The 72089-nt window shown below is 46.5% G+C and overlaps 1 protein-coding gene and 1 long non-coding RNA gene across 2 annotated transcripts; both read right to left on the minus strand.

The window, feature by feature from the left end:
- Positions 1-6251: 6251 nt before the first annotated feature.
- LOC149465136 (uncharacterized) lies at positions 6252-8317 on the minus strand. The gene is made up of 2 exons (XR_016312245.1): positions 8210-8317; positions 6252-6564 (listed from the first exon to the last, which is right to left on the minus strand). It is a non-coding gene; the product is annotated as an uncharacterized LOC149465136 (long non-coding RNA).
- A 4797-nt stretch (positions 8318-13114) lies between these two features.
- On the minus strand, positions 13115-60103 carry LOC149465137 (vomeronasal type-2 receptor 26-like). Its single transcript, XM_089673625.1, has 3 exons — positions 59898-60103; positions 44924-45047; positions 13115-14513 (listed from the first exon to the last, which is right to left on the minus strand). The coding sequence occupies exons 1-3, from the start codon at positions 59925-59927 to the stop codon at positions 13621-13623; spliced, it is 1047 nt and encodes a 348-aa protein (XP_089529751.1). The 5' UTR covers positions 59928-60103; the 3' UTR covers positions 13115-13620.
- Between the last annotated feature and the right edge of the window lie 11986 nt (positions 60104-72089).

Below are 72089 nucleotides of genomic sequence, written 5' to 3' on the forward strand. Positions count from 1 at the left end.
GTGTTATGTTTTAGTATTGCACTGCGTTTATGTTTGTATTGTTAGTGTTAATAAATTGTATTGTTTATCACATATCTGAAGTCTGCGTTTCCCTGCATCAGTCACACACCTCTGGTCATACCTGGGAGCCCTGACATTACACCAAGGCCAATCCTGACCAGAAGTGGCTGCACAGGGAAGCCATCTTGGCTTGTTGATGGGAAGGATGGATCTGGATGAGGTTGAATATTTATATCTGCTAGTGTTTGATGACAGGGAGTATGCTTATCAGACTCTGAAGGAGTATCCCCGGGATGAACTGCTAGAATGTATACGGCTCGCTCATGTTCTAGTAGATCAGGGCATAGAGTTCTCTGAGGTGCAGCCTTTGATTGAAGTTTGTGCTGAATTGGTTTCATCTGGTTCCCCCGAATGCAGGGATGAATTTTTGCCACCATTTAGTGCAGACCAGGTAGAGTCCCTGGTGTGGTTATTGGAGGATGATGGGGGTTACTTTCTGGAGCGTTATTCCACATGTTCACCACAGACACTAAGAGATTGTATAAACGCAGTGCAGTCATTGACCAGACAGGCTTTGTGTAAGCTCAGCTTTGTTCAACCCATACTGCAGACATGGTCAGATTTGTTGCACCCAGCCTCAGTCAGCTTACAAAGACCCAGTCCTGCTTCTAATCTATTTCCTCAAAACTCTATTCCTGCATTCCCAACAGCTCCTCCTGCCCTGCTATCTACCGCATGTCAGTACCCTGTTCCCACTCGCTGCACCTATCCTGCCTTTAACCCTGTAAAAAAGCCCTCTGTAGCAACCGCTCCCTCTCCTGTTCCATCCTCCAGTTCTTCTCTGTCTCCAGCTGCTCCATTCGTTTGCAGACCTGCGTTTACTTGCAGTGCTGCAGTAGTTTAAACCAGAAAAAAGCGAAAATTCTTTCCAACCAATACCATCCTGCCAGTATCCAAACCGGTGAGCCTGCCTTCCGTGGTTCAGCCTGAAGCCTCTCTTCAGCCTGATGCCTCTACTCGGCCTGAAGCCTCTACTCGGCCTGAAGCCTCTACTTGGCCTGATGCCTCTACCCAGCATGATGAACTGATCCAGCCTGACGATCCTATTAGGCCAGTTGACTCGATGCCCGCTGTTGATCCAGATGATCCGGTACCTGATCCGGTGCCCGCTGTCGAGCCAAATGACCTGATGCCTGGTGACCCAGTGCCCGCTGTCATACCTGGTGACCCGATGCCCGCTGTCGAGCCAGACAATCCGGTACCTGATGACCCGGTGCTCACGGTCGTGCCTGTTGACTCGGAGCCCACTGCCTTGCCAGATGACGCGGTGCCCGCTGTCAAGCCAAATGACCTGATGCCTGGTGACCCAGTGCCCGCTGTCCAGCCAGACGATCCAATGTCTGACCCAGTGCCCGCGGTCATACCAGTTGACTCGGAGCCCACTGCCTTGCCAGATGACGCGGTGCCCGCTGTCGAGCCAAATGACCTGATGCCTGGTGACCCGATGACCGCTGTCCAGCCAGACGATCCAATGTCTGACCCAGTGCCAGCGGTCATCCCAGTTGACTCGGAGCCCACGGTTGTGCCTGGTGACTCGGTGCCCGCCGCCCCGCCTGGGGGCCTGAGACCTGTCGTTCCGCCTGGGGGTCCGGCACCCGCCACTCCGCCTGAGGGTCCGAGACCTGTCGCTCCACCTGGGGGTCCGGCGCCCGCCGCTCCGCCTGAGGGCCCAAGACCTGTCGCTCCATCTGGGGGTCCGGCGCCCGCCGCTCCGCCTGAGGGTCCGAGACCTGTCGCTCCGCCTGGGGCTCCGGCGCCCGCCGCTCCGCCTGAGGGCCCGAGACCTGTCGCTCCATCTGGGGGTCCGAGACCTGTCGCTCCATCCGGGGGTCCGGCGCCCACCGCTCCGCCTGAGGGTCCGAGACCTGTCGCTCCGCCTGGGGCTCCGGCGCCCGCCGCTCCGCTTGAGGGCCCGAGACCTGTCGCTCCTCCTGGGGGTCCGGCGCCCGCCGCTCCGCCTGAGGGCCCGAGACCTGTCGCTCCGCCTGGGGGTCCGGCGCCCGCCGCTCCGCCTGAGGGCCCGAGACCTGTCGCTCCACCTGGGGGTCCGGCGCCCGCCGCTCCGCCTGAGGGCCCGAGACCTGTCGCTCCATCTGGGGGTCCGGCGCCCGCCGCTCCGCCTGAGGGCCCGAGACCTGTCGCTCCGCCTGGGGGTCCGGCGCCCGCCGCTCCGCCTGAGGGCCCGAGACCTGTCGCTCCGCCTGGGGGTCCGGCGCCCGCCGCTCCGCCTGAGGGCCCGAGACCTGTCGCTCCATCTGGGGGTCCGGCGCCCGCCGCTCTTCCTGAGGGCCCGAGACCTGTCGCTCCGCCTGGGGGTCCGGCGCCTGCCGCCCCGCCTGGGGGCACGATGCCCGTCGCCCCGCCTGGGGGCACGATCCCTGTCGCCCCGCCTGGGGGCACGATGCCTGTCGCCCCGCCTGGGGGCACGATGCCTGTCGCCCCGATGCCTGTCGCCCCGCCTGGGGGCACGATGCCTGTCGCCCCGCCTGGGGGCACGATGCCTGTCGCCCCGCCTGGGGGCACGATGCCTGTCGCCCCGCCTGGGGGCACGATGCCTGTCGCCCCGCCTGGGGGCCCGGTGCCTGTCGCCCCGCCCGGGGGCCCGGTGCCTGCTGCTCCGCCCGGGGGCCCGGTGCCTGCTGCTCCGCCCGGGGGCCCGGTGCCTGCTGCTCCGCCCGGGGGCCCGGTGCCTGCTGCTCCGCCCGGGGGCCCGGTGCCTGCTGCTCCGCCCGGGGGCCCGATGCATGTCGCCCCGCCCGGGGGCCCGGTGCCTGCTGCTCCGCCCGGGGGCCCGATGCATGTCGCCCCGCCCGGGGGCCCGGTGCCTGCTGCTCCGCCCGGGGGCCCGGTGCCTGCTGCTCCGCCCGGGGGCCCGGTGCCTGCTGCTCCGCCCGGGGGCCCGGTGCCTGCTGCTCCGCCCGGGGGCCCGGTGCCTGCTGCTCCGCCCGGGGGCCCGGTGCCTGTCGCCCCGCCCGGGGGCCCGGTGCCTGCTGCTCCGCCCGGGGGCCCGGTGCCTGCTGCTCCGCCCGGGGGCCCGGTGCCTGCTGCTCCGCCCGGGGGCCCGGTGCCTGCTGCTCCGCCCGGGGGCCCGGTGCCTGCTGCTCCGCCTGGTGGCCCGCTGCCTGCTGCTTCGCCTGGTAAACCGATGTGCCTCTGCCCGGAGTCCTGCCCGATGTGCCTCTGCCCGGAGTCCTGCCCGATGTGCCTCTGCCCGGAGTCCTGCCCGATGTGCCTCTGCCCGGAGTCCTGCCCGATGTGCCTCTGCCCGGAGTCCTGCCCGATGTGCCTCTGCCCGGAGTCCTGCCCGATGTGCCTCTGCCCGGAGTCCTGCCCGATGTGCCTCTGCCCGGAGTGCTGCCCGATGTGCCTCTGCCCGGAGTGCTGCCCGATGTGCCTCTGCCTGATGTGCCTCTGCCTGGTGTGCCTCTGCCCGGTGTGCCTCTGCCCGGTGTGCCTCTGCCCGATGTGCCTCTGCCCGATGTGCCTCTGCCCAATGTGCCTCTGCCCAATGTGCCTCTGCCCGGTGTGCCTCTGCTCGATGTGCCTCTGCCCGGAGTCCAGCCCGGTGTGCCTCTGCCCGGAGTCCAGCCCGGTGTGCCGCTGCCCGGTGTGCCAGTCTTTGATATCCCGCCAGTTACCAGACCCGGGCGGTGGAACATTTTGCCCAGCTAGGACTGTTTGGAGCGTCCTGAGGCCGCTCCTTGAGGGGGGGTACTGTTAGGAATGGACTGGCCAGCAATGGTGGGACTCACCTGCCTTTTGATCTGCAGTACCAGGGCTGGCCAGCGGGTGCTCCCAGCAATCAAAGACTCAACCTTTCAGCCAGCTAACACCTGGAACTGATGATACTGGGGTATTTAAGGGATGGCCAGACTTGCAGACTCTGCTTGGTGTTGTGTTTCTCTTGGCCCTGTATCCTGTTCCTGCTCTCTGTTCCTGTCTGATTCTCTGCTACCTGTCCTGATCCCTGGCTTGTGACCCTGACCATCTCTCTGCTTGACCCTCTGTACTACGCTGCTTGCTACCTGCTGAACCTGGCCTGTGACCCCGACCATTATCTGCTTGCTCCCCCTGTACCTACCTGCCCTATTGATATTGACCCGGCCTGCCTGACGACGCTTGCTTGAATATACTGTTATCTGTGGGTGGTTGGTTTGGTTTGGTTGCACTGTGTTATGTTTTAGTATTGCACTGCGTTTATGTTTGTATTGTTAGTGTTAATAAATTGTATTGTTTATCACATATCTGAAGTCTGCGTTTCCCTGCATCAGTCACACACCTCTGGTCATACCTGGGAGCCCTGACAGTCTGCTGTCACTGGTTTTCCCAGAAGGTGATAACCTGATTGACACACAAAAGGTGTCACCTCCAGGAACCTGGCTTTAGACTAATTGATGCTAAATGATGATTGGGTCTGTAAGGCCTATGGAGTAATTGTGTATACATACACATCTGATCCCAGACCATTTGTTTGTACCTTCTATTCATTTCCCTACTGCCCAGGGGCTCAATGTACATCCTTAATGACCAGACTGTTCCTGCACACACCTTTGCAATGAAAGGGCCTGACATAATCTAATCTACTCAACCTGTCATGGCTATGATACCATATTTCCACTCAAATCTTACATGTCCGTTACACCTTGCTCCCCTCACCCCCTGAAGAAGTTGGGTGCTCCTGTGAAACACGCGAGATAGAGAGAGATTGGATATCTATGGAAGACAACTTATTTATTCCATTAATCTAAGACAACCTTTTTCAACCACGGTGCCCAGGCATCTTGGGGTGCCTTGAAGCTTTTTCAGGGGTGCCTTGGCCCAAAATTGCCCAAAAATTGTATAGAAGCCAGCAGGTGGATCGAACCTGCCTTTTAGCTACACAAAGCCGTAGATTTTCATTGTGCACCATTACAACCTTCTAGCCACCAGCGTCCAAACAACCAATGACGACATCAGTTGATATGGAGGATGTCGGTCACCTACACGGCATCCTTGTTTGACCCTCCTCTGCCACTCTTTGTCAGTATTAGGGTCGAATTAGCTGAGTGATAGAGAAAAACTGAGATGAAAGAGAAGCATTGGAATACTATTCAGTATGTTTGCTATGGAAGAATAAATCCCTTGTAACATTGGGTGCCCTACATGTGTGGATGTTGCTGCAGGTAAAACTATTAGAATAGTTATTTATATTTTAGAATGGGGTGCCTTGAGTCCATAATTTTAAAGGGTGCCTCAAGATTGTTCATTACTTTAAAGGGTGTCTTGACTGTAAAAAGGTTGAGAAACATTGGTCCAAGAGTTGAACCCATCATTGCAATGTCGCTTTAAGAGTTGAATGTATCATTCTTGTGACATGTTTGGTGTCTATAACTCTATGGGGACTATCTGAGGGAGACCTTCTATATATTTGCTTTTGTCTTTTATCCATGTGATCTTGTGCATGTTGAAATGAAACAATTTTAATGATTTTATATTGATTGTGTTTTGTTGGCACCTCAAAAGTCCGCCTTCTTTTTATTCTTTGACCATGTGAACAGGATGTTGGTGCCCTTGGCAAATCTTTGCCTCTGTTAATCCCATGAAGTGTTTGTTCCCAACAATTGCTCATTGAGAATGAAAGTTTCCAGTCCCACAGTTGGATGTAAATAAAGGAGTGCATATCCTGGGTGACGTCACTGACTAAATATGGAAATTACCATATTTGGTCAGTGACATCATAGTGTGTTCTGGGTGACATCATTGACCAATTACATTCAGATAAGGGGCTGTGAGCTTTCATTTGTAACGAGCAGTAATTTGGAATGGACTTGTTGAGCTTGTTTCTTTTTTTCCAGCAGGTTGGTGGCCATCGTTCACCATGACTGACATGGCTCTACATCACTGGACAACATGATTGATGATGGATTTTTTTGGAAAACAATGAATTTATAATTTGCGTTTTATTGCTTTTTTGCCGCTATGCCTTTTGTTACAACACTGCTACAGGTCCTCTGCATTCAGAAACTATATAATGTACAGGGGTTAAAAGTATACTTCACGCCAAAATTTCTAGTTTTATCAAGTGTGTAGAGCTACCCTCATGAGGACCGCTGAGTAGTAGTAGTGGGTATCCCTAAGCCTCTCTCCACACAGCCAGGCAACAGGTATTTCTCACACAGACTTGCATCCAAAGACAATGACCAGTCCATCGGTTTGGTTTTATTGTTTTATTAGGGGAAATCAACTTGGATAGGGAAATAGAGATTATGGGATGCCCAATTTGGCTTGAATCAATGGAACTTCCTTCCTATGTACAAAGGCAAATCCTGGAGTACTCTTTTGCTGAAAGCCACTCGTTGTTGCGGATCAGTAGTAGCTGTCCTTTATGGGCGAGGCACAGCTTCTCAAAAATCAGCTTTACGTCTTGGAGCTACATGCAATGATGTCTCCTCTCCCCTTGTAGAACTGCTCCCAGCTCCACAGCCTGCTGACACTACCAGCCCTCCTGTCTTCTTGAAAGATCTCCTAGGACAAGGATAAAGGATTGAGCGCTGTCCTTGAAAAGCTTACTATGTATGGCAGTCTTCCCCTTGTCGATCCCAAAGTATGCAGCTGTACTCATACTGTCCTCCTTGCTACCTGATGCTCCAGGCCTTGATCCCATTCACATCTCATTGCTGAATGTATCCTCCTGAGCCAGCCCGTGCCCAGCCTGGAGGCCACCCCCCTAGACATAGGGGACCCCTCCCAGATACTGACAGTCTCCTCAGCACTGCATCTTCCACCCGAATCCCATATTTATGGGCCAGTCCACCATTCTACCAGGGCCTCCAAACCTGGGATTGGACGGACTCCCATGAACATGCAGATCAGGTCTCCACCCCTTCCTGCTTACCAACTTCTGGAAGGTTCTATGGTTCTTTAGAGCCAGGAGGTGATAGAATCACAACCTGTTGAGTCATCCATCTGACCTGCAATAACCCAACCTCAATCACAGACTCACACAGTTAACAGGAGTCATACACAATGATTTTACCTACAATACACTACACTGTTCTAGTAGCACACTAGAGGGTGCTACATGTGTATGGGTAAAACAAAAACAGGGTTAAAATGCAGCAGGGAATTGTGAATGTGTCCCCTCCATGTTCCTTATGACATCACTGCTAAAATTGGTTCAGCGCTCCCCTTTTAGTAAAAGAAATGCAAAGATTTTACAACTCAACCTGACAATTTTTATTTTCAGACTGGCTGGTGAAATGGCAGGTGAAAGTGAAGGGAAGTTGACATTTATCCTTTTGGGTGAATGTTACCATAAAGATCTTCTACTAAAGATGAGATGTTACCGTGATCATGTACCACCACCCTACCACCATCACTACCATGTCAGGGAGTGCAAGTCTCAATAGGCGAATGTTGGGCGGATGTCCATGACTTCTGATTAATAGGATGGAAGTTACTCAAAAGTATTGGACAAATTTTGGGCTAATGTCAAAATCCAATGGCTATCAGATTGCTTCAGGACTCAATATTGTAATTATAATTTTTTCATTCTAACAGGTCAAACTAGAGAAAAAAAACATATATACATACACATTGTTTGCTTCTTTTGAATTTTAAATATACAGAATTTGATCACTCTTGCAAGACAATATCACCAAGCCAAAGCATTGCCCCCCCCCCCCCAATAACTAAATGTCTCACTTCTCTATCATAATCAATCAAAGTTTTTGTTGGACTGATGGACCCAAAGCTGAAATGTGAAATGGATCTGGAGCATAACTGGTTAATAGTATCAGATTGATCAGAAATGTCATTTTCTGTAGACTTTTTTTATACTCTCATAGGGATGACAATGGTGCGCCATCTGTATAATCAGATCAGAGAAAAGGATTGTATGAGCAGCTGCCAGACTGCGCTCCCCCTCCCATCATCCTCCCCCTCCCTCCATCCTCACCTGGCTCTGTCTATCAGTATACAGTAGTTGTATCCATACACAGAGGACGTTGTCACCTGGAGACATAATTACAGAGGGGGACACATTCATAGAGAGACAGATCACAGCTGCTGAACCTCCTCACACCCCTCCCTGCAGAGACGCCCCTACCAGCTAAGTGATGATTATTGATTACAGTGATGGCAATGTGATGGTTTTCATAGCTATACTGACCTGCAGAAGACTTTATTATAACTTTATCTGTACCTTCCTGGGGGACACCGACACCGAACAGACTCACAACACACGAGAGACACAAGAAAAGTATCTGAAACAAGGGAACAGTATTACACAAGTTATGTCTGATCAAATCATTCACTAAAATAGATTAATTTAGATAGATAGATAGATAGATAGATAGATAATAGATAGATAATAGATAGATAGATAATAGATAGATAGATAGATAAATAGATAGATAATAGATAGATAATAGATAGATAGATAGATAATAGATAGATAGATAGATAGATAGATAGATAGATAGATAATAGATAGATAGATAGATAGATAATAGATAGATAGATAATAGATAGATAGATAGATAATAGATAGATAGATAGATAGATAGATAGATAGATAGATAGATAATAGATAGATAGATAATAGATAGATAGATAGATAGATAGATAGATAGATAGATAGATAGATAATAGATAGATAGATAGATAGATAGATAGATAGATAGATAGATAATAGATAGATAGATAGATAGATAGATAGATAGATAAATAGATAGATAGATAGATAGATGATAGATAATAGATAGATAGATAGATAGATAGATAGATATAGATAATAGATAGATAGATAGATAATAGATAGATAGATAGATAGATAGATAGATAGATAGATAGATAGATAGATAGATAGATAGATAGATAATAGATAGATAATAGATAGATAGATAGATAGATAGATAGATAGATAGATAGATTTAATGATTAAATGTATTGTAAAAAAATGTAACATACAATGTATCAGTGGTGATAGATAATACAATATACGTCACTAAATCCCCATCGAGGCCCAACCCCGGCCAGAACTTGCTGAAGGTCATGTATGCTGTACAGTCGCGCTCGAGGTTTGCCTCCTCTTGGAGAATTGGCAATATACAGGATGGACCATTTTTAAAGAAAGCATAAGTGAGCCGACAAAACCTATTTCTTTTATTTCTTATGGGGTTCATATTCTGTAACTGGAGGTGATAACAGAATGGAACATTCATAAAGCAAACCATGGAAACAAATAAACCAATGAAATGCCCCCCTGTTCAAAAGACTACATCCCATTAGTTCATAATACTGTGTATTGCCCCCTTTAGCATCAATAACAGCATGCAGTCTTTTGTAATTCACTGTATTGTCAAAAGTATTGGCTCCACACTCCAAATCATTAGATTCAGGTGCTCCAATCCCCTCCAAATCATGTGATTCAGGTGTTCTAATCCCCTCCAAATCATGTGATTCAGGTGTTCCAATCCCCTCCATATCATGTGATTCAGGTGTTCCAATCCCCTCCATATCATGTGATTCAGGTGTTCCAATCCCCTCCATGGCCACAGGTGTATACAATCAAGCCCCTAGGCATGCAGACTGCTTCTACAAACATTGGTGAAAGAATGGGTCGCTCTCAGGAGCTCAGTGACTCCAAGCGTGGTCCCATGATAGGTGGCCACCTGGGCAATAAGTCCATCTGTGACATGTGGAAGCAACTTTGAACAACAGAAACTCAACAAGCCATGTAAAATAACAGAGTGGGGTCAGAACATGCTGTAGCACAGAGTCTACAGAGTCTATAGAGTTAATGCGCGAGAAGTGCTGCACTTTGTGAATGGCCCGACATCTGGAACACATGACAGGTCCCAGAAGATGCCGGCCCATTCACAAAGCGCAGAGCCGGGTTCCCGCACTAAAGATGGCGGCGCGGGAAGAATAAGGTAAGGTCCTGCTGCAGGGAAGAGCTGAGCGTCCGGCCCGTTATTCTGACACGGTGTCGGCGGCGGAAATACCGGTCCGGCCTCTCTATATTCGCTCCATAAGATGCACTGACATTTTCCCCCTTTTTTTGGGGGGGAAATAGTGCATCTTATGGAGCAAAAAATACGGTAAACTTTAATGTTGATTTTTAGATATTACAATGGCTGTTGTGGTCGTTTAGGATCTCCCGGAGCCATTATCTGAACTCTCTGTATTGAGGTTGTACAATCCGAATATAAAGGGGGTTCAGCGCTGAGATGATGAGAACATAATCTGCTGATACACTGCAAGGAAACCACATAACCTCCTGAATATATACAATATGAAAGAAATACTCGGCTAGACTGCCAAAACGTGTCTCACACGTGGTACCCCCATACTCAGGAGAAGGAGCAGAATGTATTTTGGGGAGTAATTCCACATATACCCATGGCTTGTGTGAGCAGTAAATCATTTAAGTGACAATTTTGTGTAAAAAAAAAAATATATATTTATTTTTGTCATTTTCCAAAAACTTGTGGTAAAAAAATAAATTCTTCTATTGATTCAACTTTCCTCTCAGAAAATAGTTTGGGGTGACTACTTTCCAAAAAGGGGTCATTTTGGGGGGTGGGGGTGTTTTATGCCCAGCATTAGAAGTTTATGCCACACATCACTCACTCTTCTAACCACCTGAAGACCAAGCCTTTTTGTTCACGTGAAAAAAATCAGTATTTTTTGCTAGGAAATTAATTTAAACCCCCAAACATGATATATTTTTTTAAATCAGACACCCTAGTGAATACAATGGTGGGTACTACAATTTTTTATGGCACATAGTACTCGCGCAATGATTTTTCAAAAGCAAATTTTTTTAAAAAAATACACTTTTTTTACTTTTAATGCCGAGTAAATAGATACCAAACATGACATGCTTTAAAACTGTGCATGCCCCGTGCAATGGCGACAAACTGCATACATTTTTAATATCCATAGGCAGTGATTTAAAAGCCACCATTTTAGATTTACAGAGGAGGTCGGGTGTTAGAATTACTGCCCTGGATCTGATGTTCATGGCAATACCTCACATACATGGTGCAACCGCTGCTTACATAACGGCACAGGGTCAAGGCTTGTGCACACAGCTGTGCGCCATGGAAGGGGCAATTTTTTTTTAGCACTTTTAATGCTATAACAGGGAATGCAAATATCCCCGATAACTTCAATGGGCATTGTCATATATTCTTTTTTCAGAAATCTGGGGTCTATCAGACTCTAGATCTCTCCTCTGCCCTTACATCATCTAATCAAACCAAGATCGGTGTGATCAGATGCTTTCCCAATTTACAAATGGTGCTATATCCTGCGAAACTGAAGTGAGGAAATGCTTGTAGCTTCCGAATTCTTAGACTATAGAGATGATTGGCACCATTCTGGTCTCCAATCAGCTCTATGGTCAGCTGGCAGAGACACTGGCTGCATTCTCAGGTTCCCCCAATGACACGGGACTGCCCGAGAAGGCTGTGGAAGGCAGCGGGGGAGGGGGGACATCATCTCCCACTGCTTGTAAAAGCAATCTTGCAGCTAATTGGCCACTAGGATTGCTTTTACATGAAAGCCGATCACCGGCTGAAAAAAACGACGCCAGGATGATGCCTGCAGCTGTAGCATCATCCTGGTATAACCATTCAAATCCAGTGATGTACCAGTACATCGTTGGTCCTTGTTGGGTGTATATGCTATGTTCTTTTTTTTTTTTTGTATGCAGCCTGTGGACTGAATGAAAAAATGAGAAGAAAACTGCCAGAAAAAGTGTGTGGTATGCCCACCATTAGAATATACCGCCCTGCATCCACCCACTTCTAATGGTGGGCACACATTAGGTCACACGGTGCCACATGCGCCAGTTCCAAGACTGAATAAATGTCTAAATAGTGGCACGCTTGAATACCAATACAATACAGTGATCAGTGAAAACAAAACCCACTGACGCTGTACTAATAGCACTGGGGAGGAAGGGGTTAACATTTTTTTTCACTGAAAGGGTTAACTGTGTGAGGGGAGTGTTTTACTGGGGGGCGGGGTGTGTGCTGGACGGGGACAGGCTGATCCGGATAGATAAACTCTTCTGTCCCGATCAGCTTGTCAGGAGCTGTCAGGGAACTGACAGAGAGCAGGGCTGTGTGTAAACAATGCAGCCCTGCTCTCTGTCAGCGATTGCCGCTAATCAACAGAAACGGCTGGTAATTACCGGCCGTGACCCGGCGGCTGAGACCCGCTGCTAACACCCTCGGGACAGGTAGGGCGGGCGCTCGCCCCACGCGCACCCCCTACCTGTTTTGCAAAACTACGTCTTAAAACGTGGTTTTGCACAGCTGTGCAGCCCTGCAAACGTTTTGATGCAGTGGCTGGGGCTCAAGTGATTAATTACCCTCCTCCAGTATTTCTCCTCCTTCTACCCTGCCTTAACCGTAAAGCGGAGTTCCACCTGGAAAAAAAATAAAAGTCAACAGCTACAAAAACTGTAGCTTCTGACTTTTAAAATACAGCCACTTACCTGTCCCTGGGTCCAGCGGTGCCCTCACCACCACCGCTGATTTCACCGGCTGTCTTCTCTCCCCGGCGCCGGCATCTTCAGTGTGGGCACCTGGCTGCGAAAGCTTACAGCTTCACACCCGGGGTGCCCACTGCGCATGCGGGAGAAGCGTTGCACTTCCTGAATGGCCCCATAGTCACGTGACACAAAAGACTACGGGGAGGGAGGGGGGAGGACAACTTCCACTTCCGATTGCCCAGGCGATTGCAGGGGAAGTGGGAGTGGGTACCTGTTAAATTCGGGCAATCGCTCCCCAAAGGTGCCAATCCTTAATGAGGAGTGGGGGACAAAGGCTTCAAGTGGAACTTCCCCTTTTGGGTGGAGCTCCACTTTAACTTCCCTCTCTATACTCCCTTTTCCTTCCCTCTTACATCCCCAAGATGAAGACATTTGTTCTCCACCATTACTATGGCTGTAAACTTCCTTTCAGTCTACTAATTCTATGTGACCTGCTGTTTGCATTACTGTTTTTCTTCATGTCATTTATGCTCCTGTAATTTGTATGACTTCATTCTTCTGTACACCTTTACTGCTTTATGAATTTATTGATATAGTCGGATACATCTACATACAATGATAAATATAATGAATGTGACACTGACAAATGACATCACAATCATCTTCTAAGAGAACGTGTTTAATATTTACCTTTATGGAAGGTGATGACAGAAATCTTCCCTCTCTTGAGTGATGGGTGGTTTTGGTATCTGACGGTTTAGGATGTTTTTGATACTTTGTCCCCCTCTGGTCACTGTGGTTCCTCCTCTCTAAGTGACTACATTGTTCTGTAGTGATGTAACGGTTGATGGGAGGAATCACTACACCCAGCAGGGGACAAGGATTCCAACAAACCCAAAGTATCTGATACTAGTGGCATCCATAGCTCTTCAAGAGAGACTCAGTTAGACTCACCATCTACCGAAGAGGTAAGTATTAAATATTTAAATTCCCAAACACGAGTACAATACTAAAATAGGTAATAATAGAGATAATGCCATAACTACAGGTAGCCCAGTGTTGCTCCATACATATCAGCGGATAACTGTCTTTGTATTCAGGTCAGGTCTGAACAGAATTATGTAACATTTTGGGAAGAATATACAGCCAAGAAGTCCAGAACTTGATGCTATTATAGCAAAGACCTCCACAGCCACCATGTATTTTCCTCTGGTGCTCAGATAGGCCGGGATCATGGCAATCCAGACACTGCAGAACACCAGCATGCTGAAGGTGATGTACTTGGCCTCATTAAAACTGTCCGGTAATGTCCTGGCCATAAAAGCTATAATGAAGCTCACAGCTGCCAGAAGCCCCATATATTCCAGGACAGAGTAGAAGCCGATAACTGAACCCTCATTACACTGAATGATGATCTTCCCCTGATAAGAGTGAGTGTCTCGATCCTGGAAGGGGGGAGAAATAGACAACCAAGTGACACAGATTATGACTTGGACCAGTGAGAAGACACAAATGATACAATTGGGCAGTTTGGTTCCCATCCATTTCCTCCAGGGACTCCCAGGTTTGGTGGCCTTAAAGGCAATACACACCATGATACTTTTGGCAAGTAGAGAAGAGACCGCAACTGAGAAGATGACACCAAAAGAGGTGACACGCAGCATGCAGGTCACATCTACTGGATGGCCGAGGAACAAGAAGACACAGAGGAAGCTCAGCATGATGGAGACCAGGAGAAGATAGCTCAGGTTCCGGTTATTGGCTTTAACAATGGGGGTGTCCTGGTAATATATAAATATCCTCAATATTAAACCAGTCAGAAGGCAACAGAGGATGGAGACAGCTGAAAATACGGCAACAATGGTGTCATCAGTGTAGGAGAGAAATTCCACCACTCTTGGAACACACCGATCCTTCTTCTCATTTGGCCATTCATCGTCAGGACATTTCATGCAGTTTTCACTGTCTGCAGGAAGAACAATACAAACACAATGAGCATCGGGGTCAGAGCTTCTGAGGAAATGAACTGTCTTGTGTTGTCTCACAGCTAGCAATGGGATTTCCATCAGTTAATTGTGGGAGATAGATAGATATTATTATTATTAATATTACATAAAGTTTATATAGCGCCAAAGGGTTTACTCAGCGCTGTACAATAGAGGAGGGGGGACAATACAAGAAACAGAACAACAACAGCACACAAGGGGTTAGAGGGCCCTACTCTTTCGAGCTTACAACCTAGGAGGGAGGGGGTAGTGGTACAGGAAGAAGTGGCTGTGGGGGATGGAGTGGTAGGAGGAATGAAGGAGAATGGCTGTTAGGTGAGGGAGTGGTAGGCTTCCCTGATGAGGTGGGTTTTCAGGGAGCGCCTGAAGGTGAGGAGGGAAGGTGACAGTCTGATGGACTGGGGCAGTGAGTTCCAGAGGATGGGGGAGGACCTGGAGAAGTCTTGCAGTCATGCATGGGAGGAGGAGACCAGAGAGCAAGATAGAAGGAGGTCCTGTGAGGAGCGAAGGGTACGGGTAGGGTGATACTTGGGAATAAGGTTGGTGAGGTAGTTAGGGGCAGTGTTGTGAATGGCTTTGTAGGTCAGGATTAGTAGTTTGAATTTGATGTGTTAGGCAGTCGGGAGCCAGTGGAGGGATAGGCAGAGGAGGGTGGCAGAGGTGGAGCGGTTGGTGAGGTAAATGAGTCTGGCCGCTGAGTTCAGGATGGTCTGGAGTGGGGAGAGCCTGCGCTTTGGTAGGCCAGTGAGAAGGGAGTTGCAGTAGTCGAGGCATGAGATAATCAGGGAGTGTACGAGTAGTTTAGTGGTGTCTGGGGTGAGGAAGGAGCGTATCTTGGCGATGTTGCGGAGGTGGAGCCTGCATGTGATGTAAGTGATTTGACATGAGGTTGGAAGGAAAGCTTAGAGTCCAGAATGACGCCAAGGACTTTGGCTTGCGGGGCGGGATTGATGGTGGTGTTGTTGGTAGTAATGGATAGGATGGGGGGGTGAGTGGTCAGGGGGAAAAATGAGGAGCTCGGTTGTGGAGAGGTTAAGCTTGAGGAAATGGAGCGACATCCAATCTGAGATGTCATTTAGGAGGTGAGTGATGCGGGCGGAGAATGTGGGGGTGAGGTGAGGGGTGGAGAGGTAAATTTGAGTGTCATCAGCGTAGAGGTGGTAGTTGAAGCCGTGGGAGTGTATGAGTTTATGAGTTTATCAAGGGAGGAGGTGTAGATGGAGAAGAGAAGGGGTCCAAGGACAGAGCCTTGGGGGACCCCGACAGAGAGGGGGAGGGAAGGGGACTTCCTCAGTGGTAGCAGGGCTGAAGGAGTACATTGTTGGGGGGGTTATGGTAAGCAGGGCCTTGGGTGCGGTGGGGGGCAGTGCGGATGTGAGGTCAGAGGAGGGGAGAGATGGGGGGGGTGATGGGGGGGGCTGGGTGGGGAGGTAGATTGTGAGTTGACTATGTCCTTACGGATTGTGTCAATCTTGTTGTGGAAATGAGTGGCAATCTCATGGGCGTTGAGTGAGGTGCTGAGTGGAGGAGGGGGGGGGGAGAGAGCAGGGAGTTGAAGGTGGAGAAGTGTCGGCGAGGGCAGGTGGAGAGGGTGTTGATCAGGTTTATGAAGTAGGCCTGCTTGGCGGCGTGGAAGGAGGAGGTGTAAGTGAGGAAGGCAGATTTGTAGAGGGAGAATGAACGGGGGGACCTGGTTTTGCGCCATAGTCTCTCCAGCGCGCGACTGCGACATTTGAGGCATTTAGTATGGTCGTTCTGCCATGGTTGAAGTGGTCTAGGTTTGATGTTGCGTGTGGTTAGGGGTGCCAGAGAGTCTAGGGTGGCTGATAGTGAGTCGTTGTACGTGGAGGTGGCTAGGTCAGGACATGACAGTGGAAGGATGCTGTCGTGTAGGCGAACGGCAGCCGAGTGGAGGGGGGCCGGGTTCAGGTTGTGGAGGTTGTGGCTGGTGATGGTTTGGCGCTTTGGGGGGGGGAGTTAGGGGAAGGGGAGACAGAGAACATGAGGAGGTGGAGGTCAGAGAGAGGGAAGGGGGTGTTAGTGAACTGGTTGAGGGTACAGAGGTGGGAGAAGACAAGGTCCAGGGTGTTCCCATCAATGTGGGTGAAGGATTGGGTGTATTGTGTGAGCGCAAAGGAGGAGCTTATGTGGAGGAGTTGGGAAGTAGCCGGGTTGTTGTCGTTGATGGGGATATTGAAGTCCCCAAGAATGATGGTCGGTAGCTCAGAGGAGAGGAAGAAGGGAAGCCAGGCGGCGAAGTCATCTAGGAAGCGGGTATGGATCCGGGAGGCCTGTAGATCACTGCGATCCTTAGGGGGTGGGGGAGAAGAGCCAGATGCAGTGAGCCTCAAAGGAGGAGAATGATAGAGAGGGGGGGTTAGGGAGGACCTGGAAGGTGCTCAGCTGTGATAGGAGCAAGCCAATACCACCACCTCTGCGACTGCTCGGTCTGGGTGAATGGGACCAGACGAGACCTACATAGGAGAGTGCCGCAGGGGAGGTAGATTCAGTGACCTGTACCCAGGTCTCAGTGACTGCTAGGAGGTTGAGGGAGTGGGAGATAAAGAGGTCGTGGATGGCGGTAAGCTTGTTGCATACCGAGCGGGCGTTCAGGAGTGCAACCGAGAGAGTAGGGTTGGATGCGGGGAGGAGGGGCACAGGTACGAGGTTGAGGGGGTTGCGGCGGCAGGTGGGAGCAGGGGGGTCCCTACGGGGGGTGGGCTGGTGAGGGGCCAGGGTTCGGGGAGATGTCCCCAGCGGATAGGAGAAGGGTGAGGAAGGCGGCATGGGAATGGGAAGTGCAGGAGCGTGTGGGTCTGATAGTGGTGGCACGTGGGTCGACGGGGGAGTGAAGTAGCAGGAGGAGGTGGTGAGTGCCGTAGTGGGGAGAGGGGAGAAGTGAAGGGGCAATGTAGAGCTGTTTTGGGGGGGTAGGCGGGTAGAGGGAGGCGATTTTTGGGATGGAGGAGAGGAATACGAGGAGGAGGAGTGCAGGTGGCATGTTGGGGTGAGCGGAGTGCTGGACAGGTCGGGGGAGGTGGCGGGATACAGGTCAGGGCAAGGTGATGTGGAGAGTCTGTATCGCCATGGAGGAGTCCATTTGAGTCCTTCTGAAGGGGGAGAGTGAGAGTGGAGGGCAGCTGGGTCAGCAGCTGGCTGGTTGCAGTCTGTGGATGCAGTATGCTGGCGTCCGTGGGTGATGTGGCGCGTCTTCAGTGGGTACGGTGGTTCGGCGAGCGGAGGGGTCGTAGGGCGCGATGTCCAGGGGTGTTGGTAGGCATGGCGTCTGGTGATGCTGGCTGCTCAGTGACTGGAGATGTTGAGGCCAGGCGTCAGATGATGAGGGCTCGGCATTGGGAAGCGCTGAAGGTACGTCTGGAGGTGAAGTGGGCTAGGTGTAGCTAGGTGCAGTAGGACTCGGCGTCCATGGGTGAAGTGAGCCAGTGCATGCGGATGCTGTGGGCCAACGACTGAGGGTGCTAGGGGTCCAGTGTCTGTGGGAGCGGTAGGGCCTGGTAGATAGATAGATAGATAGATAGATAATAGATAGATAGATAGATAGATAGATAGATAGATAATAGATAGATAATAGATAGATAATAGATAGATAGATAGATAGATAGATAGATAGATAGATAGATAGATAGATAGACAGATAGATAGATAGATAGATAATAGATAGATAGATAGATAGATAATTACACAGTTGAACTCCTATGTGTAGAGACTGCACATTATGCACATTAGCATGTGGTGAAAAAAAAAAGATATGCACAATAAATAGACAAAAAGTGACAATGGGGAGTTTTAATTTAAATTGTCTGAAAACCCTGAAAATGAACATCTCTTTTTTCCTACCGTTTGGCCTGGTAAATATACCATTGTAAACATTTTGTTTCAATAATGAATGAAAATTAAAAAAAATACCTGTTTATTATGTCAGAAATTCAGAGCTGTCCTGTTATTATTATACAGGATATTTATAGCTCCCACAGTTTACACAGATCTTTAAAGGGATATAAAGGGAGACAATACAGTTACAATGCAATAAAAACTAGAGTATTAAGAGGGTCCGGCTCATAAGAGCTTACAATCTAATAAGGTCTGGCAAGTGGTACAAAGGGTTATAACTGTGGGGGTAGAGCTGATGGAAGTGATAAATGTGTAATTAGAGCCCTATAGTATGGCAGAAAAAAGACAAAAGTTCATCCAGTTCAATCAAAAAACAAATAGTTATAATCCTACACCCACAATAGATCCAGAAGAAGACAAAAACCCAGCAAAGCACGATCCAATTTGCTCCTGCAGGGAAAAAATTCCTTCCTGACCCCCCGAGAGGCAATCGGATATTCCCTGGATCACCTTTCCCTATAAATGTTATATCCAGTTATATTCTGTGTATCCAAGAAAGAATCCAGGACTTTCCTACAGCAATCCACTGAGCTGGCCACAACCAAGTCTTGAGGCAGTCTATTCCACATTCTCACAACTCTCACTTTCCGTGTTTGGAGATTAAATCTCTTTTCCTCCAGAAGTAAAGAGCGCCCCCTTGTCCTCTGTGATGACTTCAGGGTGAATAACTCTAAACCGAGTTCACTATATGTCGAAGATGGCGACCGGAGTAGTCCTGTAGTCAGGAGCTCCATCGCCCAAGTCACCATCCGCTGCCATCCGGGCGGCAGCGGAATCCAGAGGGGCCCCCGCCACCCTTTGGCCCCCGATAAGCACCCAGGGAGGGGTGCTGGGCCAGTTTCAGCCCAATCCCGGAGCTCCGGGATTTGCGGCCTACGAAGCCGCGGCCTCAGTTTTTGCCATGGCTGAGACCCGAAACGCCGATCAACGGCCAAGATCGCCGCCGCTCCACCCCCTGCTGACTTGCCTGCTCCCGGGGGCCCTCTCCATCGGTCCAGGGGCCCACCCCAGGCCACCCAGCACCTTGCCACAGACAGCAACCTGCACCCAGCCTCGGCCCAGGGTCCACTCCAGGCCACCCAGCAACTAGCACCCAGCTAGCACCCAGCACCCAGCCTTGGCCCAGGGGCTGATTCCAGGCCTCCCAGCACTCTGCAACAGCCAGCACCCAGCAACCAGTTCCCAGCCTCGGCCCAGGGACCGCTCCAGGTCACCCTGCACTGACAGAGCACGCGGCTCACAGCGCCAAAATCCAGCCACCAGCACATGGCCTACAGCACCCAATCTGGCTGCCCTCCGGTCTCCTGCTGCCCCAACAACCGAGGGAGCAGAAGTGAGCCTGCATCCATGCCGCCGTACCCAACAGACGACCACAGCCTGGTGAGGCCTACCATCGCCTTCTACGACGCAACCCTGACCGGACCTGCTAAGCCCAACGGACGACCTCGACCTGGTGAGGCCTACCTTCACCTACCCCGGCACAACCCTGCCCTGACCCAAAGTCCATCCGATGACCTCCACTGTGGATGTTCACCTCACATCTCCTCAAGCACGCAGTGAGCCTACTTCCACACCGCCAAACCCACCAGACGACCCCAGCCTGGCAAGGCCTAACATTGCCCTCCACGCCGCTACCCTGCCCAGACCTGATGAGCCCAACAGATGATCTCGACCTGCCCAATGGACGACCTTGACCTGGTGAGGCCCACCATCGCCTACCCCGGCACAACCTATCCCTGACCCGCAGCCCTTCCGGCATCTACCTATCCCGATCACAAGCACGAGAACTTTTGTCACGGAAAGATCCTAATCACTAGGATCTGCTACGAGAAGCTACTTCAATGTGATACGCCACTGCACGACGGACTATCCACAACAATGCGCCCTGAGAAACCTTTCACCTCCCTCAACTGTCCACCACTCTGCTTACCCTCCTAAATGCCACCTGTACTCCTCCTCCTCATACTCCTCTCCTCCATGCCCAAAATCTCCTCTCTCTACCCCCCTACTGCTCCAAAACAACTACACATCACACCCTCACTGCTTCCATCTCCCCACTATGGCTCTTACCACCTTCTCCTAATACTTCACTCTCCCACCAACCCACACGCCACCACTAGCAGACTCACATGCTCTCGCTCATCCCGCTCCCATGACACCTTTCTCACCCTCCTTCTTCTCCTAACCGCCGGGGACATCTCCCCAAACCCTGGTCCCTCACCACCTCACTCACCCACAGGGCACCCTCCTACTTCCACAAACTGCCGCAACCCCCTTAACCTAATACCTGTCCTCCTGCTCCCTGCAACTGCCCCTCCATTCTCGTGTGCACTCCTGAATGCCCGATCGGTTTGCAACAAGCTCACCGCCATCCCTGACCTCTTTACCTCCCGCTCCCTCAACCTCCTAGCGGTCACCGAAACCTGGATCCAGGCCACAGACTCTACCTCCCCTGCGGCACTCTCCTATGGAGGTCTCGTCTGGACCCATTCACCCAGACCAAGCAGTCTCAGAGGTGGTGGGGTCGGCATGCTCTTGTCACCGCTGAGCACCTTCCAGGTCCTCCCAAACCCCCCCTCTATCATTCTCCTCCTTTGAGGCCCACTGCATCCGACTATTCTCTCCCACCCCTCTGAGTATTGCAGTAATCTATCGGCCTCCTGGACCCGTATCCCACTTCCTCTATGATAACTCCACCTGGCTACCATTCTTGCTCTCCTCTGAGCTAACCACTATCATCCTTGGAGACTTCAATATCCCTATCAACGTCAATAACCTGGCTACATCCCAACTCCTCCACCTAACTTCTTCCTTTGCACTCACACAGTGTACACAGTCCTCCACCCACTCCGATGGGAACACCCTGGATCTTGTCTTCTCTCATCTCTGCACCCCCCACAACCTCACAAAAGCCCCTTTCCCTCTCTCTGACCACAACCTCGTTATGTTCTCCGTCTCCCCGTCCTCAAACACCTCCCCCCATTCATCAAACCATCACCAGCCGTAACCTCCGCAACCAGAACCCTGCCCCTCTCCACTCTGCAGCTGACCGACTCTACAACAGTATCCTTCCCCTGTCCTGCGCTGACCTGGCCGCTACTGCTTATAACAATTCACTGTCAGCCGCCCTAGACTCCTTAGCACCCGTAACAACACGTAGCATCAGATCCCGACTGCTTCAACCCTGGCAGAACGACCACACCAAAAATCTTCAACGACTGTGTCGTGCGCTGGAGCGACTATGGTGCAAAACCAGATCCCAACAAGCGTACACCCTATACAAATCTGCCTTCCTCACCTACACCTCCTCCCTCTATGCTGCCAAACAAGCCTACTTCGTAACCCTGATCAATACCCTCTCCTCCAGTCCTCGCCAGCTCTTCACTTTTAACTCCCTACTCTCTCCCCCCCACCTCCACCCAGTATCTCACACACCGCCCACGAGATTGCTAACCACTTCCAAAACAAGATCGATGCAATTCGTACGGACATCGCCAATGCTCAGTCCTCCACCCCACCTAGCCTCCCTCCAATGATAACCCCTCAACACTCCCCTCCTCTGACCTCTCAACTGCCCAGACCCCCACCCCACCCACCATCCCGAGCACTAAACCCCCTCCAACACTCCACTCCTTTGACATTGCCACCACTGAAGAGGTAACAAAGGTCTTCTCCGAAGCCCGCCTCACCACTTGCTCCCTTGACCCTGTCCCCACACAACTCCTCCTCGATCCTACGCTCCCTCACCCACATCTTCAATCTCTCCCTCTCTACTGGCACATTCCCCTCCCCCTAAACCACGCGCACATCACTCCAATACTCCAAAAACCCTCCCTGGACCCTACCGACCTGAACAACCTTAGACCCATCTCCCTGCTGCCATTTACATCCAAACTCCTTGAACGCTTAGTCTATAATCACCTGAGTTCCCACCTCAATGACAACAACCTCCTCGATCCACTACAGTCTGGCCTCCGTCCCCTACACTCCACCGAAACCCCCCTATTCAAACTTACCAATGACCTGCTAACCGCCAAAGCTAATGGCCACTACTCAGTCCTCCTACTCCTCGACCTCTCCGCGGCCTCCTTAAAAAACTATACACCCTTGGCATCAGAGACTCCGCTCTCTCCTGGCTCTCCTCCTATCTATCCCAGCGCTCCTTCAGTGTTACCTATAACTCTGCCACCTCCCCCTCTCTCCCCTTCTCTGTTGGGGTCCCCCAAGGCTCTGTCCTCAGGCCCCTTCTCTTCTCCATCTACACCTCCTCCCTTGGCCAACTGATACACTTCCACGGCTTCAACTACCACCTCTACACTGATGACATGCAAATCTACCTCTCTACCCCTCGCCTCACCCCTTCAGTCTCCACCCAAATCACCCACCTACTGAACGACATATCAGACTGGATGTCACTCCACTTCCTCAAATTAAACCTTTCCAAAACTGAGCTCCTAGTCTTCCCCCCAGCTCGTGCCTCCCCCATCCTCTCCATCACGACCAATAACTCAATAACGCCGCCATCAGTCCCACCCCGCAAGCAAAGTCCTAGGGGTCACCTGTCCTTCCAGCCCCATGTCCAATTGCTGGCAAATTCATACAGGCTCCTCCTCCGCAACATCTCCAAAATACGTTTGTTTCTAACCCCAGACACTAGTAAACAACTCATTCACTCCCTTATTATCTCACGTCTGGACTACTGCAACTCCCTCCTCACCGGCCTACCTCACCACAGACTGTCAGTCCATCCTAAAATCATCGGCCAGACTCATCCACCTTACCAACCACTCCTCTTCTGCCTCCCCCCTCTGTCATTCCCTCCACTGGCTTCCGATTGCCCAACGCATAAAATTCAAACTACTAACACTGACATACAAAGCTATTCATAATACTGCCCCAAACTACCTCACCGACCTGATATCCAAATACCACCCAACCCGTAATCTTCGCTCCTCACAAGACCTCCTACTCTCTAGCTCCCTGGACTCCTCCTCCCATTCCCGACTCCAGGACTTCTCCAGGTCTTCCCCCATCCTCTGGAACTCACTACCCCAATCATTCAAACTGTCACCTACCCTCTTCACTTTTAGGCGCACCCTGAAAACCCATCTCTTCAGGGAAGCCTACTCACCTGACAGCCGATCTCCTCCACTCCTCCTACCACTCCATCCCCCACAGCCTCTTCCTCTTGTACCACTATCCCCTCTCTCCTAGATTGTAAGCTCGAAGGGGCAGGGCTCTCGAACCCCTCGTGTATTGTATTGTTACTGTATCAACTCATGTTCTGTCCCCACTATAATGTACAGCGCTGAGCAAACATTTTGGCGCTATATAAATCCTGTATAATAAATAATAATAATAATAAATGAACCACTGATGTATTATACATGGAGATCATATCCCCCCTTATGTATTAAACATGGAGATCACATCCACCCTTATGTATTATACATGGAGATCATATCCCCCCTTATGTATTATACATGGTGATCATATCCCCCCTTATGTATTATACATGGAGATCATATCCCCCCTTATGTATTATACATGGAGATCATATCCCCCCTTATGTATTACACATGGAGATCATATCCCCCCTTATGTATTATACATGGTGATCATATCCCCCATTATGTATTATACATGGAGATCATATCCCCCCCTTATGTATTATACATGGAGATAATATCCCCCCTTATGTATTATACATGGAGATCATATCCCCCCTTATGTATTATACATGGAGATCATATCCCCCTTATGTATTATACATGGAGATCATATCCCCCTTTATGTATTATACATGGAGATCATATCCCCCCTTATGTATTATACATGGAGATCATATCCCCCCTTATGTATTATAAATAGAGATCATATCTCCCTTATGTATTGTACATGGAGATCATATCCCCCCTTATGTATTATACATGGAGATCATATCCCCCTTATATATTATACTTGGAGATCATACCCCCCTTATGTATTATACATGGAGATCATATCCCCCCCATTATGTATTATACATGGAGATCATATCCCCCTTATATATTATACATGGTGATCGTATCCCCCCTTATGTATTATACATGGAGATCATACCCCCCTTATGTATTATACATGGAGATCATATCCCCCCCCCTTATGTATTATAAATGGAGATCATATCCCCCCCCCCCTTATGTATTATAGATGGAGATCATATCCCCCCTTATGTATTATACATGGAGATCATATTCCCCTTTTGTATTATACATGGAGATCATATCCCCCCTTATGTATTATACATGGAGATCATATCCCCCTTTTTTATTATACATGGAGATCATATCCCCCCTTATGTATTATACATGGAGATCATATCCCCCCTTATGTATTATACATAGAGACCATATCCCCCCTTATGTAATATACATGGAGATCATATCCCCCTTTTTTATTATACATGGAGATCATATCCCTCCTTATGTATTATACATGGAGATCATATCCCCCCTTATGTATTATACATGGAGATCATATCCCCCTTATGTATTATACACGGAGATCATATCCCCCTTATGTATTATACATTGAGATCATATCCCCCCTTATGTATTATACATGGAGATCATATCCCCCCTTATGTATTATACACGGAGATCATATCCCCCTTATGTATTATACATGAAGATCATATCCCCCTTATATATTATACATGGAGATCATATCCCCCTTATGTATTATACATGGTGATCGTATCCCCCCTTATGTATTATACATGGAGATTATATCCCCCCTTATGTATTATACATGGAGATCATATCCCCCCCTTATGTATTATACATGGAGATCATACCCCCCTTATGTATTATACATGGAGATCATATCCCCCCTTATGTATTATACATGGAGATCATATCCCCCCTTATGTATTATACATGGAGATCATATCCCCCTTATGTATTATACATGGAGATCATATCCCCCTTTTGTATTATACATGGAGATCATATCCCCCCTTATGTATTTTAAATGGAGATCATATCCCCCTTTTGTATTATACATGGAGATCATATCCCCCCTTATGTATTATACATGGAGATCATATCCCCCCTTATGTATTATACATGGAGATCATATCCCCCCTTAAGTATTATACATGGAGATCATACCCCCCCTCTTATGTATTATACATGGAGATCATACCCCCCCCTCTTATGTATTATACATGGAGATCATATCCCCCCTTATGTATTATACATGGAGATCATACCCCCCTTATGTATTATACATGGAGATCATACCCCCCCCCCTTATGTATTATACATGGAGATCATATCCCCCCTTATGTATTATACATGGAGATCATATCCCCCCCTTATGTATTATACATGGAGATCATATCCCCCTTATGTATTATACATGGAGATCATATCCCCCTTATGTATTATACATGGAGATCATATCCCCGCTTATGTATTATACATGGAGATCATATCCCCCTTATGTATTATACATGGAGATCATATCCCCCCTTATGTATTATACATGGATATCATACCCCCATTACGTATTATACATGGAGATCATATCCCCCTTATGTATTATACATGGAGATCATATCCCCCTTATGTATTATAAATGGAGATCATATCCCCCCCCCTTATGTATTATACATGGAGATCATATCCCCCTTATGTATTATAAATGGAGATCATATCCCCCTTTTGTATTATACATGGAGATCATATCCCCCTTATGTATTATAAATGGAGATCATATCCCCCTTATGTATTATACATGGAGATCATATCCCCCTTATGTATTATACATGGAGATCATATCCCCCCTTATGTATTATACATGGAGATCATATCCCGCCTTATGTATTATACATGGAGATCATATCCCCCCTTATGTATTATACATGGAGATAATACCCCCCTTATGTATTATAGATGGAGATCATATCCCCCCCCCTTATGTATTATACATGGAGATCATATCCCCCTTTATGTATTATACATGGAGATCATATCCCCCTTATGTATTATAAATGGAGATCATATCCCCCTTATGTATTATACATGGAGATCATATCCCCCCTTATGTATTATACATGGAGATCATATCCCCCTTATGTATTATACATGGAGATCATATCCCCCCCATTATGTATTATACATGGAGATCATATCCCCCTTATATATTATACATGGTGATCGTATCCCCCCTTATGTATTATACATGGAGATCATACCCCCCTTATGTATTATACATGGAGATCATATCCCCCCCTTATGTATTATAAATGGAGATCATATCCCCCCTTATGTATTATACATGGAGATCATATCCCCCCTTATGTATTATACATGGAGATCATATCCCCCCTTATGTATTATAGATGGAGATCATATCCCCCCTTATGTATTATACATGGAGATCATATCCCCCTTTTGTATTATACATGGAGATCATATCCCCCCTTATGTATTATAGATGGAGATCATATCCCCCCTTATGTATTATACATGGAGATCATATCCCCCTTTTTTATTATACATGGAGATCATATCCCTCCTTATGTATTATACATGGAGACCATATCCCCCCTTATGTATTATACATAGAGACCATATCCCCCCTTATGTAATATACATGGAGATCATATCCCCCTTTTTTATTATACATGGAGATCATATCCCTCCTTATGTATTATACATGGAGATCATATCCCCCCTTATGTATTATACATGGAGATCATATCCCCCTTATGTATTATACATTGAGATCATATCCCCCTTATGTATTATACATGAAGATCATATCCCCCTTATATATTATACATGGAGATCATATCCCCCCTTATGTATTATACATGGAGATTATATCCCCCCTTATGTATTATGCATGGAGATCATATCCCCCCCTTATGTATTATACATGGAGATCATACCCCCCTTATGTATTATACATGGAGATCATATCCCCCCCCTTATGTATTATACATGGAGATCATATCCCCCCTTATGTATTATACATGGAGATCATATCCCCCTTATGTATTTTAAATGGAGATCATATCCCCCTTTTGTATTATACATGGAGATCATATCCCCCCTTATGTATTATACATGGAGATCATATCCCCCCTTAAGTATTATACATGGAGATCATACCCCCCTTATGTATTATACATGGAGATCATACCCCCCTCTTATGTATTACACATGGAGATCATATCCCCCCTTATGTATTATACATGGAGATCATACCCCCCTTATGTATTATACATGGAGATCATACCCCCCCCCTTATGTATTATACATGGAGATCATATCCCCCTTATGTATTATAAATGGAGATCATATCCCCCCTTATGTATTATACATGGAGATCATATCCCCCCTTATGTATTATACATGGAGATCATATCCCCCCTTATGTATTATACATGGAGATCATATCCCCCTTATGTATTATACATGGAGATCATATCCCCCCTTATGTATTATACATGGAGATCATATCCCCCCTTATGTATTACACTGGAGATCATATCCCCCCTTATGTATTATACATGGAGATCATATCCCCCTTATGTATTATACATGGAGATCATATCCCCGCTTATGTATTATACATGGAGATCATATCCCCCTTATGTATTATACATGGAGATCATATCCCCCCCCCCTTATGTATTATACATGGAGATCATACCCCCCCCCCTTATATATTATACATGGTGATCGTATCCCCCCTTATGTATTATACATGGAGATCATATCCCCCCTTATGTATTATACATGGAGATCATATCCCCCCCATATGTATTATACATGGAGATCATATCCCCCCTTATGTATTATACATGGAGATAATACCCCCTTTATGTATTATACATGGAGATCAAACCTCCCCTCCCCCTTATGTATTATAAATGGAGATCAAATCCCCCCTTATGTATTATACATGGAGATCATATCCCACTTATGTATTATACATGGAGATCATATCCCCCCCTTATGTATTATACATGGAGATCATATCCCCCCCTTATGTATTATACATGGAGATCATATCCCCCCTTATGTATTATACATGGAGATCATATCCCCCTTTTTTATTATACATGGAGATCATATCCCTCCTTATGCATTATACATAGAGACCATATCCCCCCCTTATGTATTATACATGGAGATCATATCCCCCTTATGTATTATACACGGAGATCATATCCCCCCTTATGTATTATACATGAAGATCATACCCCCCTTATATATTATACATGGAGATCAAATTCCCCTTATGTATTATATATGGAGATAATATCTCCCCTTATGTATTATACATGGAGATCATATCCCCCCTTATGTATTATACATGGAGATCATATCCCCCCTTATGTATTACACATGGAGATCATATCCCCCCTTATGTATTATACATGGAGATCATATCCCCCTTATGTATTATACATGGAGATCATATCCCCCTTATGTATTATACATGGAGATTATATCCCCCCTTTTGTATTATACATGGAGATCATATCCCCCTTATGTATTATACATGGAGATCATATCCCCCTTATGTATTATACATGGAGATCATATCCCCCCTTATGTATTATACATGGAGATCATATCCCCCTTATGTATTATATATGGAGATCATATCCCCCTTATATATTATACATGGTGATCGTATCCCCCCTTATGTATTATACATGGAGATCATATCCCCCCTTATGTATTATACATGGAGATCATATCCCCCCTTATGTATTATACATGGAGATCATACCCCCATTATGTATTATACATGGAGATCATATCCCCCCCCTTATGTATTATACATGGAGATCATATCCCCCCTTATGTATTATAAATGGAGATCATATCCCCCCCCCCTTATGTATTATACATGGAGATCATATCCCCCCTTATGTATTATACATGGAGATCATATCCCCCTTATGTATTATACATGGAGATCATATCCCCCTTTTGTATTATACATGGAGATCATATCCCCCCTTATGTATTATACATGGAGATCATATCCCCCCTTATGTATTATACATGGAGATCATATCCCCCTTATGTATTATAAATGGAGATCATATCCCCCTTTTGTATTATACATGGAGATCATATCCCCCCTTATGTATTATAAATGGAGATCATATCCCCCCTTATATTTTATACATGGAGATCATATCCCCCCTTAAGTATTATACATGGAGATCATACCCCCCTTATGTGTTATACATGGAGATTATATCCCCCCCTTATGTATTATACATGGAGATCATATCCCCCTTATGTATTATACATGGTGATCATATCCCCCCTTATGTATTATACACGGAGATCATATCCCCCCTTATATATTATACATGGAGATCATATCCCCCCTTATGTATTATACATGGAGATCATATAACCCCTTATGTATTATACATGGAGATCATATCCCCCTTATGTATTATAAATGGAGATCATATCCCCCCCTTATGTATTATACATGGAGATCATATCCCCCTTATGTATTATACATGGAGATCATATCCCCCCTTATGTATTATACATGGAGATCATATCCCCCTTATGTATTATAAATGGAGATCATATCCCCCTTTTGTATTATACATGGAGATCATATCCCCCTTATGTATTATAAATGGAGATCATATCCCCCTTATGTATTATACATGGAGATCATATCCCCCCTTATGTATTATACATGGAGATCATATCCCGCCTTATGTATTATACATGGAGATCATATCCCCCCTTATGTATTATACATGGAGATAATACCCCCCTTATGTATTATAGATGGAGATCATATCCCCCCCCCCTTATGTATTATACATGGAGATCATATCCCCCTTTATGTATTATACATGGAGATCATATCCCCCTTATGTATTATAAATGGAGATCATATCCCCCTTATGTATTATACATGGAGATCATATCCCCCCTTATGTATTATACATGGAGATCATATCCCCCTTATGTATTATACATGGAGATCATATCCCCCCCATTATGTATTATACATGGAGATCATATCCCCCTTATATATTATACATGGTGATCGTATCCCCCCTTATGTATTATACATGGAGATCATACCCCCCTTATGTATTATACATGGAGATCATATCCCCCCCTTATGTATTATAAATGGAGATCATATCCCCCCTTATGTATTATACATGGAGATCATATCCCCCCTTATGTATTATACATTGAGATCATATCCCCCCTTATGTATTATAGATGGAGATCATATCCCCCCTTATGTATTATACATGGAGATCATATCCCCCTTTTGTATTATACATGGAGATCATATCCCCCCTTATGTATTATAGATGGAGATCATATCCCCCCTTATGTATTATACATGGAGATCATATCCCCCTTTTTTATTATACATGGAGATCATATCCCTCCTTATGTATTATACATGGAGATCATATCCCCCCTTATGTATTATACATGGAGATCATATCCCCCTTATGTATTATACATTGAGATCATATCCCCCTTATGTATTATACATGAAGATCATATCCCCCTTATATATTATACATGGTGATCATATCCCCCCTTATGTATTATACATGGAGATTATATCCCCCCTTATGTATTATGCATGGAGATCATATCCCCCCCTTATGTATTATACATGGAGATCATACCCCCCTTATGTATTATACATGGAGATCATATCCCCCCCCTTATGTATTATACATGGAGATCATATCCCCCCTTATGTATTATACATGGAGATCATATCCCCCTTATGTATTTTAAATGGAGATCATATCCCCCTTTTGTATTATACATGGAGATCATATCCCCCCTTATGTATTATACATGGAGATCATATCCCCCCTTAAGTATTATACATGGAGATCATACCCCCCTCTTATGTATTACACATGGAGATCATATCCCCCCTTATGTATTATACATGGAGATCATACCCCCCTTATGTATTATACATGGAGATCATACCCCCCCCCCCTTATGTATTATACATGGAGATCATATCCCCCTTATGTATTATAAATGGAGATCATATCCCCCCTTATGTATTATACATGGAGATCATATCCCCCCTTATGTATTATACATGGAGATCATATCCCCCCTTATGTATTATACATGGAGATCATATCCCCCTTATGTATTATACATGGAGATCATATCCCCCCTTATGTATTATACATGGAGATCATATCCCCCCTTATGTATTACACATGGAGATCATATCCCCCCTTATGTATTATACATGGAGATCATATCCCCCTTATGTATTATACATGGAGATCATATCCCCGCTTATGTATTATACATGGAGATCATATCCCCCTTATGTATTATACATGGAGATCATATCCCCCCCCCCTTATGTATTATACATGGAGATCATACCCCCCCCCTTATATATTATACATGGTGATCGTATCCCCCCTTATGTATTATACATGGAGATCATATCCCCCCCATATGTATTATACATGGAGATCATATCCCCCCTTATGTATTATACATGGAGATAATACCCCCTTTATGTATTATACATGGAGATCAAACCTCCCCTCCCCCTTATGTATTATACATGGAGATCAAATCCCCCCTTATGTATTATACATGGAGATCATATCCCACTTATGTATTATACATGGAGATCATATCCCCCCCTTATGTATTATACATGGAGATCATATCCCCCCCTTATGTATTATACATGGAGATCATATCCCCCCTTATGTATTATACATGGAGATCATATCCCCCTTTTTTATTATACATGGAGATCATATCCCTCCTTATGCATTATACATAGAGACCATATCCCCCCCTTATGTATTATACATGGAGATCATATCCCCCTTATGTATTATACACGGAGATCATATCCCCCCTTATGTATTATACATGAAGATCATACCCCCCTTATATATTATACATGGAGATCAAATTCCCCTTATGTATTATATATGGAGATAATATCTCCCCTTATGTATTATACATGGAGATCATATCCCCCCTTATGTATTATACATGGAGATCATATCCCCCCTTATGTATTACACATGGAGATCATATCCCCCCTTATGTATTATACATGGAGATCATATCCCCCTTATGTATTATACATGGAGATCATATCCCCCTTATGTATTATACATGGAGATTATATCCCCCCTTTTGTATTATACATGGAGATCATATCCCCCTTATGTATTATACATGGAGATCATATCCCCCTTATGTATTATACATGGAGATCATATCCCCCCTTATGTATTATACATGGAGATCATATCCCCCTTATGTATTATATATGGAGATCATATCCCCCTTATATATTATACATGGTGATCGTATCCCCCCTTATGTATTATACATGGAGATCATATCCCCCCTTATGTATTATACATGGAGATCATATCCCCCCTTATGTATTATACATGGAGATCATACCCCCATTATGTATTATACATGGAGATCATATCCCCCCCCTTATGTATTATACATGGAGATCATATCCCCCCTTATGTATTATAAATGGAGATCATATCCCCCCCCCTTATGTATTATACATGGAGATCATATCCCCCCTTATGTATTATACATGGAGATCATATCCCCCTTATGTATTATACATGGAGATCATATCCCCCTTTTGTATTATACATGGAGATCATATCCCCCCTTATGTATTATACATGGAGATCATATCCCCCCTTATGTATTATACATGGAGATCATATCCCCCTTATGTATTATAAATGGAGATCATATCCCCCTTTTGTATTATACATGGAGATCATATCCCCCTTATGTATTATAAATGGAGATCATATCCCCCCTTATATTTTATACATGGAGATCATATCCCCCCTTAAGTATTATACATGGAGATCATACCCCCCTTATGTGTTATACATGGAGATTATATCCCCCCCTTATGTATTATACATGGAGATCATATCCCCCTTATGTATTATACATGGTGATCATATCCCCCCTTATGTATTATACACGGAGATCATATCCCCCCTTATATATTATACATGGAGATCATATCCCCCCTTATGTATTATACATGGAGATCATATAACCCCTTATGTATTATACATGGAGATCATATCCCCCTTATGTATTATAAATGGAGATCATATCCCCCCCCTTATGTATTATACATGGAGATCATATCCCCCTTATGTATTATACATGGAGATCATATCCCCCTTATGTATTATAAATGGAGATCATATCCCCCTTTTGTATTATACATGGAGATCATATCCCCCCTTATGTATTATAAATGGAGATCATATCCCCCTTTTGTATTATACATGGAGATCATATCCCCCCTTATGTATTATACATGGAGATCAAATCCCCCCTTATGTATTATACATGGAGATCATATCCCCCTTATGTATTATACATGGAGATCAAATCCCCCCTTATGTATTATACATGGAGATCAAATCCCCCCTTATGTATTATACATGGAGATCAAATCCCCCCTTATGTATTATACATGGAGATCATATCCCCCTTATGTATTATACATGGAGATCAAATCCCCCCTTATGTATTATACATGGAGATCATATCCCCCTTATGTATTACACATGGAGATCAAATCCCCCTTATGTATTATACATGGAGATCATATCCCCCCTTATGTATTACACATGGAGATCATATCCCCCCTTATGTATTATACATGGAGATCATATCCCCCCTTATGTATTATACATGGAGATCATATCCCCCCTTATGTATTATACATGGAGATCATATCCCCCCTTATGTATTATACATGGAGATCATATTCCCCTTATGTATCATACATGGTGATCGTATCCCCTCTTATGTATTATACATGGAGATCATATCCCCCCCTTATGTATTATACATGGAGATAATATCCCCCCCTTATATATTATACATGGTGATCGTATCCCCCTTATGTATTATACATGGAGATCATATCCCCCTTATGTATTATACATGGAGATCATATCCCCCCCTTATGTATTATACATGGAGATCATATCCCCCTTAAGTATTATACATGGAGATCATATCCCCCTTAAGTATTATACATGGAGATCATATCCCCCCTTATGTATTATACATGGAGATCATATAACCCCTTATATATTATACATGGAGATCATATCCCCCCCTTATGTATTATACATGGAGATCATATCCCCCCCTTATGTATTATACATGGAGATCATATCCCCCCTTATATATTATACATGGAGATCATATCCCCCCTTATGTATTATACATGGAGATCATATCCCCCCTTATGTATTATACATGGAGATCATATCCCCCTTATGTATTATACATGGAGATCATATCCCCCCCCCCTTATATATTATACATGGTGATCGTATCCCCCCTTATGTATTATACATGGAGATCATATTCTCCCTTATGTATTATACATGGAGATCATATCCCCCCTTATGTATTATACATGGAGATCATATCCCCCCCTTATGTATTATACATGGAGATCATATCCCCCTTATGTATTATACATGGAGATCATATCCCCCTTATGTATTATACATGGAGATCATATCCCCCCTTATATATTATACATGGAGATCATACCCCCCCTTATGTATTATACATGGAGATCATATAACCCCTTATGTATTATACATGGAGATCATATCCCCCCCTTATGTATTATACATGGAGATCATATCCCCCTTAAGTATTATACATGGAGATCATATCCCCCCTTATGTATTATACATGGAGATCATATCCCCCCTTATGTATTATACATGAAGATCATATCCCCCCTTATGTATTATACATGGAGATAATATCCCCCCTTATGTATTATACATGGAGATCATATCCCCCCTTATGTATTATACATGGAGATCATATCCACACTTATATATTATACATGGAGATCATATCCCCCTTATGTATTATACATGGAGATCATATCCCCCTTATGTATTATACATGGAGATCATATCCCCCCCTTATGTATTATACATGGAGATCATATCCCCCTTAAGTATTATACATGGATTTCATATCCCCCTTAAGTATTATACATGGAGATCTTATCCCCCCTTATGTATTATACATGGAGATCATATAACCCCTTATATATTATACATGGAGATCATATCCCCCCCTTATGTATTATACATGGAGATCATATCCCCCCCTTATGTATTATACATGGAGATCATATCCCCCCTTATGTATTATACATGGAGATCATATCCCCCCTTATGTATTATACATGGAGATCATATAACCCCTTATATATTATACATGGTGATCATATCCCCCCTTATGTATTATACATGGAGATCATATCCCCCCTTATGTATTATACATGGAGATCATATCCCCCCTTATGTATTATACATGGAGATCATATCCCCCCTTATGTATTATACATGGAGATCATATCCCCCCTTATGTATTATACATGGAGATCATATCCCCCCTTATGTATTATACATGGAGATCATATCCCCCCTTATGTATTATACATAAAGATCATATCCCCCCCTTATGTATTATACATGGAGATCATATCCCCCCTTATGTATTATACATGGAGATCATATCCCACTTATGTATTATACATGGAGATCATATCCCCCCCTTATGTATTATACATGGAGATCATATCCCCCCTTATGTATTATACATGGAGATCATATCCCCCCTTATGTATTATACATGGAGATCATATCCCCCCTTAATCTCCTCTTCTCAGTAGAGAATACATTCAGTTCCTCTAATCTCTCCTCATAGCTGAGCTCCTCCATGCCTCATATCAGTTTAGTTGCCCTTCTCTGTACTTTCTCCAGTTCCCCAATGTTCTTTTTCAATTGTTACCCAAAACTGAACTGCATATTGCAGATGAGGTCTTACTAATGATTTGTACCGGGGGGGGGGGGGAGGGGGTAGTATGATATCTCTCTCTGGAGTCTATACCTCTCCTAATGCAAGAGAGGATTTTGCTTGCATCAGAACCCGCAGTTTGGCATTGCTGCCATTATTAAGCTTGTTATCTACCAGAACCCCCAGATCCTTCCCCACCTTTGACTCCCCAGATCCTTCTCCATTGACTCCCCCAGATCCTTCTCTACCATTGACTCCCCCCGATCCTTCTCCACCATTGAACCCCCCAGATCCTTCTCCACCATTGAACCCCCCAGATCCTTCTCCACCATTGACCCCCCCAGATCCTTCTCCACCATTTACACCCCCAGATTCTTCTCCACCATTGACCCCCAAGATCCTTCTCCACCATTGACCCCCACAGATCCTTCTGCACCATTGACCCCCACAGATCCTTCTCCCTTATTTACACCCCCAGATCCTTCTCCACCATTGACCCCCCCCAGATCTTTCTCCACCATTTACACCCCCAGATCCTTCTCCACCATTGACCCCCCCCCCCAGATCCTTCTCCACCATTGACCCCCAAGATCCTTCTCCACCATTGACCCCCACAGATCCTTCTCCACCATTGACCCCCACAGATCCTTCTCCCCCATTTACACCCCCAGATCCTTCTCCATCATTGATCCCCCAGTTTTACCCCCCCCTAGTATGTATGATGCATGCATATTCTTAACCCCCAAGTGCAGAACCTTACATTTATAAACATTAAACTTCATTTGCAACATAGTTGCCCAATTACACAGAGCATTGAGGTTGGCTTGTAAATTGAAGACATCCTGTAAGGACATTATTCCCGGCACAGCTTGGTGTCATCTGCAAACACTGAAATGGGATTTATAATCTCAGACCCTATATAGTTTATAAATATATTAAAAAGTAAGGGTCCCAACACTGAACCTTGGGGTACACCACTGCTGACCCCAGACCATTCAGAGTATGAATCATTAACCACTACTCTCTGAATACGATCTTTTAGCCAGTTTTCTATCCATTTACATACAGATTTTTCCAGCCCGTAGACTTTACCTTACACATTAGCCATGTGTGGGGAACTGTGTCAAACGCTTTTGCAAAATTCAGGTATACCACGTCCACCGCCACCCCTCTGTCCAAGTATACAACATCCACCGCCACCCCTCTGTCCAAGTATACCACGTCCACCACCACCGCTCTCTCCAAGTATACCACATCCACAGCCCCCCCCCCTCTGTCCATGGATACTACGCCCACCGCCACCCCTCTGTCCAAGTATACCACGTCCATCACCACCCCTCTGTCCAAGTATACCACGTCCACCGCCACCCCTCTGTCCAAGTATACCATGTCCACCACCACCCCTCTCTCCAGGTATACCACATCCACAGCCCCCCCCCCCCTCTGTCCATGGATACTACGCCCACCGCCACCCCTCTATCCAAGGTTTTGCTCACCTCCTCATAAAAAGAAACTTTTTAACTTCTGTCTGTCATGAATCCATGCTGTTTGTTGCTTACAATATTTTTTCCCAGCAAGAACTCATCTATGTGGTTTTTTTATTAAACTCTCCAGTATCTTCCCAACTATAGAAGTTACACTTACAGGTCTATAATTTTGACCCCTTTTTAAATATTGGCCCCACATTGGCCTTACACCAATCCAGTGGTACTATGCCAGTTATTAAAGAGTACCTAAAAATGAGAAACAATGGCTGTGAAATGACAGAGCTCAATTCTGTAAGGCCCCCGTGGGTGTATGCCATCCGGTCCAGGGGCTTTATTCACCTTTATTCTGTCTAAATATTTCTGGATCATATCAATTGTGAGCCAATGTGGATCATCTGGAGCTGTGTCAATGCCATGCCCATTATGGACAAGAGCTCCCCATGTTCCTTTGTATACACAGAGCTGAAGAAGGGATTTCATATATTGGCATTCTCTTTGTCCCCAGTCACCCCCTCTAGATGGTTCTGTAAAGGGCCTACATGCTCGGACCGGACCTTTCTACTATTCATATATTGGAAGAATTTTTGGGGGTTGGTCCTGCTATCTTTTGCAATCTGTCACTCATTTTACATTTTTGTCCCTTTATTTCCTTTCTGCATATTCTGTTCTATTCTTTGCAATGTGTAAACGATGATCGCTTCCTTCATTTTTATATTTAATAAAAGCTCTTTTCTTATTTTCTATAGCTTTTGTAACTTTGGCCGTAAGCCACATTTGATTTTTAGCCTTTTATACTTGTTGCCCATGGGAATATATTGTGCAGTGTGGTCATATACAGTCTTTGTGAAGAACTCCCATTTCTATGTTGGGTTTCATCGATGCCAATATTCCCTCCCAGTCTATGTCTTGGAGAGCAGCTCTCAGCCTTGGAAAATTAGCTCTCTTGAAATGGAGCGTTTTTATTTTTCTTATATGTGCTCACTAGAGATGAGCGAATCGAATCAGGCGAAGTGGAATTCGTTTCGAATTTCAGGAAAAATTTGATTCGCGGCGAATCCGAATTTTTGACGACTTCGGATGGTCGAATCAAATTTTTCCTGATCGGCCATTTTCATCCCTTCAAAAGCCGGCAAAAATGTCCCTGCAGAGAGCTCCGCTATTTCTGACAGCTGTCTGACAGTTCTTTCACATGTACAGCGGTTGAAACATTGTATGTATTTGTTTCCATTTAGGATACAGATGTTTTTATTAGGAAACAAATAGATACAATGTTTCAACCGCTGGAAATGTGAAAGAACTGTCAGAGAACTGTCAGAAATAGAGGAACTCTGCAGAAACACTTTTTGCTTTACTGGAATTATTCTTATTTTTATTCTTCTTCTTCTTATTTTCATTCTTCTTTTCATTCTTTTCATTCTTCTTTTCATTCTTTTCATTCTTCTTCTTATTTTCATTCTTTTCATTCTTCTTTTCATTCTTCTTCTTATTTTCATTCTTCTTTTCATTCTTTTCATTCTTCTTTTCATTCTTCTTCTTATTTTCATTCTTCTTTTCATTCTTCTTGTCATTCTTTTCATTCTTCTTTTCATTCTTTTCATTCTTCTTTTCATTCTTCTTCTTATTTTCATTCTTCTTTTCATTCTTTTCATTCTTCTTTTCATTCTTCTTCTTTTCATTCTTCTTCTTTTCATTCTTCTTTTCATTCTTTTCATTCTTCTTTTCATTCTTCTTCTTATTTTCATTCTTCTTTTCATTCTTTTCATTCTTCTTTTCATTCTTTTCATTCTTCTTTTCATTCTTCTTATTATTTTCATTCTTCTTTTCATTCTTTTCATTCTTCTTCTTCTTTTCATTCTTCTTTTCATTCTTTTCATTCTTCTTTTCATTCTACTTCTTATTTTCATTCTTCTTTTCATTCTTTTCATTCTTCTTTTCATTCTTCTTCTTTTCATTCTTCTTTTCATTCTTTTCATTCTTCTTTTCATTCTTCTTCTTATTTTCATTCTTCTTTTCATTCTTTTCATTCTTCTTTTTATTCTTTTCATTCTTTTCATTCTTCTTCTTCTTCTCCTCATTCTTTTCATTCTTCTTCTTCTTCTTTTCATTCTTTTCATTCTTCTTCTTCTTCTTCTTTTCATTCTTCTTCTTCTTCTTCTTCTTCTCCTTCTTCTTCTTTGGCCCCGTGACTGCCCAAATGAGTGAAGTGTGCGGTGATTCTAAGATCGACGGCACTCATCTGCATGTCATACTGACTGACAGTATTATTTCTCTTCCCCAGCAGACTCCAAGGACATTTAAATTAAAGGTACAGTGTTCTGCACTAATATAAAGGCTCTCTGAAGCCTAGAAACCCTTTTTATAAGTAAAATTTGCGGCGAATAAATTCGAATCAAATCAAATTTTTTCGGAAAATTCGGCGAATCAGGCGAATCGAACTTTTGAAAAATTTGCTCATCTCTAGTGCTCACTGTTTACAGCTAACAATAAATGATATCATGTTATGGTCACTGCTACCCAGATGTTCTTTTATATGGACATTCGTAATAAGCTCTGTATGGTTGGAGATGGCCAGGTCCAGCAGAGTATCATTCCTAGTTGGGGCTTCTATGAACTGTACCATAAAATTGTGCTGTAGTAGGTTTAAAAATGTTTGCCATTTAACTGTTCCTACAGTACATTACTCCAGTGACTTTCCAGGTAGTTACCATCCCCCATTATTATCACAGGACCAGCCCTTGCAGCCCCTTCCATCTGTACAAGGAGCTGAGTCTCCACCTCCTCATTAACACTGGGAGGCTTATAACAAACTCCAATGATTACCTTTCTAGTACGCCCCTCATGTGCAGTTCCACCCATAATACTTCAGCCTCATCACACTCTCCATCATCTAGGTCCTCTTTTAAATTCGCTCTGAGATCACTTCTCACATAAAGACAGACACCACCACCTTTCTTATTCCCCCCATCTCTCCAAAAAATATTAATGGCCCAGTCATGTGAAGAATGAAGCCAAGATTCAGCAATACCAATTCAATCCTAGTTCTCTTCATGCAACAAAGCTTCCACACCTACTTTGCTTGGCAGACTTCTGGCATTGGTGAACGAACACTTTAATGGATTGACACCTTGTTCACATGTATTTTGCATATTTTTTATTTTCATACAAATAGTACCAATTCCACTGGTTGTTTGTAACATGGGAACCTTCTTGTCTGCCATAGATTTTGAAATTATATGTTGGGCTAGTTGAAGCCAGTGAAGAGATAGGCAGAGGGGCAGTAGTCATGGATTGGTTAGTAAGGTGCATTAGTCTGGCAGCAGCGTTCATTACAGACTGAAGGGGGGATAGCTAGTGTAAGGGTAGGCCAGTGATAACGTGAGACACTAACGTGTGTGGAGGGACCGTTGGTTGTGCTGTTGATCTCAATGGTAAAGTCATGGGGAGGGGATACAGAAGGAGGAACTATTAGAAGCTCAGTTTTAGAAAGATTGAGTTTGAGGTAGTGGTGTGACATCCATACTGATATATCACTTAGTAAATTTGTGATCTGTAAGGGGATTGAGGGGGTGAACTGAGAAGTTGAGAGATAGATCTGGGTGTTATCAGCATAGAGATGGCATTGGGAGCCATGGGAGATTATCAACTGGCCTATACAAGAGATATAGAGAGAGAAGAGGAGGAGCCCAAGGATGGAGCCTTGGGGGAACCCAACAGAAAGAGGAAGAGGAGCAGAGTAGATGGTATTGTATGTGACACTAAAAGTGCACTGGTACCAGAATAACCAGGAAAGAGCAGAGTCATGGAGGCCAAGGGAGTGGAGTTTGTTGAGGAAGAGTGGGTGGTCAACTGTGTCAAAGGCAGCAGAAAGGTCTAAGAGTATGAGTATGGAGTAATAGCCGTAGGATTTCCAACCGCATGTCAAATCACTCACAAACACATGCAGGCTCCATCTTCGCAACATTGCCAAGATACGTACCTTCCTCACCCTTGACACCACTAAACTTCTAGTACACTCCCTCATCATCTCACGCCTTGACTACTGTAATTCTCTTCTCACCGGCCTACCCAAGTGCAGGCTCTCCCCGCTCCAGACCATCCTGAACTCAGCGGCTAGACTCATCCACCTCACCACCCGCTCCACCTCTGCCACCCCCCTCTGCCTCTCCCTCCACTGGCTCCCGATTGCCCAACGCATCAAATTTAAACTCCTAACCCTGACCTACAAAGCCGTTCACAACACTGCCCCTGACTACCTCACCAACCTGATCCCCAAGTACCGCCCTACCCGTACCCTTCGCTCCTCACAGGACCTCCTTCTATCCTGCTCCCTGGTCTCCTCCTCCCATGCACGACTGCAGGACTTCTCCAGGTCCTCCCCCATCCTCTGGAACTCACTGCCCCAATCCATCAGACTGTCGCCTTCCCTCTTCACATTCAGGCGCTCCCTCAAAACCCATCTCTTCAGGGAAGCCTACTCCACCCTCACCTAACGGCCATTCTCCCTCTTTCCTCCCACCCCTCATTCCCCTCAGCCACTTCCTACTGTACCTTTACCCCCTCCCACCTAGATTGTAAGCTCGAAAGAGTAGGGCCCTCTTACCCCTCGTACGTTGTTTGTTGTTGTTGTACTGTGCCATGTATTGTCCCCCCTTTTGTACAGCGCTGAGCAAACCCTTTGGCGCTATATAAACTCATAGTAATAATAATAATAATAATAATAATAATAAGTAGGATTTAGCAGTTAGCAGGTCATTGGTGAGTTTTAATAGAGCATTTTCAGTGGAACATTGTGGGAGGAAGCAGAACTGTAGGGGATTGAAAAAATTGTTGTCAATGAGGTAGCAACTCATACCACTGTGGATAAGGCATTCAAGAAGCTTGGAGGCAAATGGCAGCAGGGAGATGGGTCTTAGGTTATTCAAATAGGAGGGGTCCAGTGAGGATTTTTTAAGTATGGGGATGGCCAGTACATGTTTGAGTGTGGAAGGAGACGTGCTTGAAGAGAGGGAAAGGTTGAAGATGTGGGTTTAAGAGTTTAGGATGGAGCAGGAAGGTGGTCATAGTAATTGAGAGAGGACAGATCCAGGGGAAAGGTGGTGAGGTGGACAGAGGAAAGGAGTTTGGCAACTTCCTCAGTGGTAACAGGGTTGAAGGAGGAGTGTGGTGTTGGACTTGGTGTGTTGATTGGGAGAGAAAGCTGGATGCTGGCTATCTCATGACGAATTGTGTTGATTTTGTTATTGGAATGATTGGCAATATCCTGGGCAGTAAGCAAGTTGGTGGCTGGAGGCAGTGTGGGGTGAAGTAAGGAATTAAAGGTAGAAAAAAGTTGACAGGATATGGATGAGAGGGTTTTGATGAGATTTGTGTAGTAGGTTTGTTTAGCAGTATGGAGGCAGGAGCTGTATTTGAGAAGGAGGGATTTGTAGAGGGTGAAGTCTTTCAGGGATTTAGTTTTACTCCATACTCGCTCAAGACCACGGCTGCATCTCTTGAGACTTCTGGTGTCATCTGTTTGCCAGGGTTATGACAGGTGAGGCCTGGTTCTGCGTGTAGTGAGAGGAGTGTGTCCAGGAGGGATGACAGAATGTTGTTGTAGTCAGAAGTGCCCAGGTCTGGGAAGGACAGGGGAGCCATTTTATCATAATGGCAGTCAGTAGCAGGTTGAAGAAGGGAAGGGTTGAGGTGGCCAAGTTTCCTGCGGGTAACCGTTTGATGGTTGGAGGCATGGGAGGTAGGAGACAGGGAAAGTGTGAAACTGAGAAGGTTGTGGTCAGAGAGAGAGAAAGGGATGTTGGAGAGGTTACAGGGAGTGCTTAAGTGGGAGAATGCGAGGTTGAAGGTGTTGCCATTGGAGTAAGTGGTGGCTTGTGTCCATTGCGAATGGTTGGGACCCATCGGTGGGATGGTGTGTTGGGACCCATCGGTGGGATGGTGTGTTGGGACCCATCGGTGGGATGGTATGTTGGGACCCATCGGTGGGATGGTGTGTTGGGACCCATCGGTGGGATGGTGTGTTAGGACCCATCGGTCGGATGGTGTGTTGGGACCCATCGGTTGGATGGTGTGTTGGGACCCATCGGTGGGATGGTGTGCCCGGGTGTATTTCTAGTGTTAATATGTGGTTACACCCCTTTAGCACCTGATGGGTAAATGCATGAGCTAGCTTTTGGGATTTGAGCACAGGTATATCTTGTTTGTTTCTTGGGTGTATTTGATCGCCTGTGCATCTTTAATTTTTTGCTCTATAAACAAAAAAAATATTTTCAGGAAAAAAACCTATATTTTGGACTTATTGATATAAAACATGTCCAGTAAAAAAAATTAAGAAATCTAATTTTGTCATAAATGTATTCTTCTCTGTGTCTTTGCTAAAAAAAAATCCAATGCGTGTAAATTAACTGGTTTAAAGTTATATATAGTGTTTACAAATGGCGGGATATATACTGGAATTTTTTTTTCTACTAGTAATGGAGGCGATCAGCGACTTATAGTGGGAATGTGACAGGCATTCTGACACTGGGGGGGGGGGGGGGGAACTGACTTGGTGTCACTGACATCCCCAATGACACCAATACAGTGATCAGTGCTAATAAAAAGCACCGACACTGTACTAATGGCACTGGGCAGGAAGGGGTTAACGTGGGGTGATCAAAGGGTTACTTGTGTGCTGTGTTTGTGTTTCACTGTAAGCATACTGCTATGCAGAGCCATACAAAGCAGTGTGCAGGAGCTAACAGGCGAAAGATCCGTGTTGTCTATACACAGGTCTCTCCCCTGTCGGAGATACTCGGCGATCACCGGGTGCCAGCAAGTAATCACCGGCCGGGACCCGGTGATTGACAGCCGAGGCTGCGAATGGCGGTGCTACCTGGAACTGCGAAATCACGTATATATACACATGATTGTGCGCACTCGTTCCGAGCTGTAGCAGTATTTCTGCTATAGGGCGGCACGGAACCGGTTAACTACATTGGTAAAGTCTGCCGAGTCCAACAATCACTTACTAACAAATACAAACTGTACCGGAAATGTTGGATATCTCTCCTTCTGGACACGGGGAACACTCATAGCAGCATTTATGTATGGAAGAGCCAAACTTTTTTCTGCTGCCGGGTAAACAGGGATCTGAGCATCGAGATATCGGAACCTGAAATCAGAAATTATTATCATTATTATTATCATTATTATTATCATTAACCTCTTCCATACCGGACACTTTTACCCCCTTCCTGCCCAGGCCAATTTTCAGGATTCAGAGCTCTCACACTTTGAATGACAATTGCGCGGTCATACAACATTGTACTCAAACTTAAATTTTATCATTTTCTTCACACAACTAGAGCTTTCTTTTGGTGGTATTTAATCACCGCCGGGGTTTTCATTTTTTGCTAAATTACCAATAAAAGACCCAAATTTTTGAAAAGTTTGCAAATAAAGAATTGTTCTTCATAAATTTAGGCCGAGATGTATTCTGCTACATGTCTTTGGTGAAAATAACCCAAATTAGGATGTATTATTTATCTGTAGGAAAGTTATAGAGTTCACAAACTATGGGATAGATCTGAAAAAGATCAATCCTGAAGTACTGACAGCCAATCTAATTTCTAGAGGTCCAAGAATGTCAGAACAATACAGATATCTCCCAAATGTCAGGACAGTACAGATATCCCCCAAATGTCAGGATAGTACAGATATCCCCCAAATGTCAGAACAGTACAGATATCCCCCAAATGTCAGGATAGTACAGATATCCCCCAAATGTCAGAACAGTACAGATATCCCCCAAATGTCAGAACAGTACAGATATCCCCCAAATGCCAGGACGGTACAGATATCCCCCAAATGTCAGGACGGTACAGATATCCCCCAAATGTCAGGACGGTACAGATATCCCCCAAATGTCAGGACAGTACAGATATCCCCCAAATGTCAGGACGGTACAGATATCCCCCAAATGTCAGAACAGTACAGATATCCCCCAAATGTCAGGACAGTACAGATATCCCCCAAATGTCAGGACAGTACAGATATCCCCCAAATGTCAGGACGGTACAGATATCCCCCAAATGTCAGGACGGTACAGATATCCCCCAAATGTCAGAACAGTACATATAATTAAAGAAATAAATGACTTGAGGTCTCCCCCAAATCCGTACCAGACCCTTATCCGAGCCTGCAGCCTGGCAGGTCAGGAAAGAGGGGGGGGGGTGATTGACACTCCCTCCCAAACCACACCAGGGCACATGCCCTCAACATGGAGGGGTGAATTGGTGCAGGGGGCTTCCCCCCACAAAGAGAACAGTATGATCTGGCGCTTAACTAGGACCAATGGTAATGCAAACAATATGTAAGGGAGTCCTTATAAGTCCTAATTACTCTGACAAAGTCCTTTTAAGGCCCAGAATTCCACAATATACAAAAAATCCAAAGAGTTGCCGGCGGCAGCCGTCCACAGGGAGTGACCAGCTATGTACAGAGGGACAGGAGGTGCCAGCTAAGTGCAGTGTTTTATATGCAGTATATATATATATCTGTGTGGGTTTCCTCCGGGTACTCCGGTTTCCTCCTACACTCCAAAGACATGCTGATAGGTTAATTGGATCCTGTCCAAATTGGCCCTTGTATATGAATGTGAGTTAGGGACCTTAGATTGTTCGCCCCTTGAGGGTTAGGGACTGATGTGAATGTACAATATATATGTAAAAGTGCTGCGTAAATTGATAGCGCTATATAAGTACCTGAAATAAATAAAGAAAGAAATATATATACATGATTTCTCATTTCCCGGTAGGGGGCGCAGTCGAGCCATTCGTGTCTGCGACTGTCAATCGCCGGTCCTGGTCGGTAATTACCCGCCCAGAGATTACCGAGCATCTTCGATGGGCACACTGCACAGCACAGCCATCCAGAGCAGTGTGATTACAGTGAAGCACACACCACTGCCCCCTAGTAATACACTCCCAGCACACAGTTAACCCTTTGATCGCCCCTCATGTTAACTCCTTCCTGCCCAGTGCCATTCGTACAGTGTCAGTGCTTTTTATTAGCACTGATCACTGTATTGGTGTCACTGCAGATGTCAGTGACACCAAGTTGGTTCCCCCCTAGTGTCAGAATGTCCGCTGCATTCCCGCTAAAAGTTGCTGATTGTCGCCATTTCTAGTAGAAAAAAAAAATCTCATTATCTATACCGCCATTTGTGAACGCTATAACTTTCATGTAAACCAATTAATTTACACGTATTGGGATTTTTTTTTAGCAAAGACACGGAGCAGGATACATTTTGGCCATAATTTATGACGAAATTAGATTTTTAAAATTTTTTTACAGGACATGTTTAATAGCAAAATGTCCAAAATCTTGTTTTTTTCCTCAAAACTGTTGGTCACTTTTTGCTTATAGCGCAAAAAATAAAAAAATGTACATGTGATCAAATACCACCAAGAGAAAGCTCAATTCGTGGGAAAAAAAGGATGTAAATTTAATTTGTGTGCAGCGTTGCATGACCGCACAATTGTCATTTAAGGTACCGCAGCGTCGTAATGAAAAAAATGGCCTGGTCAGGAAGGGGGGGATCCTCTGGAGGGGGAGGAGTTAAAGAGGTTAAAACACTCACAAGATGACAACAAACTTCAGACGTATCAGATTAGTAGGTCCTTAGCTCGCTGCTTTAGCAGGGTCTGCAGCTGTCATCTGGGCTGGAAGATGGGAGAACGGAGCCGGGATGTCCTGTGTATATGAGGAAGTGCACCGGAACCCGCGTGGAACGCACGGGAGGGAGTGACATCACCGGAAGGAGGTGAGGATAGGGACCAGGAAGGAGGTGAGGATCGGGACCAAGAAGGAGGAAAGGATCGGGACCAGGAAGGAGGAGAGGATCGGGACCAAGAAGGAGGAAAGGATCGGGACCAGGAAGGAGGAGAGGATCGGGACCAGGGAGGAGGAAAGGATCAGGAGCAGGAAGGAGGCGAAGATCGGGACCAGGAAAGAGGTGAGGATCGGGAACAGGAAGGAGGCGAGGATTGGGACCAGGAAGGAGGAGAGGATCGGGACCAAGAAGGAGGAGAGGATCGGGAACAGGAAGGAGGCGAGGATCGGGACCAGGAAGGAGGAGAGGATCTGGACCAGGAAGGAGGAGAGGATCGGGAACAGGAAGGAGGCGAGGATCGGGACCAGGAAGGAGGAGAGGATCTGGACCAGGAAGGAGGCGAGGATCGGAACCAGGAAGTAGGCGAGGATCGGGACCAGGAAGGAGGAGAGGATCGGGACCAGGAAGGAGGAGAGGATCGGGACCAGGAAGGAGGCGAGGATCGGGACTAGGAAGGAGGAGAGGATCAGAACCAGAAAGGAGGCGAGGATCGGGACAAGGAAGGAGGCGAGGATCGGGACAAGGAAGGAGGCGAGGATCGGGACCAGGAAGGAAGAGAGGATTGGGACCAGGAAGGAGGCAAGGATCGGGACCAGGAAGGAGGAGATGATCCAGACCAGGAAGGAGGAGAGGATCGGGACCAGGACGGAGGAGAGGATCGGGACCAGGAAGGAGGCGAGGAACGGGACCAAGAGAGGATCGGGACCTTGAGGGAGGAGAGAATCCAAAAATCAAATCTATTTTAAGTACCCCGTTTTTCCCAGGACTGCACTGAATCCCAGCAGCCTTCCCCTCAGATCTTCTAAAAAAAGCACTGACACTGTACTAATGGCACTGGGCAGGAAGGGGTTAACATCTGGGGAGATCAAAAGGTTAACTATGTGCTCTGTTACTATAAGCTGTGTTCATGTGCTTCTCTGTAATCACACTGCTTTGGATGGCTGTGCTGTGCATAGCCATCCAAAGCAGTGTGCACAAGCTGACAGGGAGGAGAACTGTCCTCCTCCTCGTCGGAGATGCTCAGCAGTCACCGGGTGAGTGATCACCGACCAGGATCCGGTGATTTACAGCCATGAATGGTGGCACTACCCTACCGTATATATACGTGATTTTGCACACCCGTGCCGCCCTGTAGCAGTATTTCTGCTATATGGTGGACGGGAAGACGTTAATTACCACCTTACTCAGCCACAGAACCTGTGTCATTAATATGTGTTCGGGTGAAAAGGGATGAGGCAGCCACCCTATTTTGGCACAGAATGTGGAGATGAGTCCACTGCCCCCTGAACGTGGGCACGGGGTGCCTTGCAAGGGGGAGGCGTATGGTACATTAAGGAAGAGGCTGCATGATCATTACTTCCCATTTCTCAGCCACTAGTGATGGTCTGCACACCCCCTGTGTTCGGGTCGCGGTAGAAAGTTATACTGCGAACATCGAACATAATGCAGGTCTATGGGACTTGAAAATGTAAATTAAAAAAATGCCCATTTGGACGGCTTATATGCAAGTTATTGGCCATAAATGTGGGGACTCGGGCACTGCCCTGAGGGACATGAATCAGTGAAAGAAAACATTTCAAAAAGTACTGTTTTTAAAGGATTAGTCATTTTCATTGCTTAAAGTTAAAAAAAATGAAAAATTCCTTTAAATATCATGCCTGGGGGGGTTTTTCCCTAAACAACCTGCAAAGTTGCACATCTGTGTATTAAACCTGCTGCAGCAAGACTGACATTTAAAAAAAAAAAAAAAAGCATCATGGAGTCCCCCCGCCTAATCTATACCAGACCCCTTAGGTCTGGTAGGAAGGTTAGGAGGGACCCCACAGTAAAAATGTATTTTAAAAAATTTTTGGGGGTTCCCTCTAAAAGCCATACCAGACCCTTTAGGCTTGGTAGGACTTTTAGGGGAACCGCACCTCCCAAAATTTTGGAGGGGAGCATTGGATCCCCCCTAAATTCCTACCAGACCCTTGATCTGAGCACAGGCCTGGCAGGCCAGGAGAGGGGTGGGGCAAATGACCCCCCTCTGGATCTTACCAGGCCACATGCCCTCAGTGTCCCCATGCCAATGATAACAAGGGACTCTTCCCCACAACCCTGGTCCAGTGGTTGTGGGGGTCTGTGGGCAGGGGGGCTCATTAATATCAGGGTACCCCTTAAATAAGGGGGCACCCTGATGCTGCTCCCCTTGTGTGTGAGTAAGGGGTACTTGTAAAAAATAAATAGACCAGACTTTTGAAAATATCCTTTATTGAACAAAAAACAAAAAATATGTTTTTGACAAGTCTTTTATTTTAAAAAAATGGTTTCAGTGTTGTAATCCATTATCAATCACAGCGTCCCGTGTTGTCCTGACGAAATGAAAAATCCCGACACCCGCCGACCCGTCTGCACCTGCGGAGTACTCGCCGATATCAACATTTGCAAGTCAGACGTAAACAAACGTCACCGCTAGCTCCAGCCAATTATGTACCTGTCAGTACTGTCATCCACAATTGGGCGGAGCTAGCGGTGACATCCCTGCTAGCTCCGCTCAATTGCCGTGAGCCATGATTGGCCAAAGTCACTGAGACTTTGGACAATCATGGCTCTTATTGTGAACTCAGCTGTGATTGGCCAAAGCATTGCACCTGACCTGTGGTCAGGTGCAATGCTTTGGCCAATTACAATGCGTCACCAGAGCGCATTGCACTGTGGGGCACACAGGTGAATGGCCCGCTGAACGCCCCAGATGTTCGTATGTTCAGTGAACACTCGAACATATAGACCATCCCTACAAGCCACCAAGGCTGTATGCCTGTAGGCAGGTGCAGTCTGCTTTCTTCACTGTAGGTGGCACCCGGCACATCCTGGAAAATAAGTCAAAGGAAAATCATTTTTTCTATGGTTTCTTTGTTTCTGGAGGCAGCGTTCCGGTTCGCTACTATGTGTTCAGGTGACCTTGGGTGGCCATCGTTGGTGACCCCCATGTTTTGTCACATCCCGTCTATTAGGGAAAGTGATAGTGGAAGGGAAAGGTTCCTGACGAATAGGAACAGGCTAGCACCCTCCTAGATAGCTAGAGGGAGATGGAGTCAATTGGTAGGTGGGAGGGCTGAGAAGCAGTCCAGGTGTAATAGTTAGCAGGGTGAAATTAAGTCAGGGCTGAGATGCTCTGTAGAGCAGTTCCCTGACACCTCCCCTGATCTAGAGACTTGGGGGAGTCTCTAGAACTCAGTGGGTGGGGGTGAGGTGGAGCTAGTCTGCACTCTTGAAGGATCCTGACCAATCCTGAAAAGAAGGCTTGGCATGGGGCCAGGACAGCCCTTAAGAGTGACCAATCCTGCTCAGCAGCAGGGAGAGTTTAGGTGGAAGATGTGTGAGAAGCTGAAGATCAGGAGCCTGGGAGGGGGCCGGGTGGGAAGGGGCTTACCTATAGGCAGTAGTCCTGGAAAGGAGGAAAGCTCAGGACTTCACCAGCCCCCAGAGCGAGGATCACCTATGCAGTAGGGAAGGAGCAGCCCAGCAGAAGGCCTGAGAGCATCAACCAAACCACCAGCTCATAGGAGGACTGTCAGGGATCTCCTCGATCCCCGCCGCGATGGTCCCAGCGCAGGCGCAGTGTGCCGCCCTGTGCAGGGACTCGGGCACTAGGTCCGGCCAGGCCGCGGCGTTCGAGTTCGCGCATGTGCAGTAGAAGCCGCGGCCGCCCACTGGGTACCAATGGCAGCGCAGGGCGGGATATTTAAATGGCCCTGAGCTGTCATTCAGTGCCTTCTGGTCTTCCCTGTATCCTGTACCTGCGAACCTGTGAATTGTAAGTTGCTGACCCGGATTGTGCTCTGACCTTGTTGTATTCTCCTGCCCAGACCCTTGCTTTGCCTGACCTCTCTCTTGAATGCCCCCTATTGGATCTGACCTGCTGTTACTGACCTGGCGTGTGACCCGACTATTCTCTGCCCGCTGCCTTGTACCATACCGTCCTCCCTGTTACTGACCCGGCTTGTCTGACTTCGCACCTGCTCAGCCATCCATCCCTCCCAGTGGGGTCTTCTGACCTCCTCATATCAGGCTCTTCCCCGTGGGAGCCCTCGGTGTATACCACTACCACTGACGGGTTTACCCAGTAGCCACGACCTGGTCTCGGGGAGCTCCAAGTCCATCCCCACCATCAGGGGCCCTGGTAAACAAGCACCCTGGGACTTAGACTCCGTGCTCTGGGAACGCCTATTTAGTGGAGTGCTAGTGGTACCGCCGGGTGGTCCCTTACAGTACCAGAAGGCCATGATGGAGCCTCGAGGAGGACCCTCCCCGCTGGAGGAAGTTTGTAGGCACCTGGCTACCCTGACACAAGCTGTAAACGTATTACAGGACAGATGTTTACAGATTGAAAATCGGTTCCAGGCCTGCACTATATCTGTCCCTGCACCACAGGCCCTGGTCCCTGCACCTCCACCCGTAGTGGCCCCTGAGCCTGCTTCAGGGGCTCCCGCACCACTTCCTATGGCCGAACCCCGAGTACCCTTACCGGAGCGTTTTCACGGGGACCGCACATGCTTCAGGTTGTTCCGTGAGTCCTGCCTTTTCTATTTCGAGTTACAACCTCGTACCTTTTTGACGGAATCAGTAAAGGTGGGGTTTGTCATCTCCCTCCTGCAGGGTGAACTCCAAGACTGGGCCCACCGACTGAGAGGGAACAATGACCCCCACCTAGGCTCAGTTAACGTTTTTTTTGACGCAATGGCCATCTTATACGATGACCCACAGCGGGCAGCTTCGGCCGAAGCAACCTTGTACACGACGAGCGGCAGAGGAATACGCCTCTTATTTTAGGCGTTGGATGGGGGACACACGCTGGAACGAGTTTGCTCTTGTGCACCAGTTTCGTATGGGCCTGTCAGAGGCCCTGAAAGACGAGCTCGCCCGGGTAGAAATGCCTGAGGTGCTAGAAGACTTAATTGCACTAACCATCAAGATTGACCGTAGACTGCGGGAACGCAGGTTTGAGAGGTCCGGTCAGGGTCGTGGAAGTACCTGGGGGTCTTTCCAGGGTCCCAGCCAATCCACTAGGCCACATTTCTAGAACCCACCGCCGGAAGATACTCCTGAACCCATGCAGCTAGGCCTGGCACGACCTAAGCTATCTCCAGAGGAACGCCAGCGCAGACGCTCCCAGAACCTATGCCTCTACTGTGGTGAAGCTGGTCACATGGTACGATCCTGCCCGCAGAAACTGAGTAAGTGCACCTCTTCTTCCTTATCTGTTGGCGATGTTAATTCTTCCCAATACTTAGTTGTGCCCCTCTCCTTTCAGCTTCCAGAAAGGACCGTGGAAGTGACAGCCATAATTGACTCGGGGGCATGCAGCTGTTTTGTAGATATTAATTTTGCTCGCCAGCAGGGTATTCCCCTCCAACCAAAAGAAAAGGGGTTCAACATATTTCTGGCTGATGGGTCCCGGATAAGATCAGGGGTGGTTAACCAGGAGACCCCTTCCATTGCCACCACCATTGCCAGCCAACACCAGGAACTCCTCCGCCTGGATGCTATCGCATCACCCCTTTTCCCAGTCATTCTGGGGTTCCCGTGGTTACGGGCTCATAAGCCCCAGATTGACTGGGAGACCAGGGTAGTCTCGTTCCCTTCCCCATACTGTCAGGAACACTGCCGCACTTCGGGCCCGGGGGTCCCCCAGGTCCTCGTGTGCTCAGAAGGGGATGCCGACTTAAGGCAGGTCATTCCTGCAGCCTATCATGAATTCCTTGATGTATTCAGTAAATGGGGAGCAGATACTCTACCCCCCCACCGCCCGTATGACTGCCCTATTGACCTGTTACCTGGCTCAGAGATCCCTTTTGGGCGGATCTTCCCCCTTTCGGAGCTCGAATTGGGGGCCCTGAGGGAATACATTGAGGACAGCCTCCAGAAGGGATTCATCCGCCCCTCTACCTCTCCGGCAGGGGCAGGGATTTTCTTTGTAGAAAAAAAAGACAAGACCTTGAGACCGTGTATTGATTACCGGGAGTTGAATAGAGTCACAATCAAAAATCGTTACCCCCTGCCATTGGTACCAGAGTTATTTCAGAGTTTAAAGGCTGCAGTGGTGTTCACAAAGCTGGATTTAAGGGGAGCATACAACCTGGTTCGCATAAGGGAGGGGGACGAGTGGAAAACGGCATTCCGCACCCGCTTTGGCCACTTTGAATATCTGGTCATGCCTGTTCGGTCTGTGCAATGCACCGGTCACTTTCCAACACTTTGTGAACAACATTTTTAGGGACTTCCTGGATGTCTTTGTTATTGTCTACTTAGACGATATTTTGATTTTTTCACCTTCTCTGGGGGAGCACAGAGTTCATGTAGCAAGGGTATTGGGGCGCTTGCGGCAGCACGGCTTGTACGCCAAGGCTGACAAATGTTGCTTTAAACAATCCAGCATTACTTTTCTGGGTCTGATTATCTCCACCACGGGGGTCGCGATGGACCCTCAGAAAGTCTCTGCAATACTGGATTGGCCTAAACCCACAGACAGGAAAGGCGTCCAACGGTTTTTTCGGGTTCGCAACTTTTACCGCAAGTTCATCAAGAACTTTGCGGGTCTGGTCTCCCCCATTACTCAGCTAACCAAGCTTGGAGCTCGGTTCAGGTGGACGCCAGAGGCGCAGGAAGCTTTTGAAGCTTTGAAGAAGTTATTCACCTCAGCACCCATCCTGGGTCACCCAAATGCCGCCTTACCCTACATCTTGGAGGTAGATGCATCAGAGAATGCAGTAGGTTCCATCCTATCCCAGCGAAAGGGCACCAGGGAATTGCTCCATCCTGCGACAGTCTTCTCACGGAAACTCACCTCGGCGGAAAGGAACTACGATATCAGCGATCGTGAACTTCTGGCTATTAAGACAGCGTTAGAGGAATGGAGGTACCTGCTGGAAGGTGCCTCACACCCCATCTTGATATTTACAGATCACAAGAATCTGGAGTACCTGAGGACCGCCAAACGCTTACGCCCACGACAGGCGAGATGGGCATTGTTCTTCTCAAGATTTAATTTCCACATTACGTACAGGCCTGGATCAAAGAATACGAAGCCAGATGCGTTGTCACACATGTATGAGGACACCAAGGAGGTCCCAGTGCCCGACACTATCCTGTCTTCGGGAAACTTCTTGGCGCTCCAGACGGACCTTCGTTCCAAGATAATGGAGGCATCCACGGCCATACCCATCCCAGCCGGGGTGCCCCTCCAGAACAAGGGGGGACTCCTATAGAAGGAAGATCGGATTATGGTGCCAGAGGAAATCCGAACCTTGGTCTTGGGACATTGCCATGACCACCCGATGGCAGGGCACTTTGGCTCGGCCAAGACCCTAGAGCTCCTCCGACGCTCCTTCTGGTGGCCTGACATGGCTAAAGATTGCAAACACTACGTTAACTCCTGCATCACCTGCCAGAGGAACAAACCATCAAGGAACAAGGCTTTGGGGCTTCTGCGGCCTTTACCGATTCCCGAACGGCCTTGGCAGAAGATTTCTATGGATTTTATAGTCGAGCTCCCACCATCACTAGACCACACAGCAATCCTTGTGGTCGTGGACCGTTTATCTAAGATGGCCCACTTCATACCATTAAGGAAGACTCCGTCGGCAGCCGAAACTGCGCGAGTATTCATTCAAGAGATTGTAAGACTGCACGGGGTTCCTGAAGACATTGTCTCAGACCGAGGGGTTCAGTTTACCTCAAGATTTTGGAGGGCTCTGTGTAAAGCCCTGGACATCCAACTGTCCCTCTCTTCTGCATTCCACCCTCAGTCCAACGGACAGACCGAAAGAACCAACCAGACTCTGGAGCAATACCTGCGCTGCTATACATCTTTTGCTCAGGATGACTGGATACCACTTCTACCCTTGGCGGAATTCGTGTACAACAACGTGTGCCATTCGGCAATGGGGCAGTCCCCGTTCTTTTCCAATTATGGGTTTCACCCTATCTTCCTCCCGGACTTGGTCCCTGAATGCCCAGTTCCAGCAACACAGGATACATTGACATTCTTCTCCTCGAACAACAAGAAGCTACAGGAAGCCATCATTCGGGCCCAAGAAGACTACAAGAAGGCATTTAACAAGAAACGAAGGGGAGATCTGGTGTTGTGGCCCGGAGAGAAGGTTTGGTTGTCTACATTCAACAAAAAGATGCTTTGCCCCTCAAAGAAATTGGGACCTAAATTTATAGGACCCTTTTGCGTTAAGCGGATGGTCAACGAGGTGGCTTACGAACTTGTCCTCCCTGACACACTCAAGATCCACCCAGTCTTCCATGTGTCCCTGCTGAAGCCAGTGATCCCAGATGCCTTCCCTGAACGAGAATCTAGACCTCCGGAGGCCATAACGGTTGAAGGGGAAGAAGAATTTGAGGTGGAAACAATCCTGAAGTGCCGAAGGAGGGGGGGCCAGACCCAATTCCTAATCAAATGGAAGGGCTATGGCCCTGAGGACAATTCTTGGGAACCAGCCCATAATGTCCATGCGCCCAGACTTGTCCGGAGGTTTTTTCGCGATCACCCGTGGTGGAGAGATCGGGTGGGCATCCGGAGGTTGCCCGTAGGGGGGGCAATGTCAGGGATCTCCTTGATCCCCGCCGCGATGGTCCCGGCGCAGGCACAGTGTGCCGCACTGTGCAGGGACTCGGGCACTAGGTCCGGGCCGGCCGCGGCGTTCGAGTTCGCGCATGCGCAGTAGAAGCCGCAGCCACCCGCTGGGCACCAATGGCAGCGCAGGGCAGGATATTTAAATGGCCCTGGGCTGTCATTCAGTGCCTTCTGGTCTTCCCTGTATCCTGTACCTGCAAACCTGTGAATTGTAAGTTGCTGACCCGGATTGTGCTCTGACCTTGTTGTATTCTCCTGCCCAGACCCTTGCTTTGCCTGACCTCTCTCTTGAATGCCCCCTATTGGATCTGACCTGCTGTTACTGACCTGGCGTGTGACCCGACTATTCTCTGCCCGCTGCCTTGTACCATACCGTCCTCCCTGTTACCGACCCGGCTTGTCTGACGTCGCACCTGCTCAGCCATCCATCCCTCCCAGTGGGGTCTTCTGACCTCCTCATATCAGGCTCTTCCCCGTGGGAGCCCTCGGCGTATACCACTACCACTGACGGGTTTACCCAGTAGCCACGACCTGGTCTCGGGGAGCTCCAAGTCCATCCCCACCATCAGGGGCCCTGGTAAACAAGCACCCTGGGACTTAGACTCCGTGCTCTGGGAACGCCTATTTAGTGGAGTGCTAGTGGTACCGCCGGGTGGTCCCTTACAAGGACTGAGTGAGTGTACATGCACCCCCTGGGCCAGTTTCTCTAGTGGGAAACTGGATTAGCCAGGACTGCCTTACATTTAAAGTAACAGGCACTGGATCCCCTGCTTACGGATTCCTTCAGACAGCTGGATAAAGAAGTATCTAGGGTCTGGGGTGGTCCACCAGGAGAGGTTGGCTAGCTCTCCAATAAGATGATTCTTTGTTTTAAAGAGACTTGTACATAGTTCCAGGAAGATTGTCCTCAATTGCAGTTCCTTTGGGCATCCCATACGCCCCTTACCTCATCCAAGTTCAAAATCCCCTAATAAAACAAAAAAACCCAAGATCAAGGACTGGTTACTGTCTCTGGAGTGCAAGTCTGGAAGGAAATGCATGTTGCCTGGGTGTGCAGGACTATAGGGGGACCCAAATCTCTAGTGACTAGTGAAGGGGGTAATGCTACACTAGGGAATCACAAACCTGTGCTGCAGCTTCCTTTTGGGACCGGACTGCATTCTGCCTTCTAAAGACAGATACAGTTGGTGCATCTTTACACACCGCCCCTCTGCCAAGAACTGAACTCTGAGTGATACCCTTAGCGGTATCACTTATCTGCAACTGGACTCTGTGTTTTTATTGCTGCACCCACACACGTGCCAAGATAAGGGGGTGGTATAAATGTTATGGGGGCCCATGCCATTGTTTCTTAAATGGGACAGTACACAGTTTTGTGTAAGCAAAATGGCATGGGATCCCACCAAAAATCATAGTAAACCCTTATCCCTGCATTCAGCCTGGGTCACCAGGAAATGGGCAGTCGTCCCTTTCTGGCCTTGCCCAACCTGAGCATCTATGAAGCTGTCCTGTCACTGATCTTCCTATAGCTCCATATTCTGCACATGACTATATTGAGGTCCCCGACTGCTCGTAGCACTAGGATCATGACAGGTTGGCTCTCACCATTTTACTGTATCTAAATCTATCCCATAATAAAATAAGTCATTGTTCAGAATCTCCCATCAACCGTGATACTGACTGATGTCACTGCCCACCGAATAATATGCACTCCCCGGCCACTTTATTAAGTACACCGTGCTAGTAGATGGTTAGACCCCTTTTGCTTTCAGAACTGCCTTCATTCTTTGTGGCATAGATTCAAGAAGGCGTTGGAAACATTCCTCAGAGATGTTGGTCCATATTGACATGATAGCATCACGCAGTTGCTGCAGATTTGTCGGCTGCACATCCATGATGCAAATCTCCCATTCCACCACATCCCAAAGGGGCTCTATTGGATGGAGATATGGTGACTGTGGAGGCCATTGGAGTGCAGTGATATCATTTTCATGGCCAAGGAACCAGTTGGAGATGGTTTGAGCTTTGTGACATGGTGCATTATCCTGCTGGAAGGAACCATCAGAAGATGGGGACACTGGAGTCATAAAAGGATGGATTTGGTCAGCAAAAATACTCAGGTAGGCCTTGCTCATTTGGTACTAAGGGGCCCAAAGTGTGCCAAGAAAATCTCCCCCACACCATGACACCACCAGCCTGAACCATTGATACAAGGCTGGATGGATCCATGTATTCATGTTGTTTACGTCACATTCTGACCCTACCATCTGAATGTTGCAATTGAAATCCAGACTCATCAGACCCAGCAACGTTTTTCCAATCTTCTATTGTCCAATTTTGGTGCGCCTGTGTGAATTGTAGCCTCAGTTTCCTGTTCTTAGGTGACAGGAGTGGCACCTGGTCTGGTCTTCTGCTGCTGTAGCCCATCTACTTCAAGGTTTGACATATTGTGCATTCAGAGATGGTATTCTGCATTCCTTGGTTGTAACGAGGGGTTATTTGAGTTACTGTTACCTTTCATCATCTTAAACCAGTCTGCCCATTATCCTCTGATCTCTGACATCAACAAAGCATTTTCCTCCACACAACTGCCACTCACTGGATATTTTCTCTTTTTTTGGACCATTCTCTGTAAACCCCAGACATGGTTGTGCGAGAAAATCCCAATAGATCAGCAGTTTTTTAAATACTCAGACCAACTGGTCTGGCACCAACATGCATGCCACGTTCAAAGACACTCAAGTCCCCTTTCTTCCCCATTCTGATGCTCGGTTTGCTTTAGCAAGATGTCTTCACCACGTCTAGATGCCTAAATGCCTTGAGTTGCTTCCATGTGATTGGCTGATTAGCAATCTGTGTTACCAAGCAATTGAACAGGTGGACCTAATAAAGTGGCCGGTGAGTGTATATCACAACTGTTACACCCACTCATGTCACTGTATATAATCTGTCACCAACTTGAAGATACATTCTTGTTTGGTCACATTAGATCAGTCACCATTTATCCAGGAGACACCTCTAGGGGGTTCTAAATGTTCTTATGGAATTTACGTTCACCAGCAACATGGAAAACACAAAGAGCTGCCCAGTTAGATTTATTTTCTATACATTTATATTTCTTTTATACATTTCATGGACATCCTGAACTGCTTTGAGGGCCCAATTGGATGTATTACTAATAATGTCCTGATTTTAATGCTGCTGTTTTCTGTAATAATTATATCCCGTGTCATACTGTATGTCAGAGATTTACAGACCTCATTACCTTCTATGACAACTTTATTTCATAACACATACATACACAAAGTAGGAAATAGATCACTTATAGGAAACTTTGCACAAAATGATGGCAGTTAACAACCTTCACTGACTCCAAGAATGACCCCTTTCATGAACATACGTATCTGCTGGAATATCTTAAAACAAGGATACAAATTTCTAGAAATCCTAATTATGAACCTCCTCAGCAAATGATATGAACAGAAAACATTGAAGTCATTTCTTACGTTGCCATGTTTCCAGAAGATGTTACTCATATCAAACGTTTTGGGTACAAAATCCGGGTCTTGAAAAACGGAAATTTTGCTTTGAGGAAAAGATATATTGTTTATATAAAGGCAGCTCTGTACAATAAGATTGGTTGGGATTTCTCTTCTCTCATTGAAGTAGATCTCGCCTCCATCTGGGTCGGTGTAATGAACATTTCTCACATATTTGTGCAGCTTTTCATGGAAGACAGAAATACTCACATTACTATATACAGGTATAAAGGTTCTGAAATTAAAGTCTGATTAAAAAATACAAAGTGGTTAGATCCATGTTATTATTATTATTATTATACAGGATTTGTGGCACCAATAGTTTACTCAGCGCTTTTCTCAGGGTCCTGTCCACTGCAGACGTTCTGGAAGATCTGGCATTTCTGCCAATACCCTGCATGGCCACAGAAGCACACATCAGCCTCAGTTTTGTGCCACATGGCCTTTAAAAGGAGGCTCATCACTTCCTCAAGACACTGGATGATCTCTAGCCCCCCTTACCCTGTTCCTGTTTCCTGTGATTTCCTGATACCGACTCGGCTTGCTCTTGGACCTGTCTACTCTGTTTAACCCCTGATCTGACCTCAGCTTGGCTTACAGATACTCTCTCTCTCGCTCCTCTGTGTATGACCTCAGCTATCCCATCTGACCACGTCCACTCTTATTCCCACCTGGTACCTGACCTTGGCTTGAACCGGCTATCCACTAAATCTCTAAATCCCGGAAGGGCTTGCATACCACGCACAGGCGCCTCCTGTCTGCAGACCCATCTCTGTACATCAGCTGCGCTTCTGGGTGGACCAACAACCAGCACTCCTACAGGCGACCTGTGCCACTTTGGGCCTGACTCCCGCTGTCCCACTCTCAGGGGAGTCCGGAACTTAGCCGCAAGGGAAGCCCTCTCTCCATTGGCCTCCATCACCAGCTACGTGATAGCTTTACAATATAACGGGAGACAATACAGCAACAATACAGTTCAATACAAGAGGGATAGGAGGGCCCTGATCCTGGGAGCTTACAATCTAAGAGGGAGGGGCTAGTGGTACAAAAGGTAGTAACTGTGGGGGATGGACTGGTAGGAGGAATAGAAGATTCCGGTATTACCTGAGGGCAGGATAGGCTTCCCTGAAGAGATCGGTTTTCAGAGATCGCCTAAAAGTGAGCAGAGTAGGTGATAGTCTGATAGATTGGAGTAGAGAGTTCCAGAGGATGGGGGAGGCTCTGAAGAAGTCATAGAGACGAGCATGGGAGGAAGAGACAAGGGAGCTAGAGAACAGGAGGTCATAGGAGGAGCGGAGAGTACGGTTTGGGTGATATTTGGAGACAAGATTGGTGATGTAATTTGGGGGCAGAGTTATACATGGCTTTATATGTTATTGTTAATGTTTTGAATTTTATCCATTGGGCAGTGGGAAGCCAGTGGAGGGATTGGCAGAGAGGGGTGGAGGACACTGAGTGGAAGCCAGTGGAGGGAGTGGCAGAGAGGGGTGGAGGACACTGAGTGGAGGCCAGTGGAGGGATTGGCAGAGAGGAATGGAGGACACTAAGTGGAGGTCAGTGGAGGGAGTGGCAGAGAGGGGTGGAGGACACTGAGTGGAGGCCAGTGGAGGGATTGGCAGAGAGGGGTGGAGGATACTGAGTGGAGGTCAGTTTAGGGATTGGCAGAAACGGTTGGAGGACACTGAGTGGAGACCAGTGGAGGGATTGGCAGAGAGGGATGGAGGGCACTCAATGGAGGCGAGTGGAGGGATTGGCAAAGACGGTTGGAGGACAGTGAATGGAGGCCAGTGGAGAGATTGCCCATCCCTCCACTGACTTCCACTCAGTGTCCTCCATCCCTCTCTGCCAATCCCTCCACTCACCTCCATTCAGTGCCCTCCATCCCTCTCTGCCAATCCCTCCACTGGCTTCCACTCAGTGTCCTCCACCCCTCTCTGCCAATCCCTCCACCGGCCTCCACTCAGTGTCCTCCACCCATCTCTGCCAATCCCTCCACTGGCTTCCAGTCGTCCAACGAATAAAATTCAAAATACTGACAACAACTTACGAGGCCATCCACAACTCTGCCCCTGGCTATATCACCAACCTGGTCTCAAAATATCAAGCAAACCGTTCTCTTCCATCTTCCCAAGACCTTCTGCTCTCTAGTTCCCGTGTCACCTCCTCCCATGCTCACCTCCAGGACTTCTCCTGAGCTTCTCCCATCCTATGGAACTCCCTACCTCAATCTCTTCAGCTATCTCCTCATCTATCCACCTTTAGACGATCCCTGAAAAGCTTTCTCTTTAACCACTTCCTGTCCAGACCAGTTTTCAGCTTTCAGCGCTATCACACTTTGAATGACAATTGCGCGGTCATGCAACACTGGACCCATATGATTTTTTTTTGCATTTTGAGACAGATAAAGCTTTATTTTGGTGGTATTTATTCACCACTGGGATTTTTATTTTTTGCTATATAAATGAAAAAGTACAAACATTTATAAAAAAAATTGTTTTTCTTATAAAGTTTTTCAAATAAATAATCTTTCTTCATACATCTTGGCCAAAATGTATTCAGTTATCTTTTTACTAAAAAAAATAACAAAATTAGTTTATAACCAAAAATTATAATTTTTCAAAAAAATGTTTTTACTTTTTTTATATTATTATTTATGTTTTTTTTTACATACTGTCACCCTAGCAGTACAGTGTCACCATGGTGATACTGTACTACTTGTGGGGGGTGATGAAGATTTTTTTTTTTTTACACTGATTGTTTTTACACCCATAAAGGCTGTAAAAGCAATACTTTCTTCTTCTCGCTGGCTGCATTCCTGCAGCCATTGAGAAATACTGTGTAACGGAACAGGACCCCGACTGCACTAGAGTATTTCTGTTAGACTCCCGTTTCCCTGTCTGAACACAGATCCGCGGACACCACCGCTGGCCATACAAGACGAGACAGCACCAGACTTGAAAGAAACCAGAAAAAAACTGCTTTATTTTAACACAAATGCAAGATATATACACAGGGCGGGGCAATACGTTTAGTAAGGAGACACACAGCAGACACCCCCCACCAAGCCAATACACAAACACATACATCCCATAATAGTTTGCTCCCAAGCAAGACACAATAGAACAATGGGACAACCACATGGCATTAAACAATGAACAACCCCCCACCCCAACTATACATGTCTACACAATATCAGGATATTCCACCCTGTACCCCTAACAGGCACAGGGTGACTTACACATAAGAGGGATATGGAATGCTGAGACGGGTCTCCCCACCTCTCTAAGGGGGCTGTGTTCCATGGGCCCCCCACCCAAAGTCACTCCCATCACATACTGTGAGAGCGGTGATTGGTCACAGCTTGACACATGATACAAGGTTGTTGTGAATAGCCCTGTACCATGTGATCCCTGTGATCATTCACAAATTTCACATGTAGTAAGCAATGATGTCAGGAAGTGACATCTTGTTTACTACTGTTCATGTGATCACTGATTGGCCAATCACTGATCACATGATTGGGACCTCACACAGAGGGTCCCGTACAGCGATCGGACACAGCTGGAACTAGATGGCGGTGCCACACGCTCCCAGGGAACAAGCACAGGCAGTGAATGTGGGAGGATGTTTATAAATGACCACCTGCCCCTGCACTGCTCCCCTCCGGCCGTTTATGTACATGGGCCCGACAGGAAGTGGTTAAAGCAGAAAAACTGATTTATGGACACACATTTATGCACTTTTTTACTTATTTATATAAGTTAATGGACTTTATTTTGGACACCTATTTGACATTTATTTTCTGTGTTCCCTCGTTTAGAGATATATTACTTTGAAGATTTTTGTATGAAGAGTGATATCAGATTCCATTATCCACCATCAAAGACTTCACTGTATATGTGTTAATTCCCAGGAAATTCAGGCCGTCTTGGATACCACACGCGGTCCAACACCGTATTAGGTGACGATTTTGTTCTTTTTCTATACTGGTTTCCAAAATTGTGTCCAACCCATATATATATATATATATATTTTCCCCCCAAAAAATGGGGGAAATGTCTGTGAGTCTTCTGGAGCTAATATGGAGCGCCTGGCCCGATATTCCCCCCATGGCAGCCGTGTTAGAATACTGGGCCGACCGCTCCGCTCTTCTGTGCAGCAGATCCTGCTCCTCGGTCCAGCGGTGTCCTCATCACCTCATCATCTTCAGTGTGGGCACCCGGCTGTTACAGCTTGTGGCTTCACTGCTGGGAGCCCACTGCGCATGCGTGAGAAATGCTGCACTTTGTGAATGGCCCTGTAGTCTTCTGGGACCTATCACATGTCCTAGAAAACTACGGGGAGAGAGGCAATCGCAGCAGAAGTGGGAGTGGGTACCTGTCAAATTTGGGTACCCGCTCCCCAAAGGTCCGCAGTCTCTGCTCATCTCCTGTACTGTGTCCGCAGTCTCTGGTCATCTCCTGTACTATGTCCGCAGTCTCTGGTCATCTCCTGTACTATGTCCACAGTCTCTGGTCATCTCCTGTACTATGTCCGCAGTCTCTGGTCATCTCCTGTACTATGTCCACAGTCTCTGGTCATCTCCTGTACTATGTCCACAGTCTCTGGTCATCTCCTGTACTATGTCCACAGTCTCTGGTCATCTCCTGTACTATGTCTGCAGTCTCTGGTCATCCCCTGTACGGTGTCCGCAGTCTCCGGTCATCCCCTGTACTGTGTCCGCAGTCTCCGGTCATCCCCTGTACTGTGTCCGCAGTCTCCGGTCATCCCCTGTACTGTGTCCGCAGTCTCCGACCATCCCCTGTACTGTGTCCGCAGTCTCCGGTCATCCCCTGTACTGTGTCCGCAGTCTCCGATCATCTCCTGTACTGTGTCCGCAGTCTCCGGTCATCCCCTGTACTGTGTCCGCAGTCTCCGATCATCTCCTGTACTGTGTCCGCAGTCTCCGATCATCTCCTGTACTGTGTCCGCAGTCTCCGGTCATCTCCTGTACTGTGTCTGCAGTCTCTGGTCATCTCCTGTACCGTGTCCGCAGTCTCTGGTCATCTCCTGTACCGTGTCCGCAGTCTCTGGTCATCTCCTGTACCGTGTCCGCAGTCTCTGGTCATCTCCTGTACCGTGTCCGCAGTCTCTGGTCATCTCCTGTACCGTGTCCGCAGTCTCTGGTCATCTCCTGTACCGTGTCCGCAGTCTCTGGTCATCTCCTGTACCGTGTCCGCAGTCTCTGGTCATCTCCTGTACCGTGTCCGCAGTCTCTGGTCATCTCCTGTACCGTGTCCGCAGTCTCTGGTCATCTCCTGTACCGTGTCCGCAGTCTCTGGTCATCTCCTGTACCGTGTCCGCAGTCTCTGGTCATCTCCTGTACCGTGTCCGCAGTCTCTGGTCATCTCCTGTACCGTGTCTGCAGTCTCTGGTCATCTCCTGTACTATGTCTGCAGTCTCTGGTCATCTCCTGTACTATGTCTGCAGTCTCTGGTCATCTCCTGTACTGTGTCCGCAGTCTCTGGTCATCTCCTGTACTGTGTCTGCAGTCTCTGGTCATCTCCTGTACTGTGTCCGCAGTCTCTGGTCATCTCCTGTACTGTGTCCGCAGTCTCTGGTCATCTCCTGTACTGTGTCCGCAGTCTCTGGTCATCTCCTGTACTGTGTCCGCAGTCTCTGGTCATCTCCTGTACTGTGTCCGCAGTCTCTGGTCATCTCCTGTACTGTGTCTGCAGTCTCTGGTCATCTCCTGTACTGTGTCCGCAGTCTCTGGTCATCTCCTGTACTGTGTCCGCAGTCTCTGGTCATCTCCTGTACTGTGTCTGCAGTCTCTGGTCATCTCCTGTACTGTGTCCGCAGTCTCTGGTCATCTCCTGTACTGTGTCTGCAGTCTCTGGTCATCTCCTGTACCATGTCTGCAGTCCATTGGTTCAGAATATTTTTTTTCTTGTCTCCCTCCTCTAAAACCTAGGTGCATTTTATGGAATGAAAAATAGGATATATAATGTATATCAATTATATATGAATCTGGGCTATATGAATGTGTCTCATAACATGACATATACAATTAGTTAAAAAAAATCCCCCCCTTTTAAAAGCCAACCATTTATTTAATTATATTTAAAAACTGTATAGGAGAAACAAACATTCTATTGACTGCAAATTTCTGGACAGTGAGAGGGAGGTCGGAGATCGCGGTCCATCTCACTTTGGTCACACAATTACTATGTAATCTATGATAGGATCGTAGTAACAGCAGCGGTGTACTTAGGTATTGTACTTCCCTAGGTGACACAAAAATTGGACACCCCCCCTCCCGACAGAGAGAGCCTGCCACCAACCAACACCAGACCCTCCCCCCCGTGAAGAGAGCCTGAGGGTGATCAACACCAGACCCTCCCCCCCACGGAGAGAGCCTGCCACCAACCAACACCAGACCCTCCACCCCGCGGAGAGAGCCTGCCACCAACCAACACCAGACCCTCCCCCCCGCGGAGAGAGCCTGCCACCAACCAACACCAGACCCCCCCCCCCGCAGAGAAAGATTGCCACCAACCAACACCAGACACCCCCCCGCGGAGAGAGCCTGCCACCAACCAACACCAGACCCTCCCCCCCCCCGAGGAGAAAGCCTGCCACCAACCAACACCAGACCCTCCCCCCGTGGAGAGAGCCTGCCACCAACCAACACCAGACCCTCCCCACCACGGAGAGAGAGCCTGACATTGACTAACCACACCCCTGCCCCATCCCCAGGAAAAGACACTCACCTACAGAGCTGTGGGCATCCCCCCCATGGAGAGAGCCTGATGGTGACCAACAACACCCCTGCTCCACCCAAGAAAGTCTTTCACTAACACCCCACCCCCAACAGAAAAAAGACACTCACCTACACAGCTCTGGCCATCCCCAGGAATGACAGTGGGACTCTGCATACACCATCAAGCAGCCCTCAGCCTCTCTTGGATCCCACCTGGTCCCCATGTCCCTCCTCCAGGGGCCAGTGCTGCCCCCCTAAAAAAATGCCACCCTATGCAAATGCCTTGTTTACCTTGTGGTAAATACGCCCCCGAGTAACATAAGCACTTATTATCCAACTCACTCTGTGCTGGAATCCAGTTTGTTCAGATTGTATTTTCTTGGTGTACATTCCGTGTAGAGCGTGGGCCAGAACATACACAGCCCTGTATGCATAGGAAGGTATAGATGTATAATTAAAAAATACTTCAGAAATATCAATTACATCTGTACAAGGTCTGAGATGGACACCCAAGAATGAATAAAAATGGTTATTTTTGTCCAGATTTGGGGAAAGGCACCGAAGCAAAGAAATCCAAATATCTTCCAGTATTGGGTCAGTTAAGCAGCTGGAGAAGCTGACACCGACACCACGATGATTGAAGTTCACGCGTTTCATTTGTGGCCACTGAAATATGAAGGTGCAGCTGAGTGATGGAAAATTACCATAGGTGATATCAACGCCTTTACTCCACGACGGCGGGAAAATAAATGTGGTATTTTCTATAGCAGACTCTATATTAGAAGCAATCTGAGAAAAGAACTCTGTGAAAGTTCCACACATTACCACGACTTTAGCTGATAATTCATTCATCATCTTTAATTGCCGAATATTATCTTCCATATTTGAAGAGATTTGAAAAACATAATATATGCAGATCCCGTGTTGGCTCATCATCCTGCTCAGTTCTTGGGCCTCCTCATCACCGTAGCCATCCAATGATGTTATTATTCCAACCCAGTTCCACCCAAAATGCTTCAAGAAATGTACAACAGCCGTATAATAGGCCCGACTGTCCGGTGTCATACGGAATAAAGTTGGATACAATCTTCCATCACTCCGGGGAGGGTGAGTGACTCGATAACTAAGCTGGATGATACGTTGGGAGATATTTTCATGGGATGGTATTATTATTCAAACAAAGAAAATATATAAATGACACACAAAGATCTCTATCATATTTTAATGGTTGAACTGGATGGACTTTTGTCTTTTTTCAGCCAGACTAACTACAGTTGCAAGAAAAAGTATGTGAACCCCTTGGGCATAAAATGTGCTCTGAACGTCATCTAAGTCACAACAATAGAAGAACACAGTCTGCTGAACATAATACTACACAAACATTAGATGTTGCCATGGTTTAATTGCACATAACATGTAAACATTCACAGTGCAGGGAGGAAAAAGTATGTGAGGCCCTAGCTTAATGACTTCCCCCAGAGCTAATTGGAGCCAGGAGTGAGCCAACCTTGACTCCAATCAGTGTGATGATATTGGATGTGTTGCTGACAGCTATTCTGCCCTTAAAAAACACACACCTGTTTTGGGTTTACTGGTTTCAAGCACTGTCTGATGTGAACCATGCCTCGCAGAAAAGAGCTCTCAGAAGACCTACGATCAAGAATTGTTGACTTGCATGAAGCTGGAAAGGGTTGCAAAAGTATCTCCAAAGGCCTTGATGTTCATGTGTCCACGGTAAGACAGACTGTCTACAAATGGAGAAAGTTTAGCACTGTTGCTACTCTCCCTAGGCGTGGTCGTCCTGTAAAAATGACTGCAAGAGCACAGCGCAGAATGCTGCATGAGGTAAAGAAGAATCCCAGAGTGTTAGCTAAAGACCTACAGAAATCTCTGGCACATGCTAACATTTTTGTTGACACATCTACAATAAGGAAAACATTAAACAAGAATGGAGTACATGGGAGGACACCACGGAGGAAGCCATTGCTGTCCAAAAAGAATATTGCATCACGTTTGAAGTTTGCAAAAGAGCACCTGGATGTTCCACAGCACTACTGGCAAAATATACTGTGGACAGATGAAACCAAGATTGAGTTGTTTGGGAAGAACACACAACACTATGTGTGGAAAAAAAGGCACAGCACACCAACATCAAAACCTCATCCCCACTGTGAAACATGGCGGAGGGAGCATCATGGTTTGGGGCTGCTTTGCTGCCTCAGGGCCTGGACGGATTGTTGTCATTGATGGGAAAATGAATTCCAGAGTTTATCAAGACATTTTGCAGGAAAACGTACGACCATCTGTCCGCCAACTGAAGCTTCGCAGAGGATGGGTGATGCAACAGGACAATGACCCAAAGCATACAAGTAATTCAACAAAACAATGGCTGCAACAGCACAGAATACGCCTTCTGGAGTGGCCCAGTCAGAGTCCTGACCTCAACCTGATTGAAATGCTGTGGCATGACCTTAAGAGAGCGATTCACACCAGACATCCCAAGAATATTGCTACACTGAAACAATTTTGTGAAGAGGAGTGGTCCAAAATGACTCCAGATCGTTGTGCAGGTCTGATCTGCAACTACAGGAAACGTTTGGTTGAGGTTATTGCTGCCAAAGGAGGGTCAACCAGTTATTAAGTCCAAAGGTTCACATACTTTTTCCTCCCTGCACTGTGAATGTTTACATGTTATGTGCAATTAAACCATGGCAACATCTAATGTTTGTGTAGTATTATGTTCAGCAGACTGTGTTCTTCTATTGTTGTGACTTAGATGACGTTCAGAGCTCATTGTATGCCCAATTCATGCAAAACTCCACGGAATCCCAAGGGGCTCACATACTTTTTCTTGCAACTGTATGTAACTATGTTTGTTTTTTATGTTCTAATAAAAAGAAGTACTTGCCAGAATTTATATCCTAGAGATCTAAGTAGATGACGGCACACAATGCCTACTTACCTTCTACACCCTCACATTCAGCCCTTAATTCACCTACAACAACTCCTCATTCTAAGGCTACATAGTTAGTCTGGCTGAAAAAAGACAAAAGTCCATCCAGTTTAACCATAGAAGAAAAAAAGTTATAATCCTACACCCAGAGTTGATCCAGAGGAAGGCAAAAAAATCCAGCAAACATGATCCAATTTGCTCCTGCAGGGGAAAAAAATTCCTTCCTGATCCCCCGAGAGGCAATCAGATATTCCCTGGATCAACTTTCCCTATAAATGTTATATCCAGTTATATTCTGTGTATCCAAGAAAGGATCCAGGACTTTCCTACAGCAATCCACTGAGCTGGCCACAACCAACTCTGGAGGGAGTCTATTCCACATTCTCACAGCTCTTACTGTGAAGAAACCTTTCCGTGTTTGGAGATGACATTTATTTTCCTCCAGACATAAAGAGCGCCCCCTTGTCCTCTGTGATGATCTCAGGGGGAATAGGCTGCTGTAAAACAGTAAGTCCTCCCTGACATCTACTGTCCTTAACCCCTTCAGTACCGGGCACTTTTACCCCCTTCGTGCCCAGGCCAATTTTCAGCTTTCAGCGCTCTCACACTTTGAATGACAATTGCGCGGTCATGCAACACTGCACTCAAACTAAAATTTTATCATTTTGTTCACACAACTAGAGCTTTCTTTTGGTGGTATTTAATCACCACTGGGAATTTTATTTTTTGCTAAATTAACAAAAAAACAAAGATTTTGAAAAATCTTTCTGTTATAAAAGTTTGCAAAATAAATAATTGTTCTTCATAAATTTAGGACGAGATGTACAGAGAAGGAAATGCGTATTTGCTCCCCTGCTGATGTTGAATGTTCGCCCCTCACACAGAAATGATCGGTCTAACAATGGAATGTTCGCCCCTCACACAGAAATGATCGGTCTAACAATGGAATGTTCGGTGTAACACTGAGAGACAGAATACAACAACAAATTCAGCAGAAATGCGTCTAACAAATGATGACTGATCTGCATGTTCATGAGGGAAAGAAGGATTTGATCCCCTTCACAAAACATGACTTAGTACTTGGTGACAAATCCCTTGTTGGCAATCACAGAGGTCAGACGTTTCCTGGAGTTGGCCCCCAGGTTCGCACACATCTCAGGAGGGATTTTGGTCCACTCCTCTTGGCAGATCCTCTCCAAGTCATTAAGGTTTGGTGGCTGACGTTTGGCAACTCGAACTTTCAGTTCCCTCCACAGATTTTCAATCGGATGAAGGTCTGGAGACTGGTTAGGCCACTCCAGGACCTTAATGTGCTTCTTCTTGAGCTGCTCCTTTGTTGCCTTGGCTGTGTGTTTTGGGTCATTGTCATGCTGGAACACCCATCCACCACCCATTTTCAATGCCCTGGCTGAGGGAAGAAGGTTCTCACCCAAGATTTGATGGTACATTGCCCCATCCATCTTCCCTTTGATTGGGTGCAGTTGTCTTGTCCCCTTAGCAGAAAAACACCCCCAAAGCAGAATGTTTCCACCACCATGTTTGACAGTTGGGATGGTGTTCTTGGGGTCATAGGCAGCATTCCTCCTCCTCCAAACACGGCGAGTTGAGTTGATGCCAAAGAGCTCGATTTTGGTCTCATCTGACCACAACACTTCCCATCAATCCTCCTCGGCATCATTCAGATGTTCAGTGGCAGACTTCAGACGGGCCTGGACATGTGCTTTCTTGAGCAGAGGGACCTTGCGGGCACTGCAGGATTTCAGTCCTTGTCGGCGTAGTGTGTTACCAATTGTTTTCTTGGTGACTGTGGTTCCAGCTGCCTGGAGATCATTGACAAGATCCTCACGTGTAGTTCTGGGATGATTCCTCACTGTTCTCATGATCATTGACACTCCATGAGGTGAGATCTTGCATGGTGCACCAGACCTAGGGAGACTGACACTTGTTTTGTGTTTCTTCCATTTGTGAATGATTGCACCAACTGTTGTCACCTTCTCACCAAGCTGCTTGGTCATAGTTTGGTAGCCCAGTCCAGCCTTGTGTAGGTCTACTGACATCCTTGGACAGTTCTTTGGTCTTTGCCATGGTGGAGAGTTTGGAATCTGATGGTTTGATGGCTCCTGTGGACAGGTGTCTTTTATACAGGTAACACAATGAGATTAGCAGCACTCCCTTTAAGAGACTGCTTCTAATTTCAGCTTGTTACCTGTATGAAAGACACCTGGGAGCCAGAAATCCTGCTGAATGATAGGGGATCAAATCCTTCTTTCCCTCATGAACATGCAGATCAGTCATCATTTGTTAGATGCATTTCTGCTGAATTTGTTGTTGTATTCTGTCTCTCAGTGTTACACCGAACATTCCATTGTTAGACCAATCATTTCTTTGTGAGGGGCGAACATTCAACATCAGCAGGGGAGCAAGTATGCATTTCCTTCACTGTATTCTGCTACATGTCTTTGGT

Source organism: Staurois parvus, unplaced genomic scaffold (assembly GCF_062004578.1).
Source record: "Staurois parvus isolate SC_StPar_1 unplaced genomic scaffold, SC_StPar_1.0 ptg000143l, whole genome shotgun sequence".
Lineage (NCBI taxonomy): Eukaryota > Metazoa > Chordata > Amphibia > Anura > Ranidae > Staurois > Staurois parvus.

Bases quoted from the DNA above. Each gene is read 5' to 3' on its own strand.
- LOC149465137 (XM_089673625.1), bottom strand. From the start codon at position 59,927: ATGAGTAACATCTTCTGGAAACATGGCAAC. The intron at 45,048-59,897 runs GTAAGAAATGAC...TTCTGATTTCAG, and splicing joins TCTTCTGGAAACATGGCAAC to GTTCCGATATCTCGATGCTC. The intron at 14,514-44,923 runs GTACAGTTTGTA...TTCTTCCTGCAG, and splicing joins AGAGATATCCAACATTTCCG to ACAGTGAAAACTGCATGAAA.